The sequence below is a fragment of the Cannabis sativa genome, chromosome 3 (assembly GCF_029168945.1).
Source record: "Cannabis sativa cultivar Pink pepper isolate KNU-18-1 chromosome 3, ASM2916894v1, whole genome shotgun sequence".
NCBI classification, from domain to species: Eukaryota; Viridiplantae; Streptophyta; class Magnoliopsida; order Rosales; family Cannabaceae; genus Cannabis; species Cannabis sativa.
The window spans coordinates 21367054-21439142 of record NC_083603.1 but is presented as its reverse complement, the minus strand read 5'-3'; the positions used below and the strand labels follow the sequence as shown (position 1 = coordinate 21439142).

The following is a 72089-nucleotide window of genomic DNA, read 5'->3' as shown; positions in this document are numbered from 1 at the left end:
TTTCTCGATTTTGGTGAAGTCAATTCGATTTCTCTTTTACTTTATTTTGATGCTCTCATTAATTGTTGGGTGTCAGATTGGTGCTTGAATAACCGTCTGTTCATACTCATGCTTTTGACAACTTTGCCCTAGCCACTGGATCGTTGGAGTTTTTTCACAAGTTTGAAGTGAGACCGTCGAATGAGTGACGACCCGAGTCACCCTTGTTAGTCTATAAAATCCCTTTATCTCTCTCTTCTTCAAATTTTCACCTTCACACTTCTTTAAACTTCAAACCAACCAAAATTCTAGGCACTCTAGATTTTCTTTTGCTCTTTCTCTGATAGTGTCAAGCTCAGTTTTATCGTGTCGCGCACCAATACTTGTAACCACCCAAGCTTCTTCTCTTTGTAAGTCGTTTGCCATATGCATTTATTTTATTATTGTTTTTTATGATATTTTTGCATAAATACAATATTTATACAATATGGCTATTATTTGGGTATTATCCCCAGCCTTCTTCAGTTTACTTCTTTAGGTTGGGGCTTCCATGCCTAGGGTTTATAGAACTCACCATTTCTCTCTCCTTTCGCTCCTTGTATCATTTCTTCTTGTGCATGGTACAATTAGCACAGAAAATTCCCAATTTATGAGCATGCTAGCATTCGGAGGGGGCCTCTTCTTAGCAGTTAGGAGACCTCCATTCCCTTCTTTGTTTAGGGTTTGATATGGGGGCTAACTGCTGAGTACATTCTTATTTTTTAGATGAGCGAAGTCTTTTACACATTTGACCGACAAATTTTGGAACTCCATTCCGAGACCAAGATGTCAAATCCTGTAGTTCCATCAAATCTTCATCTCAGGCATTGGCTCCACAATATCCCGTAGTGCCCTTGTTAGTCGTTATACAAGGCCTAGTCCCAATTCCTAATTATGTCCATCGGGCCACCAGTTGAGAGGCCAATGATCAACAGTCATCTGTGGGATGCGCTCACCATCTAGAAAAAGTTGTCGAGGAGAACGAGATCGTTTAACGCCCAAATGTGACTTTCATTAGTGGTGGTTGTAGTATAAATCGGGTGGTTGATTCCACATGGAGGTAATTATGGACAAAAGCGTTAGTAGAAAAATAAACACAAAAAGTTGATAAAAAGTAACAAATAAGTAACCAAATGAGTTTGGGGATTTTTATTTTGGTAAAAATATTAAAAGAAAATAAATAAAGGTGTAATCAATAGTAAAAGAGGGAAAAACTTCAAGAATCATCCATATGTTTGTTTAGCTATTTTGTACCTTTAATTCACAAAGTTGACACAAATGATGTAAAATTAATGTGCATTATAATTTGAGTATACAAGTTCTTAAAAATAAAAGAAAAAATTTAATCTTATGTAGAACCTAAAAAAGACATTATACATCAAGCAATAATGCAATAAAAGATTAAACATAAAACTAAACATCAAGATTATTTTTACTAAATAGTAACACATAGAAAGAGCATGACTAATCCTATATATTTTTAGTAAAAATAATGACAAAGAGATAGAGATAGTGGTGATAGTGATAGTGATAGTAAATGAAATGAACATTAATATTACTTTTATTAATTTTTAGACACATAGGAAGAGCATGAGTAAACCTATATATCATTTAACAAAAAGTAAATAAAAATGAACATAAAAGATAGAAATGAACAATGCTACCATTACTATAATCACTAAATAAAAATATTCAGAAAGAGCATGACTAAGTCTATATATATTTGGTATATAATAGCATAGATAGTACTATAGATGAAAGAAGAAAATAAAAATAAAAGTGAAATATGAACTTGCATTACTCAAATAAATATTACAACAAAAAGTGAATCAAAGATATAAAATAATCTCACTTTGCATATAGAATCATCCCTAACCTTCCAAGGAAGATTAGGCCATTATGTTAATCATTCTCATAAAACTTCCAAAGAGAAAAGATGAGAAGAAAAGTTGAGAGAAATTCTGCTATAGTTTTTCTACTCTAAAAAGTACACACTTCACTACTAAAATGAGCTCCTATTTATAGAGCCATAAAATGACAAAAAAACAAATAAATAAAAGTTTGAGATTATAAAATAAAGAGTAATTTGCGGCATAAATACCTAAGTTTAACTTTTAGTTGCACTTAAATACCTAAGTTAATTTTTTGGCGGCAAAAATACCTTCTGTTAACATTTTAGAATTTCTGTAGATACCTCACTGTTTACAGCCACATAATATACCACATGTCACCTTATAACTGAACCACATCATTTAAAAAAAATCCCAATCAACAATTTATTAAAAAAATTACCAACTTACTTAAATATTGGCATGTCAGCTGTCATATATATCATAAATTAAAGAAAAAAAATGCATTTAAATTAAAACAAAAAAAAGACTAAATTAAAATAAAAAGAATTAAAAACAATAGTAACCAATCGTGCTAATAACAAAAAGAATTAAAGACTAACGCTAACTCCAATGGACCTGCAAAACATCAATTATGGTGTGATATTACACCAAAAACAATTCTAACCGAACTGCAATTGTATAACCATTTTTGGGTTTGTCTACAGTGTCCCACCATATTTAGGTGGGCACTGTAGACAGCACTAAATTATTATTTTTTTTTTAATAATTATATAATATTTAAAAAAACTAAATAATTATAAATAAATATTAATCAAAACTTTTATAAATGTATTTGTTTGTATTTTTATATTTTTAAGTGTGCTAAAAAAATAATTAAGGGGTGTTCGCGGGGTGGGTATTGCGGTCTTTGACCATTTTTTTTAAACCAATCCACACATGTGGTTTTTTAATTTCCCAAACCACACACGCACCGCGAAACTAAAAAATTACGAAAACCGCACCGCAAATAATGGATTATAGGGGTGGGCATCCGATCCAATCCAACCTTTTTTTTCTCATCCGATCCAATCCAATTAGACCTCAAAATCCAATCCAATCCAATTAAATTACTAATTGGATTGGATTGGTTTTTTTAATTAGATATCCAATTACACACCTAAATTTCAATATTCACTTAAAAATATGAAGAATAATGCGTAAAAACTAATTATTACTTTTTATTTAAGTTTAATATTTCATAAATATACTATCGTTACATGTGTAATGTAGCCAAATTGTTTTAAATAATTAAAACAACAATATTTCTAAGTAATAAAATAAAACAAAACATCATGAAAATAAATACACAAAACAACTAAGTGTTGTAAATTCAACACACAAAAAAAAAATCTAATAAAAATATAATAAATATGTATTATATTTTTCAATATTTTTTATTATATAAATAATTTTTTAACATATATAAATGTAATTGGATTGGATCGGTTTTTAATTGGATTTTGAGATTGACATCCAATAACCGATCCAATCCAATTAGAATCTAACTTTTAGCATCCAATCTAATCCAATTGTAATTGGATATCCAACTTTTTGTAATTGGATTGGATTGGATCGGTTCGGTTTAATTGGATTAGATTGGATGATGCCCACCCCTAATGGATTATTTACTAATATAATTTATTGGATTTAACAAATATTTAGTATTAAAATATTCTTATTATATTAATAAAATAATAGAATAATGAAGAATATAATATTTGGTGTAATTTTTTGGTGTTGTGGTTGGAATTGAAAAAAAATTTAGTGTTGAAATAGTAGTTTTTTGGTGTTAATTTAACACCAAATTTGAGTTTCTCCATTGGAGATGCCCTAAACATTGATTTTGATATGGGAAATCTCCTCCATTTTTTCGTTCTTTCTTGTACCTATAGGAGATAGTTCAATCAAAAAAATATTAATGAACCATTTTATAACCAATTTATCACATATGATTACCAAAACTAAAACACACCCTTTTTATATCTCTAAAACCAATTGAAAATTATTTTGCAGAATATGAATAGTTAAGCTTGCTGCTAAAAACCAGATGAATATAAATGAAACCCACTCAATCAAACACATTACTGCCCCTTAGAGACTCAATGCCTTGAAGCTTTAAACATGTTCTCCGACACCGAAATCGCAATTGGCAAACGTGTTTAGGCCTCATCGTAGTGAGGGATGCCATTTCGTGAGAGTTGAGGAGCAGAGCGAGTCAATGGTTGTTGATAATCTCGACATGGAGTGTATCGAAAAAATCAACTCTTTCTCCTCAGGCGATGGCGAGCCTTTAATTTAAAATTACAAGATGCCCAAATTTAGCTCAAGAACCTTAGTAACTCCTCTGTTTGTTTCTATATTTACCCCCAAAACCCAAATCGTTACCTAAGAAAATTAAAATTAAGGGTTTCAGTAAAAATAACCTTGGAGGAAGGAAAAAGGCAAGCGAAAACCAGCATGCAGGAGCGGAGATCGTCAGCGACGCGAAGGAGTTCTAGCGTAGATCGATTGAGCCTCTTCAGTAATTAAGGTTTCTGAAGGGGGTTCTACCATTGTAGGATCTGGAAGAGTATGAAAGAGTGAAAGAGACTAATTTAGTGTGCCCGAACGATGCAAAGAAGATGAAGAGAATAACATGGTTCTTGAAAAAAAAAAGAAAAAAAGAAGAAGAAGATTAAGAAGAAGACGAAGAAGAAGAAGAAGATATGATTTATTTTAGTTTAATTAGTTTTTTTTTATTATTGTTAATTTTAACTAATTTGAGTTTTTATTTAGTGATGTGGCAATATTTAGGTGAGTTGGTAATTTTTTAAATGAATTGCTGGCTGTGATTTTTTTAGATGATGTGGTTCAGTTATAAGGTGACATGTGGCATATTATGTGCGGAAGTTTCAAAATGCTAACAGAAGGTATTTTTGCCGCCAAAAAATTAACTTAGGTATTTAGGTGCAACTAAAAGTTAAACTTAAGTATTTATGCCGCAAATTACTCTAAAATAAATATTAATATTAAATTTGACATTTGAAATCAAAAATAAAATTAATATTATTTTTATTATCATTGTTATTTTTGTCTTCTACTATTAGAATGAAGGTTGAGTGTGAAAGAAGAAAATTGGTTAATGATGACCTAGACTTATCATCATTGAATCACATGCTTTGGAAGAGACAAAATTGATGATGGGCTTCATGGATTAGGATTGACCTTTGGGGTATATTGAAAAGTACCTCTTTTATTTATCAATTAACCAAATCTACCTCTAATTTTATATTTAATTGAAACATACATCTTTTTATATGTACTGTACCCAAAATATTCTGATATAAAGGAGTCACATGAAGAGTATATTGAGGTGACAGGGGTAAAATCGGTAAAGTGTTTAAAAAAAATAGGTAAAAATGATAGACTTTAAAAAAGATGATAGAAATAAAAGAGGACAATATAAAAAATGTATAGAGTCTAATTTCCTCTTGACCTTTTTGGATTGGGTTGCTTTGGACTTTAACAAAAATGTCATTTTTTCTTCTTCTTCTTCTCTTTTCTACTTAGCTCATTTCTTTTTCTTTTAACAAAAATTCACTTTAATTCCTACAAGAAAATCATAAATTGAATTAAAATAAAATATAGGCTAATTAGTAATTTTTTCCCCTGAACTTTGACATGTACTAAATCGTGCCCCCTGAACTTTTTTGGCCGTTAAAAATTCCCCCTGAACTATTGAGATTGTTAAATTTAAGGACTTTTGTCTAATTTTAGTAAAAAAATTCTAACATGGATGAAAGTTCAAGGGGCATGATTTAGTACATATAAAAGTTTGAGGGGCATGATTTGGTAGATATCAAAGTGTGGGGAGCATGGTTTAGTACATAAACAATCACTGAATCAGTAAAATTGAACGAATTAGATAAAAGTCCTTAAATTTAACAATCTCAATAGTTCGGGTGGAGTTTTTAACGGCCAAAAAAATTCAGGGGGAAAAATTACTAATTAGCCTAAAATATATTACAATAATTTCATGAAAATATCAATTAATACTCAACTTATTTTATCATTTAAAATTTAATAAAAATATATTTTTTAACCACTAATCACAACCCCCAACTAGCTTATTGCTAGTTCCTAGCAATTCAAGCGGAGAAAAAGAATAATCGAGTTGAATAAACAAGTCAAACCAAACAAAAGCATCCAAGCATTTTCAAAATATTAGTGGAGAGTCAAAAATTGCTATCAACGTTTTTTCAGTTGTAACAACAGAGTTGTGTGCGTGTGTGTGTGTGTGCACCAAACGTGATCTATTTTATTTCAAATCTTAACACAAATAGTATCAAAAAAATTCAAAAATGTAAAAGTCTCAATGCTAATTTCCTCACATGTATTGAAAGTATTTGTACAGGGAAGGATGACACTCTTTGAAGTTGGAAATGCAACAATTAACACAAAAATGAGAGAGGATAATTTTTGTAGGACAAATAATTTGAACAAATATTGATCACAAGATAGACATATAAAACCAATAGAATTCAAATGACAAACAACCTTTGAGATTGTTGGAATTTATTTTACCAGGATCTTAGATCTACTCACAAGTATGTTGTTTAACACCCTAAATATGAACTTTCTAAAACGATAAATTAAACACATATAAAGTTAAGAAAACCTTACATTGATGCAGCGAAATTAATGTCTCCTTCCACTCAGATCTCTAACCCTTGTATCATTTCTGTAACAGAGTATAATCAAGATCTGAGCCCGAATGTCCTTCTTCTTCAAGTTTGATCCTTCACAGTCTTCCAATCTATGATTGAGTTACTGCTTGCTGTGTGTGGGCACTCACTCTTTCACTAGGGTCGAAATTTATGAAGAAAGAAAAGAGAAGAGGGTTTCGGCCAAGTATAGAAAGTAGGGAAGGCTCAGTTTTTTCTGAAGAGAGAAATTTCTGTCACAAGATGTTATTGAAAACTTGTAATTTGACTGAGCCATCACTTTCTATTTATAGGCAACTACTAGGTTTAGGCTAGGAATTATCTGACATTAAAATAATGAAAATATTAATTTGAAATCCCACAAATAGTGGCCGGCCATGGTGTGTTAATGGGCCCACTTGATTTTGCAGTTTTAACAAATTTTATTTCTATTTTCTCAAAAACGCAAATTTTCCAATTCTAACCTTTTAAATGCCAAAACTAATTATTTAATAACTAAAATATATTATTAAATAATATTGTCATTTAATTTAATTATTAACTAGACATATAAAGTCCATTAATAAATAAATAAACCTAGAATCTCTTTTCTTTACAATTTCACCCCTGCTTAGTGAAAATTCATAAAATTAGACATAGTCTAACTTTAGAATTATAATTGATCAATCACGAATCAATTAACGAGTCTTAGAAGCAGAATGTTCTCAACTAGAATGGGGACCATGGATCTATATGCTGAGCTTCCAATAAGTGAACCAAATTTACCAAGTAAATTCCTACTTATTAATTCTTCGTTGAATCCACTCTTAGAACTTAGAATTGCACTCTCAGACTTATATAGAGCATATTATATGTTCCACGATATCAATATTCTATCTCATTTAACCATTGTTATAATCTTATTGTGATTTAAAGATCCTCTATATAGATGATCTACATCGAGATGGGATTTCTTTACCGTTCTCACCCCTCAATGTATTTTTCCCCTTAAAACACTTAGCTACCTGTAAATGGTGTTTAGTGATCTAATAATTAGTCAGTTAAACAATAGCTCATCCATTTACTTCTATTTGCTAAGCTCGAAGGGAATCATCACTTGACTTCTATATACCAGTAGAAGCTATAGATTCCATATGTATGTTCAGCACTCCCACTCAATCATACTATCATGTTCCCAAAATATACGTATCACCCTGACCTAAAAGTAGGCTTAACTAATAAATCAAAGAACATGAATAGCACTCCTCAGTTGAGCCTAAGCATATCAGGATTTAGATTCTTTTAATCTTAAGATCAACTACTGATATTGACTTGGAAAGATATATATAACGGTAAGTTTGTAATATCTTAACTTAGTTGCAATATCGGTCCAGTCCAATGTATACTCCATACATTCGAAACTAGTATACTTTACTAATGTCCTAGAAAGAACATAACACTTACTCCAAGTGTAAGTACACATCATCGCTGATTATCACATTAGTGTAAATCCAATAACACTGATGAAACAGGGACCAAGTCTTTTGATTCATATGATCACAATCACATTCCACTGTGTTGACGATACTGTAATTGTGAATAAACATTTGATCTGGATTTAACTGATTCTGTGTGTAAATGTAATAAACATATTAAACCATTAGCATGTAAAATTCATGCAAACATCAATCACTTCAAATTTCTTATATTGATAACTAATCAGATTGTAAAGAATTTTATTTAGGGCATAAAACCCAACAAACTCCCACTTGCACTAACATAAAACAAACTGTGCAAATAGGTCAATCTGATGTCTTGATCTTGAGATCAAGTGTAGTATATTTGAATCCACCCAAACTTCTGGAAACTAGTTCATAAATTCACTTATGAAACATCCTTTACTATATACTTTACTCATCAAGGGATACTGAAATCTTTACTATTTTTAAAGTACATCTGAATTAACAGAAGACATATCTCTCATATTTTAAAATATGTAATTGAGATAGTACAGTGTAGACTCTTCTTCAGCAATATAACTTTCTGGTATTTTCGAAATTACAAGTTATAATTCTTCTCTGGTAGAGCTTGAATTATTATAGAATAATTCCTCCACCCCCAAAGTAAGCACCATCTCATGAAATCTCGAAATGAGTTGGTGAGATACCAGGACAACTGATACACAGTTCCTTAATATCTAACATATAGATCACTTTCATAAATCTTTCTTGAATATCTTCTAATGTTCCCTATTTGATTACATCTCAGATAGCTCCCACTCAATAGCAGATGTCTGGTTAAATAATACTTTTAACCTCTGATTGTTTGGAGAGTTACCTAGTTGTGACTTTTGTATTAGTCTGAAACTTTAAGTTAAGACTAAGTCATCAACATAGCAGACTAGTATTTGAAGTGAAAAAAAAATACATGCCAGAGATAAAGTAATCAAAATTAAGATACCATAAAAATTTATGAGGATTAAGAATTCTAGGTTCAAGTCATTCGAATAGACTGAACTAGAGTTCTTTATCTTATTCTCATAATTCTGATAAGCTATTCCTATCCATGTGAATGGTTAGATTTGCTTTTCAGTAATGTTCTTAAGTATCTATCACAAGTATCAACCTGATGAAGATGGGTATATAACTTTAAAATTCTCCCACTCAATTAAGGTAGTGTGAAACTTTTCCAAAGGACTTTCATAGCTATCAAACTTTTACTTACAACAGTAAAACAAAATGGAACATACAATCAAGATCAAGAATTTATATTGACAATAGCTAACTCATTATATTACTTCCATGTTTAAAGAAAATATGAGTTACATAGGGAATTGTGGAATATACTCCACCCCTAAGTCTATACATATAGGGTACTATGGATAACCTCCACCCCTAAGTATATAGAGATTATGATCCACCCCTAAAGGTTGTAAAGATCATTATTCTCTAAGTGTGATAGAGTTTATGTGGAGTTGAATACTATCCAGAGTTCATTAGATATAAAAGATCGTTGAACTGCATAGTTTTCTTAACTTTTCTCCACCCCTATTAGATCAAAAGATCCTTTTATTAAACAAATTCTTAATAATTGTATTAGAATAAACATAGAAATAGTTTCTAGTGTTTATTTAACATAACTCTATGAAGAGTTGTAAATATTATAGAATTTGCATCAATAATAAAAATACTTACACATATAAACATATAAATATAATGTGGTAATAATTGATGAAGATAAAGTAAATGAAGCTCAATCTCATAAATTGCAATTGTTGAATTCGAAAATAAAAACTTTATTAATAATAATAAAAAAAAATGTATTGCAACAATATGAGAATAACAGGGATAAATATCCCTAACTAAAATTTGAAATCCAAATTGTCTTTAAACTAAAACAATTAATTCAAAAAATAAATTGAAGAGCTTCATCTTCATCTGGACGATTTCACCCCTGGTCTAGCTTTCCGATCCAACTCATTTGAGTTCAAGTAGCTTGGCCTATAAGAAGAAGAAAACAAATAAACAAAGTTAGTCCAGAATCATAAATCCAAGTGGATAATAATTCACTAAAACTCTTAAAGTTTATTAATAGAAATACCTTGTTTCTTTGCAAGAAGTTTAGGACATTGGGGTTTCCAATGACCTTCTTCATTGCAGTAGAAACACTTTCCTTTAAGTGTAGCATCACCAGAAGGAGCAGCTTTTTTATTCTTCATGGCTTTTGTTCGCTTCTTGGTGTTCTTCCACTTCTTCTTCGATTTGGGTTTCGAAGCAGAGGCAACATTTGCTTCAGGTTTGTTCGTCCCATTACCATTCCCAGGATTATGAGGTTTACTCCCTTTCTTCTTGGGTCCTCCAATCAAATTTTCATAAGTTTGAAGGTCATTGACTAACTCATGAAAGTCTATTTCCTTCTTATTCATGACATAATTTGATGTGTATGGTAGAAATGCTGGAGTTAGGCTATTCAAGATAAGGCTTACTTGAGTAGCACTGTCCATTTCAGCACCATGATCCTGGGCTTCTTGGAAATAACTCGACATGAGGAGAACATGGTCACGCACGTTTTGATGTGGTTCCATCCGTGCATTAATGTACTTCTTAGTCGCGTCAAAGCGCGACTGAAGTGATGCCTTACCGAATAGCTCATTTAACTTCGTTATAACTTCAGCAGCCTTCTCGGTTTTAGAAAATCGAGTTTTGAGGGTGTCAACCATGCTAGAAAGCATAAAGTATAGAGCTTTGTCATATGCTTTCTGCCAATACTCATACTTTTCTTTCACAGCTTTGGATGCATTGTCCCCAGGCACTTCAGGTGACGGCTCAGTTAAAACAAACAAGGCACTTTCTCCTATGAGAGCAATATTAATGTTCTCATTCCACTTAGTAAAGTTAGATCCATTCAGCTTATTTTCAGTCAACAGTGATAACATGGGATTCATTTTGATAATACAGGATACTACAAAATAATAGAAATCAACAAATAGAAATTAATAATGGTTTAACACAAAATCAATTCAGAAATTATAAGCACATAGCAAGTAGGAATGATATGAGAAAATACTTAAAAAATTCAATCCTAAATAATTTCCAAGGTTTTTCAACAAACTGATATCAGTGTCCCGTTTAGGCGAGAGTCAAAGCTACCATCCATTGAATAGAGTTGTCAGCTCATCTAAAATATTAAACATTCTAGCAACCTTTTATTCGATCAAGATTGGAATCCAGCGTTGTCCCGTTTAGGCGAGAGTCAATGCTATTCTATCTTATGAGCTACTACCATTGTTTCGCAATTTGCAAGTCAAATATGGTCGCCACCATTAGGGTGATCTATACCATATAAAACACTTACAAACTACTTATCTTTCGAGATTAAACGGTGCGAAATTGCTAATGAAAGTTCCTCCATTAGGGAGGATTACTCACTAAAACAAACGCGGTGTAAAACCAACAATGGAGATCGAATATCTTAATAATAATAAAGCTCATTCTTTAAAATGTATTTTCTTTATTATTCTAATAAATATACTCATTAAATTCGAAATTTAGAATTAAAATTCAAAAAAAAGAATTTAATGTAATATTTATAAAATTATACTTAGATGGTGATTTGAAATAAAATTAATTATTTCCATCTTAGTAATAATCTTAAATATAAATATTAAGAAAATTAATTTAAGTTGTATTAATTTAAATTAATTAGCAACTTAAAAATTTCCTTGTGAATATATTTATTGTATTCGAAAAATAAAGTATAATAACTATACAATTTTCGAAAATAATTAGAAAAGAAATACTTCAAGCAAAAATATCACCTATCTAGATTTTCTTTTGACTAATTAATTCAATTTCTAATAATATATATTTTAATTTCATTTATTTTAAATTAATCAATATATGAAAAAATCATTGATTTAAGTTGGCCCAAGAATTAATTATAATAATTAATTAATTTAAAACTCAATCTATTTTTCAAGATAAAAAATTCAAAAATATTGCATAATTAAAATGCAATTTTCGAAATTGATTAATAAAATAAAGAAAAAATATATATTTTGAAAATTATTTAAATTTAAGTTGAAAAATTAAATTTCAACCTAAAAATAATTTTCTATTTAATTAAGTGTCATGAAAAATAAATATTTAAGTATCATGATGAAAATCAACTTAGATATTTAAATTTTTTAATTTAATTAAATGTATTAAATTCAAGAAATAAATAATTCAGTATAAAGAATGATTAATTATTAATTTCTAGTTTAATACTAGGAAAAAAATATACTTAAATAAAATTGTACCAAAATTAATTATTTAAATAATTAATTTCACAATGTATAAAATTTTCCTATTTAAATATTAGAAATAATAAGTAGTCTAGAAATAACTATCTAGAAAATATCTTATTTGACTAAGTATCTTATCAACAAAACTTTGAAAAATATCTAATTTAAGTTGTTTAGAAAAAATCTAGAACTTAAATAATTTCAAATTTAGATTTAATTAAATATCAAAAATTAAGTTATAGCCACTTAATTTGAAAATATTCCATTTTAAGTTAATATTCAAAAAGATATTAATTTAAAAAATATCTTAAGAATCTTTAATAACTAATGCCTAGGATTCCTCAACTTAATTTAAAATTTAAATAAAATATTCAAATTTAAGTTAGATAAGAAAAATCAGTTGATACAACTAATTTATAACTTAAATAGGAATATTTAATTAAATAAGTTCCAGAAAGAATCTAGTTAGTTAAAATTCTATATTTAATTAAATACAAGAAAAATACAATAGTTTTGTCTAGAAATAATATCTAAAACTAAAGGTGTTTTTCTTAAAATTAACTTTAAAATATTAAAATGAAAATAAATTTCATATATTTTAAAAGTTAATTATGTTGCTAATTCAATTTTATTAGGTCAAACTAATATATAATAAACCTAGTACAGTTATTCAAATCAGGCAAATGGGCCTTCACAATTGGGGTAGTTCATGTGAGGGGGTGCTGGGTTCAGTATATCGTACCCACTTCTATGGCTCCCAACTCTCACACAAGGCCCAAAAGAGAGGAATTTAACCTTAAAATAAATAACTGTTATTAATTGAATAAGTCCAAAAACTAAATGGACCTAAATAAAATCTATCATGGTGTGACATTTTATTTAGCAACAACCTATATGCATCTATATAATAAAATAAACACATAGGCTCACACAGGTACACACTTGGATGGATCCTATCATGTTGCTAGGTCATACGCAGATGAAAGAAGATTGTAAAATTTACCTGTTACAAATTATTAACTTGACCAAGGGAGCCATGAGTTAAAATCAGATCATTGGATCTGTCAACAAGTTAACCATGACTATTTGAAATCAAGTAATAATATGTTTTGAAAACTTACACACAAGCTAAAACCATATACTCCTGCAACAAGGTTAGCTGGATAGTTGGAAGTATGATTTATTTAATTTTAAATAAATGAATTTCGAAAATAAAATAATTAATTAAATAAATAAATAAATATTTAATTTTTCGAAATAAATAAAATAAATAAAAAATATTAATTTATTTTTCGAAAAAAAGAAATAAAATTAATTTTAAATTTCGAAATTATAAAAAAAAAAATTAAAATTAAACCTACAATTTTGAAAAATTAGGTTTCAACTAACCTAAATATCATTTCAAAATTTGCTAACTACTTTTAAAAATTAAATGTTATTTTATAAATAAAAATCAAATAAAAATTGAAAAAGATAAAATAAATATCTTTTTCAGATTTTAAATTTAATTTAAATAAATAAAATAGCAAAATTTAAAAGTTAACAAAATATCTTACATCTATTTAAAATTACATGATTATAGTTATCTTATTTTAAATTTAAATAAGGTCAAAATATTAAAAAAAAATTAATTTTAAAAAAATAATATCTGACCTTAAATTTAAAAATAAGATATAATCAAATTTAAAAATAAGATAGATAATTAAGCAAAAAGATAGATATTTACTAATTTCAAATTCAAATTTCACTAATATCATTAATTAAATTAAAAAAATATTAAATTAATTTATTATGATAATTAGAATTGAATTAGGAATAGTAAATCTATAAATACAAAACTACACAAAAAATCGGAACTTAATTCCATGAAAAAGCATGAAAAAACGAAGAAAAACGAAAAATTTGGGAGCTGTACGGACGGTATGCGTTGCATACCGTCCGCGCGCGCACCAACAACTGCTGGGCCGAGAAAACTCGGCGGAATGGGAATATGCAGCATTCCCGCGCGCGTAGGTGGGGTTCAGACAAGTGATCCACGCGCGCATGAGGGATTCAGACAGCAAGCTCGGTCGTTGCTGTCTGAATCCGCGCGCGCGTGAAGGTGCATAACCACCTTATCTTTTTTCGAATCTTCAAAAAATCATAACTAATTCAAATTAAATCGAAACTGAGTTCTGTAAAAAAATAACTTGCTTAATTTTTTCCATACTATCCAATAAAAATAATTTCAGAAACAAAATTTCAATTATTTTTCACGAAAATTCACAAACATCAGTCAATCATCATATAACACTCAATACAATATGAAACAATCCAAATAACAAATAATCGTTTTAAAGTCCAAATTTCTTGCAAGCAAATCAATTACCATGGCTCTGAGGCCAGTTATTGGAATTTATTTTACCAGGATCTTAGATCTACCCACAAGTATGTTGTTTAACACCCTAAATATGAACTTTCTAAAACGATAAATTAAACACATATAAAGTTAAGAAAACCTTACATTGATGCAGCGGAATTAATGTCTCCTTCCACTCAGATCTCTAACCCTTGTATCCTTTCTGTAGCAGAGTATAATCAAGATCTGAGCTCGAATGTCCTTCTTCTTCAAGTTTGATCCTTCACAGTCTTACCATCTATGATTGAGTTACTGCTTGCTGTGTGTGGGCACTCACTCTTTCACTAGGGTCAAAATTTATGAAGAAAGAAAAGAGAAGAGGGTTTCGGCCAGGTATAGAAAGTAGGGAAGGCTCAGTTTTTTTTGAAGAGAGAAATTTCTGTCACAAGATGTTATTGAAAACTTGTAATTTGACTGAGCCATCACTTTCTATTTATAGGCAACTACTAGGTTTAGGTTAGGAATTATCTGGCATTAAAATAATGAAAATATTAATTTGAAATCCCACAAATAGTGGCCGGCCATGGTGTGTTAATGGGCCCCACTTGATTTTGCAGTTTTAACAAATTTTATTTCTATTTTCTCAAAAATGCCAATTTTCCAATTCTAACCTTTTAAATGCCAAAAATAATTATTTAATAACAAAAATATATTATTAAATAATATTGTCATTTAATTTAATTATTAACTAGACATATAAAGTCCATTAATAAATAAATAAACCTAGAATCTCTTTTCTTTACAATTTCACCCTTGCTTAGTGAAAATTCATAAAATTAGACATAGTCTAACTTTAGAATTATAATTGATCAATCACGAATCAATTAACGAGTCTTACAAGCAGAATGTTCTCAACTAGAATGGGGACCATGGATCTATATGCTGAGCTTCCAATAAGTGAACCAAATTTACCAAGTAAATTCCTACTTATTAATTCTTCGTTGAATCCACTCTTAGAACTTAGAATTGCACTCTCAGACTTATATAGAGCATATTATATGTTCCACGATATCAATATGCTATCTCATTTAACCATTGTTATAATCTTATTGTGATTTAAAGATCCTCTATATAGATGATCTACATCGAGATGGGATTTCTTTACCGTTCTCACCCCTCAATGTATTTTGCCCTTAAAACACTTAGCTACATGTACATGGTGTTTAGTGATCTAATAATTAGTCAGTTAAACAAGAGCTCATCCATTCTATTTGCTAAGCTTAAACAGAATCATTGTTGGAAATTATTTTACCAGGATCTTAGATCTACTCACAAGTATGTTTATTAACACCCTAAATATGAACTTTCTAAAACGATGAAATAAACACATATAAAGTTAAGGAACCTTACATTGGTTGCATCGGAATATAATGACTCCTTCCGTTCAGATATCTAGCCCTTGATTCCTTTCTGTAGCAGAGCATTATCAATATCTGAACCTGGATCTCTTTCTCTGATTCTTTGATGCTGAAACTCCTTCTTTCTGAAAGTCTTTCTTCACGATCTTCCTCACTATGATTGAGGTATCACTTGCTGTGCGTGGGCACTATTCTCACACTAAGATTTTCGAAATTGAAGAGGGAAGAAAAAGAAGAACTGGCAGCTAAAGATAGGGAGAGAGAAAGGCTCAGGTTTTTCTCTGAAGGAAAAATAGAAAATTTAAGTGTAATTTTCCTGAAGCCTTCACTATATATTTATAGCATTCCACTAGGGTTAGGTTTGAATTATTTGGCATTAAAATAATGAAAATATCAGTTTAAATTTCCTACAAAAGTGGCTGGCCCTATACTAGTGGATTTGTGCCTCACTTTTTGCAATTTTGCAGTTTTACCTTTTCTGCATCTGATTTTCTCAAAAACGCCAATTTTCTAATTCAACCATTTAAATGTCAATTCTAACTATTTAATATCTATAAATAATTATTAAATAATATTGTCATTTATCATATTTATTAATTGAACCATACAAAGTATCATAATTAACAAATATGCCCCTATAAACTCTTTCTTTACAATTTCGCCCTTACTTAGTGAAAAATTCACAAATAGACATAGTCTAATTTGAGAATTATAATTGATTAATCAAAACCAATTATATGAGTCTTACAAGCAATATTATCTCAACTAGTGCGGGGACCATGGGTCTATATAACCGAGCTTCCAATAAGTAGATCAAAAATTTATCACTAAAATTCACTAACTTATTAATTCTTCGTTGAATCCACGCATAGAACTTAGAATTGCACTCTCAGTATATAGAATGCTCTATATGTTCCACCATAGAGACACATCATTAGTTATTTATTGTTATAATCCTAATGTGATCAATGATCCTCTATATGAATGATCTACACTGTAAAGGGATTAAATTACCGTTACACCCTACAATGTATTTATTCCTTAAAACACTTGACCCCGTATAAATGATATTTCAGCTTATGTGAAATGAGTACTCCACCATTTATGTTCGTTTGGTCAAGCTCGAAGGAGATCATCCTTTGCTTACTATTCGCCAAATAGAAGCTATAGATTCCATGTTTATGATAACGCTCCCACTCAATTGCACTACCGTGTTCCCAAAAAGTACGTATCACCCTGACCTAAAAGTAGGCTTAACTAACAAATCAAAGAACGTGAATAGCCTTTCAAGATTGAGCCTAATCATATCAGGATTAAGATCATTTGATCTAGGATCAACTAGGCGATATTGACTTGAATAGATATTACGGTTAGTTTAATAAATCTAAGTCAAAGTTCAATATCGGTCTCTTCCGATGCATACTCCATGCATCCAACCTGAGCTTTACTTTAACCAATGCTCTGGAAAGAACATAGCACTTCTCCAAATGCAAGTAAACTGTGTTGTAGATTATCATATCAGTAAAACCCTATGTCTGATAAATCTAGGAAACTTTATTCACATAGTCATGTTTACTTTCCAATGTGTTGACGACACAATAAACAGGATCAAGTGTGTGAAAAGGGTTTCAGATGAATTTATACATTATGTACATATAATCATGAAATAAATCATGTGAACCATGCAACATTAAATGTTATTTCTGATCTATATTAATAAGTAAATCTAATTATATTGAAATGAGTTTTATTTAGGGCATAAAACCCAACAAACTCCCACTTGCACTAATATAAAACAAAAAGTGTGTTTCAAATAATCTCAACACCTTGATATACAAATCAAGTGTAGTAGTAGTAAACTCCTTGTAATAGGATCTGAAAGGTTGAATTAAACACAACCTTTTCTCCACAATTACTCTTCCTTTAATCACAAAATCATTGATAATGTGAAATTCCTCTCTATATGTCTACTCTCTTGGGATACTGGATTCTATACCTTTGGCAACTACTTTTGGTTAATCAGAAAATTAACACTAGTAGTTTAAGGCAATTTGTAATGGTGCCAAAGATGTATAAAACTTTCCTTAGACTGAATAAGTACCTTTCCTGCAGCTTTAACATCCAGTCCCTATCTGGTAGACCTAGAGAATTCAGATAGGTTTTTACACTTCTCCAAAATCACTATTCCACCCCCAGAGTAACCACCATCTTATCAGAAAGATTTACTAGCACAAAGGCAAATTTCGAAATCTGATATGGTGTAGTCTAAGAGTTTTAAACACACCCTTATAGACTAACATATAGTTCCTCTTCTTTATCTTAAGATTTACTTGATTGTCTTCCAATGTTCTTCTCCTGGATTAATCTGATACCTACTCATTACTCCCACTCAACAGCAGGTGTCTGGTCTAAGGCATACAAAAGCATATCTAAGACCTCTCACTGTTGATTTAAGAAATTCTTTCATGGCTTTATCTTTTCTGGAATAGTTGAGACTTTTCCTTAGATAAATAAAATCTATACCTAAGAAGTTGTGAAGCTTCTATAGATTTCCATTAGAAAGAAAATGCTTCAGCATCTTACTAAAATAAGTTGCTTACATTAGAGTAAGTAATTACCAAGTATACCACAAGCCATAGGTTTAGATAAACTCAAACCTATAATACTAGGAACAGGAAGTTTTGTTAAGTCCATTGAATGGACTTATAAACGAAAATTTCCTTTTATGTCCTTGTAATAGAAAACTTTAGGTTACTCCATGTGAATGGATTAAACCATAGTTCTACTGGCTTTCTTCTTAGTTTCTTATCTTGACAATCCATTACTTGTTTAAACTCACAATGGATTTTAATCACTAGTGTCTCCCAAGTCATAAGAAGGTGAGTTCCTAGAAACTCTCCCACTACGACAAGGTACCGTGAATTATGTCTAAGAAAATGGTATTAACCTCTTTGGTTGTGACAAGACAACAGAGGCAGTGGGATCATCATATGTTATATAAGATGATAGAACACTTTTGGAATCAAGAAAAATATCTCCTTTATTTGCTACTTGTTTCCAGACTTAGTCATTATCTTAGAAAAGTAGTATTTGTTTGAACAAACACTTTCTTATCTATTGACAATGGGATGGTCCACCCCTAATCACTTAGAATAGCTAAGAAACCATGGTTAACAGTTCTAGCTTTTCTTAAGATTTTGATTAGGTCATCCATGAATCTAGTAATGATTTACATTAAGTATACAACCATTACATCATTCTGAAATTGTATTACCATAGAAGGAATTAGGCAACGATTAGTAACTAATCATCAACATGCAACTCGAAATTTCTAGGGAGGTAAGTTTGGATATAATTCAAAAATCAATTTAATGATCTTTGAACTACATATCTACTAATATTTCTCCACCCCTATCAGTTCGCAAGATCTTTAACCACTTACCTTAATGGTTTTAACCATTGCTAGAAATTAATGAAATTTTTCAACATTTCAAATTTCTTTGCATAAGGTATAATCTAGAGTTATCGTTTTAAGAATACAACGAAAAATTCATATCCACCCCTGAATGTACATCCATCTGCGAATGAGATAAACTACTTTCAGTGGATATAGGCATATTAACTCTTTGCAGAGATTGATCTTGTCAAATCCACTATGAACAAGATACAAATGCCATAGATTAAAAAAAAAATGTGGTAGTGTCTTTTGATGACATAGGTTTATAAAAGAATTCTTAGAATAGTGCAAGTGGATCCTGGTCACAGAATACCTAACTCATATTCCATACAGTTTGAATCCATTAATAAAAGATGGATATTAAACACTTGAGAAAGTGTAACTGTATTGTATCTGGAATTAGAAATATAAGAAAATTTCTGTTTGGATTCTAAAATTAAAGTCAAAGACTTAAATTCAACCAAATATAATGAGTAATTCTTTCTTGGACCACCACTACTATTTAAACTCTAAGTCAGATTTGCCCATACAAGTAGGAGATTTCTAAGATTGAGGATTTATATCAATTGGGAATAGAATTTCGGGATTATAATCATATGCGTCATTTAATTTCTTAAGAGAAAATATAGAATGACATGAAATGATTTATAGACCATTCATCCAATGATATGTTTTGAAGCTAATTCGAAATGAATAAGCTAAGAGGAATTAGGATAATTTCGTTTATAAATAAGAATCCAACGATGCTTCGATTAGCGAACGTCAAAGTAATCTTATTTATACAATCTTCTTGTTTCATATCGTAAAAATACTAGTCTAAGGTGTCATCAATTGATGAACAGCTAGATGTCGCATATACAATATTTATCTTTCGAGATCTAACACTATTATGTATGTCTAATGGTGAAAATCCACTAGGGATTTATCTCATTAGATAAACAAGCCAAGTTAGACCAACAATGAAGATTCGAAATTAAACTACAACTTAATAACAGAAAATAACATGGTTCAATATAAATTCATACACAATTCAGAAATTATAAACATATAGCAAGTAGGAATGACAAGTGAAAATACTAAAACTTACAATCCTAAATAATTTCCAAGGCTTTCAACAAACTGATATCAGTGTCCCGTTTAGGCGAGAGTCAAAGCTACCATTCATTGAATAGAGTTGTCAGCTCGTCTAAAATGTTAAACATTCTAGCAACCTTTTATTCGATCAAGATTGGAATTCAGCGTTGTCCCGTTTAGGCGAGAGTCAAGGCAATTCTATCTTATGAGCTTCCACCATTGTTTCATAATTTGCAAGACAAGTATGGTCGCCACCATTAGGGTGATTCATACCATACAAAACACTTACAAACTACTTATCATGCGAGGTTAAACAGTGTGAAATTGCTAATGAACGTTCCTCCATTAGGGAGGATTACTCACTAAAACAAACACGGTGTAAAACCCACAATGGAGATCGAATGTCTTAATAATAAAGCTCATTATTTAAAGAGAGTTGTATTTTCTTTGATTCTCTTTATTTATTCTATTTATTTTAAATATATATTTATTTAATTAAAATTTCCAATTTAGAATGAAAAATTCTAAATATAAATTTTAATTTAATATTTATAAATTTTACTTAGATGGTTATGAAAATAACACGAATTATTTCCATCTTAGTAATAATTTCCAATAAATATTTAGAAAACTATTCAATTTAAGTTGTTACAAAATTAATTTAAATTAATTTACAACTCAAATTTTATTTTCTATAAATATATATATATATATATATTGCATTTCGAAAAATTAAAGTATTTAAGAATACAATTTTCGAAAAATGCACGTTAAAATAAAAAATAAATCCTCGAAAAATTATTCTAATTTAATGTTGGCCCAAAATTAATTATTTATAGCATTCCACTAGGGTTAGGTTTGAATTATTTGGCATTAAAATAATGAAAATATCAGTTTAAATCTCCTACAAAAGTGGCTGGCCCTATACTAGTGGATTTGGGCCTCACTTTTTGCAATTTTGCAGTTTTACCTTTTCTGCATCTGATTTTCTCAAAAACGCCAATTTTCTAATTCAACCATTTAAATGTCAATTCTAACTATTTAATAACTATAAATAATTATTAAATAATATTGTCATTTATCATATTTATTAATTGAACCATACAAAGTATCATAATTAACAAATATGCCCCTATAAACTCTTTCTTTACAATTTCGCCCTTACTTAGTGAAAAATTCACAAATAGACATAGTCTAATTTGAGAATTATAATTGATTAATCAAAACCAATTATATGAGTCTTACAAGCAATATTATCTCAACTAGTGCGGGGACCATGGGTCTATATAACCGAGCTTCCAATAAGTAGATCAAGAATTTATCACTAAAATTCACTAACTTATTAATTCTTCGTTGAATCCACGCATAGAACTTAGAATTGCACTCTCAGTATATAGAATGCTCTATATGTTCCACCATACAGACACATCATTAGTTATTTATTGTTATAATCCTAATGTGATCAATGATCCTCTATATGAATGATCTACACTGTAAAGGGATTAAATTACCGTTACACCCTACAATGTATTTATTCCTTAAAACACTTGACCCCGTATAAATGATATTTCAGCTTATGTGAAATGAGTACTCCACCATTTATGTTCGTTTGGTCAAGCTCGAAGGAGATCATCCTTTGCTTACTATTCGCCAGATAGAAGCTATAGATTCCATGTTTATGATAGCGCTGCCACTCAATTGCACTACCGTGTTTCCAAAAAGTACGTATCACCCTGACCTAAAAGTAGGCTTAACTAACACATCAAAGAACGCGAATAGCCTTTCAAGATTGAGCCTAATCATATCAGGATTAAGATCATTTGATCTAGGATCAACTAGGCGATATTGACTTGAATAGATATTACGGTAAGTTTAATAAATCTAAGTCAAAGTTCAATATCGGTCCCTTCCGATGCATACTCCATACATCCAACCTGAGCTTTACTTTAACCAATGCTCTGGAAAGAACATAGCACTTCTCCAAATGCAAGTAAACTCTGTTGTAGATTATCATATCAGTAAAACCCTATGTCTGATAAATCTAGGAAACTTTATTCACATAGTCATGTTTACTTTCCAATGTGTTGATGGCACAATAAACAAGATCAAGTATGTGAAAAGGGTTTCAGATGAATTTATACATTATGTACATATAATCATGAAATAAATCATGTGAACCATGCAACATTAAATGTTATTTCTGATCTATATTAATAAGTAAATCTAATTATATTGAAATGAGTTTTATTTAGGACATAAAACCCAACAATCATCACTTGACTTCTATACACCAGTAGAAGCTATAGATTCCATATTTATGTTCAGCACTCCCACTCAATCATACTATCATGTTTCCAAAATATACGTATCACCCTGACCTAAAAGTAGGCTTAACTAATAAATCAAAGAACATGAATAGCACTCCTGAGTTGAGCCTAAGCATATCAGGATTTAGATTCTTTTAATCTTAAGATCAACTACTGATATTGACTTGGAAAGATATATATAACGGTAAGTTTGTAATATCTTAACTTAGTTACAATATCGGTCCAATCCAATGTATACTCCATACATTCGAAACTAGTATACTTTACTAATGTCCTGGAAAGAACATAACACTTACTCCAAGTGTAAGTACACATCATCGCTGATTATCACATTAGTGTAAATCCAATAACATTGATGAAACAGGGACCAAGTCTTTTGATTCATATGATCACAATCACATTCCACTGTGTTGACGATACTGTAATTGTGAATAAACATATGATCTGGATTTAACTGATTCTGTGTGTAAATGTAATAAACATATTAAACCATTAGCATGTAAAATTCATGCAAACATCAATAACTTCAAATTTCTTATATTGATAACTAATCAGATTATAAAGAGTTTTATTTAGGGCATATAACCCAACAGAGATTTACATGAAAAACTTACAAAATAAAGAGCCAACTAGCTAACTAATAATAAGGAAATACAATAACAAACCTATTTTTTTTTAGAGACAATTGATGTTTTTTTTTTTTGAATTAAAGTAAACTAACATGAAACTTTTTTTTTTATTATTATTTTTGAATATGGAAAGAATGGAGAAAAAATAAAAATAAAATGATGTTACTTTCGTTCTTTTTTTATTTTTGTTTTTTTTTTGAGAAAAAAAAAGATGGAGACTACTTCGAAATCAATATAAAATGATATTGCTCTTGTTCTCTTTTTTCATTATTTTTTTTTTTATAATTTTTTTCTTTCTTTTGCTTTGATGAATTTTTTTTATTTACTTTTTTTTTTCTTTCTTTTTTTTTTTTTTTGACAAGAGACAACATATAAAAAATACAAAGAAATAAATAAGATAACAAAGAAATAAACAAAGGCTCTTTATGACAAAAATTTATATATATATATATATATATAATCCCCCTAGCCAAGCTCAAAAGAAATAATTATTTGACTTCTAAATAATCATAAAAGCTATAGATGTCCATATCTATGATTAACACTCTCACTTAATTAAACTATCAAATTCCTAATATGTAAGTATGAGCTAGACCGACGGGTAAGCTGATAATGAACAAAACAAGAATCTCAAATAATACAATTAGCTTAAAGCTTAATCATCTCAAGATTGAAATCAATTGATCTAAGATTAACTAAGTGATATTAAATTGGAAAATATATAACGGTAATTTTACGATATCTTTTTCCACTATTAACAGTCCGATGTAAAACCTATACATCCGATCCAAGTTTACTTTGCTAATTCTTGAAAAAGACATTCCACTTATCCAAGTGTAAGTAAACCATATCGTTGATTATCACGTTAGTTTAAATCTAACGCACTGATAAATCATGAGACTTAAATAGTTTGAAGCATATAATCACAATTATTTTAATGTGATGACAACACTATAATTGTGAATATCTATATGTTTGGGATTTAAGATAATTTATACATTAAAAAATTAATCATGAAATAAATATACGAACCAAACAATAAACAATAGTAAAAAATAATCTCTAATCTTTTGTTGGTAGATAAATAAGATTACATTGAAATAAGATTTTATTTAAAGAATAAAACCTGACACCAAAACCTTTCGTGTACTTCATGCATAACCATATTGATTTCAGTCTGACTATACATCTTAGATATGGTATGGACAAATCCCTTCAGTAAATCTTACCATCCATCAAGACGTACCTTAGAACTTGGTACTGGAGTTTCCCGACAACATTTCTTTTGGGATAAGTTGAAAAATACTTTTTTTTTATCCATTAATCAAAAATACTCTCATATTGTTTTTTATTAAAATATACCCACTTTTTTAAGTGAATTGCCTAATATACCCTCACTCTCTACTTAAATATTGCATATAATTTACATAAGCTAAGGGTTCTAATAGGAACACCATCAATAAAAGTGGGTATATCTAAAAAAATATAAAAATAGAAGTAAAAATTAAAACAAATAAAGTAAAGTGGACATAGAATGTAATTTCCTTATTTCTTTTCGTGGGTAACTCTCCCGAGGTTAAGTATTTGATGATGAGGCCCATTTAGGAGTTTGAATAGTATATTACTTTGACAGCTTCTCGGGCCCCAATGTTATGAGCTGTTAGATAATTAATTGGTACTACCTCTATGAATTCCATGCTTTGATCTGACACGAGTTTAGCCAAGACATTTGGATGTTGGTTTTGGTCCTAAGGGATCTACTAGATCTTATATCCTTTAGATTTTAGTAGAAGGTCTCAGACTCGAGCTACATACGTGACCATTTTCTCCTATTTGGCCTGATATTCTCCTGAAATCTGGTTGGCCACGAGTTGAGAGTCGTTGAAGACTTTGATGCTCTGGGCTCCCACTTGGGTCAATCTTATCCTAGCCAAAAGGGCCTCGTACCCAACTTCATTGTTTGAGGTTTCGAATGTGAATCAAATGGCACTTTGAAGCTTAAGTTTCACATGAGATATTAACATAATCCTAGTCCCGAATCCATTTTCGTTGGGCACTTAATAGACAAGGATTTCCCACACCAAGGTCTCTTCTTCCTTTTCTATCAATCCCAGTGGTTTTTACCCAGTCAAGGCTTATTTTTTGATAGATACTTGAGGATTGTAAGAGATGTCGAACTGATTTAATTTCATTACCCATGTGAGCAGGGCCGGCCCTGAAATGTAGTGGGCTATAGGGTAAAAATTATTTTTTGGGCCCTCATTTAGAAAAAAATGGTATTTTTCAAAATCAGCAAAAAAATTGTGTAATTTTAAAAGGGCAAAATTTTTTTTTTGGGCCCCTGGACTAGGTGGGCCCTAGGCACAGGCCTAGCCCGCCTATGCCCAGGGCCGGCCCTGCATGTGAGTAATCTTCCATACAATTTTAGCTTTCGAAGGACTTGGTAAAGCGGGTGATTAGTTAAGACTCTGATAGAGTGAGCCTGTAAGTTCTTGGATGCTATGAGCAGACAAAACGTGAGTTTCTTCATCCAGAGATATCTAATCTCAGCATCCAACAACTTCTTGCTGATGTAATGGTGTTGTTTCTTTATTCTTTTTTCCTGACCAGTGCAACAGTGCTCAAAGATTTTACTTTGCAACGGTGCAAATGTATTTTAGGTCATAACTAATTTAATATATGAGATTTGCGTATTTTAGGTATATATTTGGCTAAAAAGATATTTTTACCAAACGACTCTATAACTATAATTTTGTACTGGCATAATAATGTTTCAATGTCGATAGCCACATGTTTTTAACTTAAGCTATTTAATGAGTATGAGGTAGTGTAGCTAGCCATACTTTTGTAGACTTTATTGCGAGTCCACCACAGATGAGCTTGCATATTATAGTCTAATAATAATAATATAAATATAGTATGATGATGAATCATAAAGGAAACAAGTAACAAATTGCAATTTTTTTTGTCATAATGTTTTACGAGTCTTTCAAGTGGGTGCACTTGTACTAACTGATCTGTAAGTCGGTGAATATAGACAAATCAAGCACATTGCAGTTTTTTTTTTTTGTTTTTTAAAATCAAAATAATTGCAGTTTTCTTGGTGTGCGCCGAAACTACTTTGTGTTGTGTTGTTTTTCTCTGATATGAGATTTTGTATAAAACTACACTCAAGTTTACGCCCAAATGTTGAAATGTTAATGGCTTTTCTTGAACTCCAAAACATATGGCACCGGCAAGTCAAGAAGACCCAATTTAGCTTTACACATCAAGAACAAGATAATCTTGTTAAAAATTAAAAAATAGAGTATTTTTTCTATTCATTTGACTCGAATGACTCAGTCTTATTCATCCGAAGACTTTTCTTCCATACCTCATTTTCAAAAGCACTTTTCAGTTTTCACACAGATTAGATAATGTTATTTTTTTCCTCTTTTTCTAGAGTATAGTATAGCGTAGTGCTTATGGTTAAGGTTATTTAACTCGTTTCGCTACCAAAAGTCAGTGTTACAGTTTATGTATTTTCATTTTCATTTCTTTATTTTACGAATTTTAGAAGTTTTGGAATGTGAGATTCAATTTTTATTAATGGTTGGTAAGCAAGGTTGACTCCATCAGCTGCCGTGTGACGACTTCTTTATAGCCAAAGACTGCTTTTTTTTTTGTTCTCTCTTTCTTTCTCTTTCCAATTTCTATAGTTTTGAAGTCTTTTTTGGGCAGTGGCTTATATGGGCCTTTCCTTTACTTTCTCATATTTTGGTCTCAATCAGATTTAGCACGCCAAGTTTCCCAAACCAGATCATCAAAGGTAAGAGTTTTTGCTCTTGCCATTTGTGTACAATTTCCTTATGTTTCCTAAAAATTGCATCTTTATTGTTTGTCTTGTAATGGAATTGAATAATTGATTCTTTTATGACCTTTTTCCTTTTTCTTTTTTTAGAATTGTATTTTCTATTGATTCTTATACGGAACTCAGGAAAAGAAAAAAACGGTTATAGAAAATGAATAAGAATAAGGGGATGCATTAACAATTGAAAATAACCTTTTTTGTTTCCCATTTCTTCAATTTTGTACATGCTAATATTGGATTTTGTTGTCTGTTTATGGGTTTGAGTGATATGTGTTTTGGATAATGGTTTTGAAGGTCTGCTGTTAGGTTGAGCTCTGGAATTTGTTCTATACTTGAAGTGAGTAAATTGTTGTATTTATTATTTTTTTTGTTTGTGTAGGAGCTATGAAGTGCTTCCCATTCTCAGTCGGTGAGAAGAAAGAAGACCCCAAGAGCACAAAATCGATTTCGGGTCAGTCCTACAATTTAACATTCACTGATGGTGAAATGAAGAGATCTGGCTCTGAATTCAACTCCCAAAATGCCTCTGATGGAAGCAGCGAATCCTCAAGGCGCCAATCATTTCCTAGTTTCTCCCAAAGGCCAAGCAATCTCAGAGTGTTCACTGTGCCGGAGCTGAAATCCGCCACAAAGAATTTCAGCCGCTCCGTCATGGTTGGAGAAGGTGGCTTTGGATGTGTCTACAAGGGATTGATAAAGAGCACAGACGATTCATCCACAAAACTAGAAGTTGCTGTGAAACAACTCAGCAAAAGAGGGTTGCAGGTAAATTTTGGTTAATTTCATGTTTTTTATTTATTTTATTTTATTAGGATGTTTTTATAATGTTATTTTTGCATGAAAACACTCAGTGAAAGAAAACTTGCATTAAAATCATTGCAAAGACTAATATAGGCTATTGATAGATTTTAGTCCAGGCTAATATTATCATTATAATGATATGGCTACTGTAGGCTCATGTAGAAGTGATTCATTAATTTTAGGTCTACATGAAATCTGTCAACCGTTGATATGAGGTTGGTAGATTTTTGGTTGGGAATTCCATAATAGCTCAATTGAGTATTTTAGAAGTAAACACATTTAACAGTTTAGGAAGCATTAGAGGAGATTCGAAATTCTTTCTACACTATATTGTATTTTCTTGAGAAGAAAAACAGGAGTTTTGTATGATTTATTTTTATGATTTGAGAGTGATCTTGTACAAGGCGTTTCGAGTGAATTGCAGAAAAAAAGTTAACCTCTAATATTGTTCTAGTAGATTTGACTAGGATTCCATTCTTGCCTATCATGTAGGATTGTTTATCCGAACGAAGTATGCCTTAGATGTCGGGTGTAATCTTTACACCTGATATCTTTCTAGTAGATTTTGTTGTTGTTGGTTGTTTGTGTTTGATTTAAGCATCCATTTCACAATAGCTCAGTTATAGATTGTTGTTCTGGCTTATATTGCTGAATAAGGAACTCTGTTTTTGTTTGCAAAGAGTAGGACTTTGCTTCAACTGTGTTGGAATTATAAAGATTCATTTTTCTTTCTATGGCAGGGGCACAAGGAGTGGGTGACAGAAGTAAATGTCCTTGGGGTTGTGGAGCATCCCAATCTTGTCAAATTAGTTGGCTATTGTGCCGAGGATGATGAAAGAGGAATTCAACGTCTTCTGATATATGAATTCATGCCTAATGGAAGTGTGGAAGGACACTTATCTGCTCGTTCAGAGACACCGCTTCCATGGGCCATGAGATTGAAAATAGCTCAGGACGCTGCTCGTGGCTTGGCACATCTACATGAAGAAATGGACTTTCAGGTAGCTTACTTATGTTTCTATTCCAATACTTTGCTATGTTAAATTTTAAGCTTGTTCAGTAATTTCCTAAGCAAATGTAAGAGATATTTTTATCACTATTGTTATTCTTCCTCATGACATTCACAAATGTGATAATACGTGCTTATTATAGATCATCTTCCGGGATTTTAAATCTTCAAATATCCTTCTCGACGAGCAGTGGAATGCCAAGCTATCAGACTTTGGAATGGCAAGGCTAGGGCCAACCGAAGGGTTGACTCATGTCTCCACAGCGGTATGCATTTATCTAATGCTAATGCGTATGACTACTTGTATATATAGTGTGGGAACACTTACTGCTCACTTGAAATATGGAGGTTCCAAGTTTGAACTTGACAACCTTTTTTACTCCCATCCCTCCTGTACTATAGAGCTAATCTATGCGCCTATAGTTTAGACATTTTACTCTAAATTTGTTTTGGGCTGGATAGGATTGAATTAAAAGTATTAAGTGAAAAAAGATAGAAAAAGGAATGAGTTTGATCCTTGTCCAACAATAAATTATGAGAAAACAAGTTGGATACAAAGCTATAATTTTTTTTTTTTTTTATATCTTTCATATTTTTGAAATACATAAATATAAGAATTGGATTTCCCAATTTTATAATTGAAATTAAAGTTCACATGAAACTGAGGCCTACAATACATGCCAGAACTAGATGGCAAGCTAATTGGCTAAATGAAACACTTTCTTCCTTGACTATACTTTGTAGATTTGTACATCATTATTAGTTGGAGCTATTTTCTCTATAATTTATAGTTTGCAAGTTATTGTTCAACTCTAGCAAATGGATATTTGAAACCATACTTGGGCTTTGCTGCACAAAACTACCATCTCTCACATATGACTTACCATCTCAAATTACTGATATTCATTAGGTTGTTGGAACCATGGGATATGCAGCACCCGAGTATATCCAGACCGGGCGTCTCACATACAAGAGCGATGTATGGAGCTACGGTGTCTTTCTTTACGAACTCATCACAGGTAGGCGGCCTATAGATAGAAACCGCCCAAAGGGTGAGCAGAAGCTGCTGGAATGGGTGAAGCCTCACCTATCAGACATAAAAAAATTCCAGCTCATAATAGACCCAAGGCTGCAAAAGAAATGCTCACTCAAGTCAGTACAAAAGCTTGCACTTATAGCCAACCGCTGTTTGGTCAGACTGCCAAAGAACCGGCCAAAAATGAGTGAAGTGTTGGAAATGGTCAATAAAATAGCTGAAACACCCTCGAGGCCAGGGAGTCCGCCACTTCAATTGAAAATGGCGTCGATGGAATCTGTTAGAGACGATGAAACCAAGAACAAAAGGACAATTTCTGATGCGAAGGGTGGAGAAAATGGCTGGTTTTCTCGCATGTGGACGCCAAAGCTCCTGAGGACATGTTGATCATAGCAGCCTATGCAAAACTTGACCTTGTAGTGGAGCCGTGGATTGCGATTTGGCATGAAGAAAACATGACTCTGCTTGTATATCCCAAGAGAAATTTTTCATAAGATGTGTAAAGCTTACTTGGTAATATAGGAATATATATATATAATGTATCGGGCAATTTCTGATTTGGCTAAGTGGCCATTTGCATTGTGCAAGGGAAGGCAAACCAAGAAGTTTCTTCTTCGAAAAGAATCCTTATGCTAGAGAAGGACTGGGGCTTGTTCTTTTGGAAGACTTGTGTGACACTCTGATTATACTACCAAGTCTGTGTAAATTGCCTCAGACTTCTGCTTTTGTTGAAGTGTTATATAACAGCCAAGTTGCAATTAGAGAGAAATTAAAAGGTAAGTCTTTCAAATAGCATAAAGATGCCATTTTTAGCTCTTAACTTCTGTTAAATCTCTTCATTACTTTAAATATGTGTTAACAAGCACCTCCGCCAAATATGTCTGAAAAATGTAATATTTGTATGTCGTTATAGAATATTGATCTATATAGTTACACTATTTAATTGATACCCAAAACAACACAACTAGAAACAAATTTCATCTTTCTTTTTCTTTTGTTACTAGTCATTTAGCATGATCCTAAAGAGAAGGTACCTCAGTACTACCTTGCTTCAAGGACACAATTTAGTAATTTATTATAATAATAAAAGTTAAATGCATATATTTATACCATAAGAGCTTAGATGAAGTCCCTCTTTCAATCTACTTGTATATTACAAGTAGTACAGTAAATTCTTGATATAGAGCTGCTAGAATAAAAGGCACGAGGACAGTAGATTATATTTATATTTATATATGTGTATAAATTTATAGGTTTGCCTCATAAATTTCCTACCGATGGGGAAACTTTCTGAACCCTTCATTGTAAATTCAATGGCCAAATAATGGCAGGTTTTCTACGGTTAAAGTAGATGTATGCTTAGTTGATAAAATGCAGCATATCAGTTTAATAATATTATAATAGGCACTAGTGGTATTGTTATTGGTGAAATTAAGTATCAATTTCATATATTTTAAATATAATAATTTTTAAAGAATATTGTTAGTCAATCGCAAAACGACATATCTAAAAAATTTAAACAATACTGGTACCTAATCAATGCTCTGTACTTGAGCGGAGTAACACCCATAATTTTTTTCGGTACTTTTTTGACATTGTAATATAGTAAGAGCATCTCCAATGGTAGCATCCTTTAAGGATGCTAAAAATCTCCACATCATCTAAAAATATAATATTTTATTTTATCTTTCTTCCACATCATTTTTGACACTCTTATTTCTAAAAATATTTTAAAGTATAATTCTCTTCAAAAATTCTATAATTATGATCTCACATATTATTATTATTTAATATATTATTTTTTTAAATTATAAATACATTATCACACTATTTTAAAGAAATGATACATTAATATAAATATACATAACATAAAATTTAAATTTCTTAACCAAAAGAGAAAAAGTTACACTAAATTTTAAAAATAACAAAATTATAATTGAACAATCTAATATAAAATTAAGATAAACTAAATTAAAAATAACTCATTAAATAACATAATTAATAAATATTATGATATAATTAAAAAATACTAATTAAAACAATTTTTAAATGCAAACTTTTTTTAATACATTAATATTTATATATATTCAATTATTCAATTTTAATTAAAATATTATATATATTCCTTTTTTGAGACTGTACAAAATAATTTTTTATAATACTTTACTATATATTTGAAAACGTAACACTATTATCATATATGTAAATTCTTTTATTATTATTAAAAAATTGTATATGTTTCTTAATTTTTAGCAACAATAAATTTTTAGTTATAATTTTTTAATAAAAAATTATGATCGCATTAATGCCACTGTATAGCATCCCCTTAAATTTTTAGAATGATATTGTTTTCACTCTAATAGTATAGCATCTTAATATTTTGCCACATCATCTATCCACCTAAGCAAACATCCTCCTTTTTTTTTTACCATGGGAGATGCTCTAATGCCGATAATTTTATAATACTAAATCTGTATATATTATTTTACATTAATAAAATTTTTGTTACACATGTGTTCTTTTCTGACATTGTAGTGTAGAATTGAACCACCAAATGATAAATATATATGTTTTTACTTGTGAAAATCGGTTGTTGTGACCGGTTTATGTTTTTTTGAATTAAATAATTTTTTTATAAGAGGGTATATTTGTTTTTTTGAAAAAAAAAAAAATGTAATCTGATAGATATAACTGTTAGACCTCACGGTCATTACATAAAATGTTTATCGGAATAGAAGTTAACGGGATAATCCCAAACCACTACAACATTCAGGAGCAATAGCGGCGGGCCCCTCGGCCGCTATTGCTCCACAATGTGGCCGCTAATGGGCAATAGCGGCGGACCTCGGCCGTTATTGGTCCGCCGCTATTGCTTGGCCGCTATTAATAGTATTAGCGACCAAAAACTGGTTCCGCCGCTAATACTATTAATAGCGGCGGAGCAATAGCGGCGGGACCCCGCCGCTATTGCCCTGTGTCAGTTTCGTGTTTCGAGGCCGACACAGGGCACAGCGGCGGGTCCCGCCGCTATTACTCCGCCGCTACAACACCCAATAATAAAAAAAAAATATTAATTATTTTTAAAAATTTATTTATATTATATATAAATAAATAATTAAATATTTAATAAATAAATCTAATTAATATAATTAAAACAATTTAATAAAATTTATTAATAATTTAAAATTGTCTCCAAAGTAATTAACTTTAACATATTAATACTAATAAAATATTGTCTCAAAATTAAACTAAATTATTACAAAACATAAATAAATTATTCATTAACATCTTCATTCAGGTCTCTAATTATGAAGTCTTGATCTGGATTATTTTCGGTACGAGTCCCCGAAGCCCGTGGCGGAGAAGGCATATACGCTTGGTCTGATGATAAACCCAGCGTCAAATTACCGAGCTTAGCTTGGTTGAAAATGGGAGTTGAAAAAAATTGGTTCTCCTGCGATGAACTCCCAAATAATCCAAAATCAGCAAAGTTTGAGCCGAGCGGAGGAGACTCTGACGGTGTTCGGTATAAGAACTGATTTCCCATTGGCGGAGCAGACTGTTATTCCGCCGAGGAAATTCTTGAGGAAAAGATTGGGGTTCTTCTTGCAAAAAATTTTCAAATTCTTCTTTGTGACAAATTTTGGAATTGTTGTTGCGAGGAAGGCCGAAATTGTGGTTGCGTAGGAGGTTGTTGTTCTTTGTTCCGGAGGAGCGGCATGACTCTGAGAAGACGAACCACCAGGCGACTGCGATTGACTATACGTTTGAACGAAATTGTCAAAGCGTGGGTTAAATATTTGGGCACGTTGTTCAGGCGTCAAATTACCCCCCCAAGTGGCACACATAACTGAGAATATATCTGCCACAGTGCTCATCATTTCAGTAGTTGGTTGGGGAGGCACCGTTGATTGAGTTTGAGGGATTGGTTTCTTTCCTTTGCCCTTGAGCCTTTTACCCACGCCTCTTTGATAGTCAGATCTTTGGCCTAGAACTGTTTCCATAACGTCAAACTGATAACCAGTATCAGATTCAGATTCAGTCCCAGTATCGCTCTGGGATTGTCGTTCAAGTCGCTTCCTATCAAGCTCCTTGATCAGTTCCTCCTATTTAAATCAAAATTATTAGAATATGTAATTAATATAAAATATAAATTTTAATAATAAATCATTTTAATCACTTACATAATCTTTTGCAGCTAATTCATTAACGAAATTTCCAGACGGTTTCTTCACATGGATCTCCTTCCATGCTTCAACTACATGCTCTCCAGGAGGACCCCCCTATACAAATATAAACAATTAAATTAGTTTATTATAAGAAAAAAATATTATTAACTATTAAAGAATTTTTTTTTATGAAATATTTAACAATTAAAGAATTAATACATACCATTCCGTGGCGTATGGACGCCAACGATTTTGTGCCTTGCGTTGTTGGATATTTCATTAGTTGCCGATTCGATTTATTTTTAGTTGAACGATTCAAAAATGCCTCGCTAACGAACAATTCGCAAACCGGTTTCCAAGTCTCGGTATTCAAGTAGTCAGGGGGGAATTTGAGAACTGTGTCCCAATCTTCTGGTTTTTTGTAATGTTGTTTGAAATGCTTGTGTCTGAGTGTCTTTCGCTCACTATACCGCTCCGCCATCACCGAATATAAAGTCCCCATAAGTAGGTCTCGATGGGGATTCCCATCGATATCAAAGTAGTACTATGTGATAAAAGTAATTTAAAGTTATGTTAATTTATAAATGACGACATAAAATTATTACAACTTTTAATAATTTAAAATCACTCACTCTAATTCGATTGAGCACTTGATCCTTGTATTGTTGGGGTACATCAGAAAAATTAAGATGACCACCCGGGCACAACATGCTTACTTGTTGGCCAAGAAATCGAACATAATTGCTTGCTTCAGCGCCAACAACTTTGCCTGTTTCCAGATCTACCTCCACCGGTAAGGGCTTACCAGCATCTCTCCTTTTTTTTTTCGAGATTAGCGTTTGCGGCAACCCCACGACCCTTTCTGACCGGAGGTGGAACTATATATATTCGAGGGAAAAATAATTTTATTAGTAAATCATACATTCACTATTTATATTCAGAACAATTGTAGATTTGAAAAAATATGAAAACCTGCTTCGCAAGACGACGGTACCCTAGAAGGATCAGGGGGATCCCTGCCATCACCATCCCCATCGTGGTATGTCGCTAACGTAGCTGACATTTTACTTTACTTTGAAGACGGAAAAAAACGTAAGAATTCACAAATGTGAAACACATAATTGAAATATAAGTATTTAAAATGTTAATACGAAAGAAATTAAATATTCCTTTAATTGTAAAAAATTTTAGTAACAAATGTTTACAAAATAAAAGTTACACTGAAGAATCACTATCATTTCCATCATTCACTAAGTTTACATTTTCATCCTCTACATGTTCAACTAGTAAATCATCTACTTCTTGACAACATAATTCTCATCCGAGTTCATTATTCTCTATCTCGGAATCCACTAACCGATCGGACGATTCAACAATTCTTGGAGGTTCATTCGATTGCATAATCAACTCTGCAAGATCAACCGTCAACACAAAATTGGCAGAGTTAGAATCACTAACAACATCTACATCAGTCTCATCTTCGTTGTCAGTAATGTCCCAAATTTGTCGATGGCTAATATCTTCAACAACCTTCCAATCGCGACCTCTGAGTGGATCTTCAAGATAGAAAACTTGCTTCGCCTGGTTGGCAAGGATGTACGGTTCATCTTGATACCAATGTCCACGAGTAGTTATACTAGTTATATTATTTTCAGTGATTGTCTTCTTTCTTAATGGATTAGTGTTATACCATTTACATTCAAACAATGACACTGTATATGCACCAGTATAAGATATAGTGATTACATCTTCAAGTGTGCCGTAATAATTAAACCCTTCTGTTCCAAAGGTAACACCACTATTTTGTGTCTTCCGCTTTTGGTCTCGCTTTGATGCAATAAACCGAACACCATTCACTACACAACCTTCGTAAAATGTTGCTAAGTAATCGGACCCGGAAGCGAGAGCGAGTAACTCATCACCATTTTGTAAAGTTCCAAGCTTGTGCAGCTCATATATCTAAATACATAAAATGTATTAATATGAGAGGAATATAAATGATTGAATTAAAACTTAACAATTTTGTCGTTATACCTTCTTGTGAAACCACGGACGGAAAGTTTGCCTATGCAAGGCATCGTGATTACCATTAGGATTTTCATGCTTGATCTTGTCCAAATGTTCACTGTGAAGTATGATAATGTCAAGATACGATAGAAGGAGATAGAAAATAAAAACTAAAAATTTAATAAAATAATTTATAAAAATGTAACAAACTTACTCTAAGTAAGCTTGGATTTCAGGAGAATTTTGAAGAATGTACCACTCAGCTTTTTCACGACTGGTATGATCAAGAGGCTTGATAAGTCCGCTAGTTAAAGGACGAGATTGAGAATTAAAAACTGAGAGATAGCGACAAACATAAGGCGCATCTTCATTTCGATCAAGCCGATTAAATCTTGTTTCACACCCTTTAAAGTACATTGAACAAAAGGTTACTGCCTCATCAGCAACATAACCTTCTGCAATTGACCCTTCAGGACGTGCCTTATTTCCCACATAATTCTTCAATTTTTTCATGTACCTTTCAAAAGGATACATCCATCTCATAAAGACCGGGCCACCCAATATCGCTTCTTCAGGCAAATGCAATACCAAGTGTATCATTATGTCAAAAAAAGCTGGAGGAAAAATCAATTCCATCTTGCACAATAACAGAATTAAATTATTTTGAGCATCCTCCATATCTTTTACATTTAGAGTTCTAGAGCATAGCTGTCGAAAAAAATTACACGTGAGTAATAGTTGTTGCAGTGTCACGAGGTAGAAATTTACGGACACCAACCGCTAGTACTCGCTGCATAATGACATGACAATCGTGGGATTTTAACCCAATAATGTTAGACTCATCTGGAAAAACTTTGCTCTTTAAATTTGAACAGAAGCCATCGGGAAACTTTATTCCTTTAACAAACTGACAAAAAAGTTGTCTTTTCTCACGAGTCAAAACATAAGGAGCATGCGGTTTCATTAGCCTCCCATTCCCATCTTCATAAACCCACAACGATTCCCTAATACCCATCTTCTTTAAATCATGGCGCGCATTGGTTGTGTCCTTTGATTTATCATTATCCAAGATGGTTCCTAGGAGACTATCACACACATTCTTCTCAACATGCATGACATCAATGTTGTGTTTTAAAATATTCGTGCTCCAATACTCCAACTCGTAAAAAATACTTTTTTTCCTCCAATTACAATTTTCTGCAACTCTTCTACGTTTCACGCCCCCAAAATTTTCATGATGTCCGGGAATTTGGGGTTCGAGAGCATTAACTTGTGATAATATTTCTTCACAAGTAAATCGTCTTGGAGGAGGTCTTCTTTCAGCTTTACCATCAAATCGAGTATCCCTTCTCATTGCATGGTTACTTGGCAAGAACCTTCGATGACCAACATATGATGTCTTCCCGATCACTCGAATAGACGTCGTGTCTTCATTACAAGTAGGGCAAGCTTTATAACCTTGACCACTCCACCCAGACAAGCTACTACGAGCAGGAAAATCATTCACTGTCCACAAAAGCACAGCACGCATGGTGAACATCGAGTTGGTCGAACTATCTCTTGTTGCTACCCCATTATTCCACAACTCCTTTAATTCATCCACCAAAGGTCTTAAAAATATATTCATGTCTTTACCTGGAGATTTTGCACCAGGAATTAGGGTAGAGAGCAAAAAATAATTATCTTTCATACATAACCAAGGTGGTAGATTATAGTTAGCCAACACCACTGGCCACATGCTGTATGCAAGACTCATGTTGCCAAATGGATTAAATCCATCCGCAGCTAACCCAAGTCGAACATTTCTTGGGTCCCTTGCAAACTCGGGATGTTTTGCATCAAAGTCTTTCCAAGCTAAACCATCGACCGGGTGTCGCAACACCCCATCATCTTTTGATTTTCCAGTATGATGCCATATCATGCTTTTCGCTGTAATCCTCGAACTATATAATCTTTTAAGTCGAGGTGTCAACGGAAAGTATCGCATGACTTTGCAAGGAACTTTTTTTCTTTTCCCGTTTTCGGAAGTAACCCAACGACTAGTTCCGCAAACTGGACAAGCCTCCTTGGATGCATTCTCCTTATAAAATAAGCAGCAATTATACAAACAGACATCGATATTATCATAACCCAAGCCTAATTTCTTCAATCTCTTTTTTGCCTCGTAGTAAGTTGATGGAATATTATTTTCCTTCGGAAACGCAAACTTTAAAAGCTTCAATAATTCTTCAAAGATGTTATTAGGAATTTTTCCCCTAACTTTTAAATACAATAGCTTTGCTAAAAAGTTAAGAGATGAAATCCAATCACAACCGGGATACAATTGAGCTTCAATTTCCTCAAATAAGTCATCAAATTGTGGGTTTGTGGTTGGTTGTTCATCTTCTCCTTGTGGTTCCTCAGTTGTCGAAGGAAAGAAGTCTTCTAAAATAGGAATCATTTCATCCTCTGATTCAACATCAGCAACTGCTACATCAACGACGGCATCCTCAGGCTCCCCGTGATAAATCCACTTATCATATCCTTGCATAAAACCTCGATCAAATACGTGTGCTCTAACCCTATCTATTTTTTCAAACCTACTATTTATACATCTCACACAAGGACATCGTATTCGTCCATCACAATCCTTATGTTCTGATGCCATTGCTAAAAAGGCTTGTAGACCATTCCAAAATTCATGGCAACCACGATTTCTGATTTTGGTCCAAGACTTATCGATTGTCGCCATCTACAATTTCGACGAGAAATGAAGTATTAAATATTTAAATTTTTGTAAAGTCTTATGAAATTTTATGAGTACAAATTTTATGATATTTTTTTTGTAAATATAATGATAAATATGAATTATTATTGTTCTTTATTATTAATTTTTGAATTTTTGTAAAGTCTTATGAAATTTTATGAGTACAAAAGTTATGATATATTTTTTTAAATATAATTATAAATATGAATTATTATTGTTCTTTATTATTAATTTTTAAATTTTTGTAAAATCTTATGAAATTTTATGAATACAAATTTTATGATATATTTTTAAATATAATTATAAATATGAATTATTATTGTTCTTTATTATTAATTTTTGAATTTTTGTAAAGTCATATGAAATTTTATGAGTACAAATTTTATGATATATTTTTAAATATAATTATAATTATAAATTTTAAATTTTTGTGTTATTTTTATTATTCATAAAAAAATTAATTTATTTTTTAAATATAATTATAAATATGAATTATTATTGTTCTTTATTATTAATTTTTAAATTTTTGTAAAATCTTATGAAATTTTATGAATACAAATTTTATGATATATTTTTAAATATAATTATAAATATGAATTATAATTGTTCTTTATTATTAATTTTTGAATTTTTCTAAAGTCTTATGAAATTTTATGAATACAAATTTTATGTTATATTTTTAAATATAATTATAATTATAAATTATAAATTTTTGTGTTATTTTTATTATTCATAAAAAAATTGATTTATTTTTTAAATTTAAATAAATATAAAATAATTAAATTTTAAATGAATTATTATTTTTTGAAACTTAAAATTAATTATCAAAATTTAAACTAATTATATTATAAAAAAAATTTATTTTACATATTACACTATAAAAATTCATTAAATTACTAAATTTTTAATTTTTAATTTTTAAATTTTTGAATTATTTTTCATTTATATAAAAATAAATTTATTTTTTAAATTAAAATAAATATAAAATAATTAATTTTTACCACCTTAAAAATACATAAAATTCCATTAACATATTTTTTCTTAAAAACTTACATAAAAATTTGATAATTTAATTACAATTATTATTAAAATGAAAAAAATTATTTTTATTTAACTTTTTAATTTTTAATATTCAAATTTTTATGTAATATTATACTTTTTTAATTTTTCTCATTATTTTTATTTTTCTTTATTTAAAAAATAATAAGTTACAAAACTTAACACCTAAAAATTTTAGGCTAAAATTATACCAAATAATTTTTTAACTATCCTAAAAATTTTAGGCTAAAATTATACCAAATAAATTAAATCAAATAAAAATTACAATATAACAACAAAAATAACAAAAATATATACTTTCAATTCCAACAAATAAATTAAAAAAGTAAAAAAAATTACAACAATAAAATAAATATATAAATTTTACAAAATATATTTATTTAGTATATACACTTACTAAAATTATATATATTAAATTTACATATATATAAACATAAAAAATATATATTATATATATAATATATAAAAAAAATACATTACATTTTAAAAATATATCTCATTAATATATATATATATACAGTAAAAATATATACTAATATAAAATATAAAAAATATATATATACAGTGAATATATATATATATAGACAAAAATATTTATATACAGTTAATATATAAATAAATAAAATAATAAATACCCAAATAAATTATATAAATACACAGAAAATATATATATCAATTAATATATAATACAATATATATACACAGAAAACATAAAAAATATATATATACAGAAATAAAATATATAATACAATATATATATACAAAAAAATAAAAAATTAATACCCAAATGATATATACATATACACATATTATTAATTATACACTCAAATACACAATATACATATACAGATCTATCACAAAAACAAAAAAAAATCCGATGTAAACATAAATATATACCCAGATTTTAAATCAAAGATATGCATACAAATACAAATCTAAAACTTAAAACTATATACAAATGTAAAATTTAAAAAGGAAAAACTTACTAAAAAGCCGGTTGTGCGTGGGTATGGTGCTGTTGGTGCGTCGGAGTGCGTCGGGATGGTGGTGCGCCGAGGTGGTGGTGCGCCGATCGGAGTGGGGCTGATGGGGTGGGGCTGATGGTGCTCGGTTTTGGGGGGGAAGAGGGGTTGAGGGGTTTTTAAATTTTGAAATGGAAACAAAAGTTGGAGAAGTGGGGCTGATGGGGGTATTTATAATACCTGTAGCGGCGGACTATTAGCGGCGGGGGTCCGCCGCTAATAGTCTAAAATTAAAAAAAAAATAAAAAAATACTATTAGCGGCGGACCCCCGCCGCTAATAGTCCGCCGCTAATAGTTTAAAATGAATGAGCGGGAATTATCCCGCCCATTTATTAGCGGCGGGCTCCGCCGCTAATACTAATAGCGGCGGACCAATAGCGGCGGGCCCGCCGCTACTAGTATTAGCGGCGGAGCAATTGCCGCGGACTGCCCGCCGCTAATACTCTTCAGAAAAAAAAAAATCCCCCATTATTAGCAGCGGACCCCACTCTCCGCCGCTAATAAGTCCGCCGCTAATAACATAAATTGTTGTAGTGAACCTTCTGTGGGTAAACGCCCACTTAGCCACATTATGGGCAGCATAATTACAGTCTCTGCTAATAAAAGAGAAAATACAACTAGAAAACAAATTAAAGTTACTATTACAAAAAGAGACATATTTACCAATAACTCAGTGAGACTCCTTCCCATTAAGCGCATTGATAACTACCCTCGAATCGCTCTTCACAATTACAAACTTGGCACCAATATCCTTGGCAGTCAAAATGGCCAAACAATAGGCCGCCTCTTCACCACAAAGAGCATCAGAAAAGTTAACGCAGGATGTCTGAACCCAAACCACCCTACCAAGATGGTTCCTGGCAACAACTGCTAAACACATGCTATCAAACCCAACTCTAACATCACGGTTTAGCTTGATCCAGTCTTGAGGTGGAGGAGACCAGCTCACCTTCAAATAAGGGCTAGGGGAAGGGAAAATTGTAGTATGTAAATCTGCATAGGAAGTACAAATATAGTCAATGCACTTCTTCACATCAACAGTATAGTTATTATGTACCTTGTCATTTCGAGTGCGCCAGCTGGTATCAACTACAACAGACGCATAAAGGAAAACCTCCTCTGCACCAATCCCCTTGTGTTTAAGGTTCCAAATAAATTTTACCCAGTCCCTCATACGACTTCCGGTGTCATAGACCGGATAAATACCCCAAAGAGATGACTGCTAGGCATGGAAAGTCACATCACAAGTAAGAAAAAGGTGTTCTAAAGATTCATTCTCCCTCTCGCACAAAGGGCAACTCGCATCCTCAAGATGAAATCTTTTCCTGATCATAGACCTGACAGGGAGGGCACTGGAGAGAATAGACTACCATAAAATCTTATGGCGCTCCAACACCTTATTGTTCCAAAGCTTATTTCAGAGCGAGGGAGTAACCTCACAGTAGGGAGCTCTTTCCATAGCCAGAATAAGATAAGCAGATTTGCAAGAAAAGCACCCATTACTTTCAAGGGTCCATAACCACTGATCTTTACCAGTGCTAGAGGGGGCACCACCCATTACTATCAAGAGAAGCACCAATGTTAATTTCTTATCTTGTGGGTTTCAATAATTTTTTAAAATTTTTCTTATATGTATTTTTTTTTTTTTGCAGAAAGATTTTTTTTTTTAATTTAGTTGTATTATTTATATTTAATGAATATCTATTTGAAACTTAACCTAACCTAATCGTACATATCTCTCCTCCCACACTTAATTAACTTTAATTTTTTTTCATTATTTATTATAATATTTAATTTCTCAAACCAACCATACAATATATTTATAGGACATATATATTATAATTTTAAAAAGTTATTAAAACCGCGCTTCGGTACTATTCCCTAGTTGTAATATATAGGAGAATATATCATTATTAGATAAAATGAAAAGAAAAAAAAAATACATGTAAATACAGACAATGGTAAAATAGTCATATGAGGATCAGTGACACAATCTCCTTCCCCAAATGTCAACAAATAAATGAATAAAAATAACACCTGTAATAAGTAAACATTATTTGATATCACATTATCAAGACCAATACGTGTCTTGTACGAAAACTAATAAAATAAAATTAGAAAGCTCAGGGCTAATAATGTAAAATTGTTTATTAGAAAGCTCAAAGCTTGAAATCATTACAAAAAATTCCACTATAAGCCAAAAAAAAAAAAAAAAAAAAAAGATGGAAGGAGTGGGAGATTTTACAACCATAGTTTTGATCTTTCTCTGTGTGTTTCTTCTTTTGGCTCTTATCAAGATCTTCCACAAACTATGGTGGATTCCAACTCGATTACAGAAATTTTTGTCTTTGCAAGGAGTCAATGGTCCTCCTTACAAGTTCATCCATGGCAACACCAATGAAATATTAACCATGGTGAAGGAGGTCAAAGCCAAACCTATAGTGGAGTTGTCACATGCCATCTATCCTAAACTTCACCCTCATATCCACTACTGGGCCAACTTATATGGTTAGACTCTCTTAGTTTAACCTTTTTTTTTTTCTAAATTTCTTTCAGTTGTTATAAACTTTTTGTACATGTGCAATCAAATTAGGAAAAGTTTATCTTCAGTGGTATGGTTCTCGAGCACTATTGGTCATTTTGGAGCCCGACATGATCAAAGAGATATTGATTAACAAAGATGGAGCCTATATCAAACCTGAAGCCATGCCATATGTGAAGAAAATTATAGGAGATGGCCTTGTCATGTCTGAAGGTGAAAAATGGACAAAAATGCGAAAACTAGCTAATTTTGCTTTCCATGGTGACAGCTTGAAAGTAAGCTCTTGGTATCCCTATTTTATTTTCTTAATAAAAGAGAGCAGGAATATTTCAGTTCTTTTCTAATGTATATGATATTCCTGGAAACAAAAAGGAATGGCTAATTAGGATTTTTTTTTTCGAACTTTGACATGACATGTATTAAATTATGCCTCTTGAATTTTTTGGCCATTAAAAATGTCCACTGAACTATTGAGATTATTGAATTTAAAGGCTTTTGTCCAATTTTAGTAAAAAAATTCTAACATGGATGAAAGTTCAGGAGGCATGATTTAGTACATATCAAAGTTCGAGGGACATAATTTGGTAGATATCAAAGTTTGGGGAGTATGGTTTAGTACATAAACAATCACTGAAATAGTAAAATTGAATGAAATTAGATGAAAGTCCTTTAACCTAACAATCTCAATAGTTCAAGGAAAATTTTTAACGTCTAACAAAATTCAGAGGACATAATTTAGTACATGTCAAAGTTCAAAATAAAAAAAAAAAAACTTAATTAGCCAAAAGAAAACTAATAGAAAGAAGTTTTATTATATTGTTCATTTCAGTTCTTGAAAGAATTAAACTTTTCATTTGATATCAATCTGAGTAAGTTTTACTCCCTTTGTACAACATTAATCAGCCCCTGTATTTATACTAACTCTCCCCTAACTGATTTTTAAGTAATACCTTAGGACTATTAGGACAACTCACTAAAAAAACATTTCATCAGGACCTCTAATCACCTGACAACTCAGCCACCACAATCCTAATCAATTAAATTTCTGAGACAAGTAGCAATGCCTAACAGATCATAATATATATGAGAGACTTTTTCATTTTCTTCAGTGTAATTAAAATAAAACTTTTTCTTGACAGAGTATGATTCCAGCAATGATTGCGAGTGTTGAGACAATGTTAAGAAAATGGAATTGTGATGAAGGCAAAGAGATTGAAGTGTTCGAAGAATTTAGATTGTTGACTGCAGAGGTTATTTCTAGGACAGCATTTGGGAGCAGTTTCCATGAAGGCAAGGGCATTTTCGAAATGCTGGCTAGGTTGACCTTGTTAGCTTCTAGAAACATGTTCAAAGTAAGGTTTCCTGGGATCAGGTAAATTTCTTTTAGTTTCAAGACAAGTCCTAGTTGATAAACTATCACAGAGCTGTTATACTTATTAATATTGATATAGGCAACATCAAAAGAATTAGCTTTTATACTCTTTTTTATTCTTTTTATGTAGTAAGATTCTTAAGACCAGAGATCAGATAGAAGCAGAGAAGCTTGAGAAAACAATTCACCATTCTATTGTAGATTTGATTAAGAAAAGAGAAGGCATAGTGACGAGTAAAGAAAACGATTATGGGAATGATTTTCTTGGATTACTAGTAAAGGCTAACAATGATGGCAGCAGTAGCCAAAGAATTTCAGTAGATGATGTGGTTGATGAGTGTAAGACGTTCTATTTTGCGGGACAAGAAACCACTAATAGTTTGCTTGCTTGGACTATACTCCTCCTATCTATCCATACTGAATGGCAAGATGAAGCAAGGAAGGAGGTGTTCAATATATTTGGAAAACAAAATCCAAACTCAGATGGGATAGCCAAACTTAAAACTGTAAGATAAACTTAAAGCAGTAGTATTATTATATTACATTCATTTCACAATTCTTATATGTTCTATTTATATTATCATTTCATTCCTCATGCAGCTGAGCCAGATTATCAATGAGTCCTTAAGATTATATCCTCCTGTACTTTCATTGACAAGAAAAATTGGAAAGGAAGTAAGATTGAGGCATCTCAATCTTCAAGCCAATACAAATGTACTCATATCAACTCTAGCACTTCATCATGACCCTGAACTATGGGGACATGATTTTCATCTTTTCAAACCAGAGAGATTTTCTGAAGGGGTTGCTAAAGCTACTAAGGACAATATGGCTGCTTTTCTACCCTTTGGAATGGGACCTCGAACTTGCGTTGGGATTAACTTTGCCATCTTCGAAGCAAAGATTGTTCTGACAATGATTCTGCAACGATATAGCTTCACCTTGTCCTCAACCTATGTCCATTCACCAGTTAACATTATCACAAATAGGCCACAGTATGGAGTTCAAGTAATGCTACAATCAATTTGAAACCACTACCACAAACTGCATGTCAATTTTAAACAGACAAAATTATTTTGTAGTAGAGAACCTCAGTTTTCTTCAATATATCACAATTGTTTTATCTACCAGTACTTATCATCTTCTAAAATAAACATCTAAAGGTTATTTTGGAAAGTTTGACACAACATATTCGAGGACCATGTGGATTAACATCCAATAAAAAAGTACCAGCAGTTCTCTATGAAATGCCTGCATCACTCAACTTAAAGGTTAGTACATTTAAAAGAGAAAAATCTAAACACATTTTACTAAAATTTTTCTTTACACACAATCTTCAAGAGAATGATAATATCGATGTTTAAAAAATTCGATCAATTAATAATCTTGCAGATTATTCACAAAGTCATTACTAACATTTACTTTTGAGAGGATGGTTCACAAAATTAGAATGTGTCGATTAAAAGATATCAGTAAATGCCAAAATAAGATGAAGTAATTTCATACTACACTATTTTTTTCTTTGATCGAGTTTTGTCTCATGAGTTTTCTCAGTGAGATTTTTAATGAGGTGGTTATTATAGACATCTAAAAAAGAGTGTCATAAATATTAATAAAAATATAGATGTCCAAAATTTTTATTTATTACTATTAATTATAATCAATATTTTTTTTTCTTAATTTTTTAATTTTTAACTCTCGTATGTATATAAATAAGTGATCACCGTTTGAAATAAGATACTAAGAAAATTCTCATTTCTCTAAATTATAATATTTTATAATACATTATTTATTCCCCTGTTCGTTGTGTTTGTGTCTAGGCAATTCAAAATGTAGACATTTCATAAATCTCTGATATAAACAAGAGATATAATTTATTTATTAAGTTAAAAGAGAATCACACAAAGATAAATAAATTTAGTTGATACTAAAACAATGATTAAAACTTGAAAATAGCAGCACCACTTGAAGGCTTGGAGGCAAAAACATAGAGACCAAGATCATTATTATTGATCACTCCTTTTTCAATCCTAGATTGGTAGAAATGTTCCTGATACATACATACATACATACAAAAGTTAATTTTTTTCTTCTTCAATACATATATATTTACATAAAACACAAAAGAACTATTTGAAAACTTTAGTACTAACCTTTAAGTTGAGAATGAATTGTGGGACAATATTCTCCTTCACCAAAGCAACTGCACAACCTCCCCATCCAGCTCCTGTAAGCCTTGCCCCAAGAGCACCATATTTACGGCAAATGCCAACAAGTTCTTCCAACTCTGGGCAACTATAATTACGAAGAAAAAGAAAAGTTAATTGATAATAATAATAGCAACAAACACTGTTTTGATTTGATTTTCCAGACTTTTGCCTCTAGACAACTAGTAGTACTATATTAGTACCTGCACTCGTATTGAACACTGCAGCTATGGTGGCTGTCGTTCATAAGATCTCCAAGTTCTTTCAGTATGTCTTCTTCACTGAAACAGCAATTTCCATAGAAAGAAATGTTAATTGAAAAAATGGTAACTAAAAATTCATACACTACTTCTCAATGGCTAGTATATATGTTACATTAATAGTATTTGCTAATAGAAAATAGTATGATATACCTTAAATTTGAATATACCGTGTCCTTGAAAGCATGTACTCGTTTGGCTTCAGTATACACATGAGATGCTCTCTAATAAAGAAATTCCTTGGAGTTAGTTTATTTGAACTTGGAAGGGAATGAAAAGACATACCAATAACTGGATACAAAGATGTCATAGGGAACATATATATGTTAAAAATAACAAATTTATTTCATTCACCTGATGTAACTTAAAGTGTGTTGCCGCATTTAGCACATCTAAAGAAGATGGAGAATCTTTAAAAATTGACGATAGATTTTTCTCAGTAATTTCTTCAATTTCTTCAGCTGTATAAGGAACCTCTTTCAAACATTCCTTAAAATGAAGAACAAAAAAATTAGATAAGGAAATCAAACAATATGAGCTCAATAGTACCGCATTGAACAAATTAGAAACTACATATATCACCAATAAATGACAAATTCATAATAATGGAAGAGCCTATATTCAATAGTACCTTGACTGCCAGGGCAGGATCTGATGAACCATGATTACCAGCAAACGCGACACATAATCCTTCAACATCAGAAAGGGTTTTGACATTTGAGATTGCCTCTTGTGGTTTCATCCCCAGCTTTATCCCAAGCACAATCTGGAAAGAAGTGTCAAAAAAAAAAAACAGTATGAATTCAGATATATCTTGGAATAAAAACTATCTTTTACTTTGGTTGTGAAACTTACAGCAGCTAAACGGCATTCAACAACCCTGTTATTGTAATTTGTAGCAGCAGTAACTGCTTTCTGAGATTCCGCCAAAGAATGGGCGATAACAAAGGTTCCACCAGCTGGCAATTGCACATCCGTAGCACGAATAGGATTGAAATCAATAAGCTCTGCAAACCCACTTTTGGCCATGACAGATATCGCCTGTCAAATGACAGATACAGTCTTAGGTATTGTATCTAATAATCTCCTAATACATGGTCTACAATCTATCGTGGCTACAGATATAAGTAGCACTAAGGCAATAAGCTGAGAATAGATGCATCAAAGAATCAAAGCCTCAAATGGAAATATTAGTTCACAATCATCTCAAATTCACTATATTTTTTCATTTGATAATAGGGTGGCATGCTTTGGCGCAATTTAACATCCAAGTTTCAACATTTTATTTTAATTTCAGGCTAACATTTGAATTGAAATATTGAATACAAATTAGACGGTTCAAAAAAATAAACTGAATTGATACACAGCTATTACACAATAACTTAGCATTCAATACCAAATTTCCTTTTCATTTCATTATTCTATAGTCTAGACCAAACCACCAAAGTAAAGTGATCACTAAAACTCAACAAGAATAGGAAGTAATTACAACAATTTTATTTCAACATACTCGACCAAATTTTAGGGCTAATGCAATCCAATTCATTGTGCATATCTGTGGCTATATATATAAACTACCTGATCCATCCCACCAGACTGTGTTCCAATGTGTCGTTCACATTCACAAGTAAGTTGTGCAATTTCTTTCTGTTTACCAATGAAATTATGTTAGCAATAGAACCAGTCATGAAAAGACTCAAGTAAATGTGATTCAGCTTAAAAGACTTCTGTAAGAAGAATGAGAAATCAGTATCTACCCATAGGAAAATTAGTGGAAAGACCATACCTTTGGAAAGTTCACATCAAAAGCAGCCATAATAGCAATAGTGGAAGAGCAAACAAATGCTGCAGAGCTTGATAACCCAGATCCTATATGAAACATAAACTCATAATATTAAGAATTTGTTTTTATCCCCTACACAAAAACCAACTACAGGACATAAAATTCATTTTGAAAGCACCTGTGGGAACAGTTCCGTCGACCAGAATATCAAGCCCGACTGGCTCATCAACTTTTAAACCTTTTGATTTGGCATATTCATAGTATCCTTTGTACCTGAAGAACAAGAAGATAAGTTTATATAGCAGTCAAATGTTAATTGGCACTTATATATTAAGTATGAAATTAATTCAAAAGGCTTACCCGCAAATGAAATAGTGGCCCCATCTATGATTTTTTAAGTCAATTTCCTGCACAACAAACAATTAATAAAAGCTGATAATTCTATAGATATATCTACATACAGATGTAAAATTACCTGGTTCGGATCAGCAGGATAAGTGCAAAGTTGGTACTTATCATTAACATTGGCGATTCTTAAAATCTTCTCAGTGTCGCTAGCATCACGCCTTCGAATTGCAATAATAGTGTCTTGCCTTATAGCCATAGGCAACACAGAGTACCCTTCGTAATCTATATGCTCTCCTATCAAATTCACTCTCCCTGCACTCTCAAAAAATAATAAAAAATCAATTATTGATTGTCCGATGATGGCTTGTATCATCACCAAACACTAGTTTTACTAATTTATATACATATAATATATATGGAGACCTGGAGAACGAGCGAAGACATGTGGAGGATGACCAAATATCTCAAGAAACTTAGCCTTGAACTGGTCAAAACGAAGTTGAGCTTCTTCAAGTTGAGATCCATCGCCATAAACAGGCTCCAAAGATGAGTAAACTGGGATTGGAAGCTCTTCGTGTTTTGCCATTAATTCAATTCCAAGTTGTCTCCTTTTCTAATATCCAAAGAAAAGAAAGAAGCCGAAGTTAAAGCCAAAACAATATAAAAAACAACTTTGTTTGTATATCTAAAATATATATTGAACTCATTCACTCACACTGTCTCAATATTTTTTAAAATGTGTAAACAAATATGCGTGCACTAATTAATAAATATTATCTTATCAAAAGAAAACTAATAAATATTATTCCGTCATTAATAAATATAAAGAACAATTCCACACTGTCAGGGAAAAATTGGAGGACATCAATGCCAATGATAGCGTTAATAAAAGCATGGCTCATTAATAGAGCAAATTAGCGACAGCTTGTCAAAAAGTAATTGTAATTTAGACTACATTTAAATTATATTTTGGACTAGAACATGAAGCAAATTTCAGATGATCAAACATAAAAATATTCAAAATAGCTTCAAATTATATAATGACTTACATATGTTTAAGATTTAGATCAGAATTGGAGAAGAAGGGTGATATCGAGAAATACCTAGAGTAATTGAAAGAGAGAGCTTGGCGACGCGGTTAGAGAGAGAGAGAGTCAGCTTCTCCTTCTCCTTTTTATTCTTCTTGGTTCTTCGTAGGTAGTGGTGGTGGTGAGTTTGATGCTGTAGAATCGGTAAGAAGAGCAAAGGTTTGGAAAGGGTCCTACTTTATTTGTACTTGTGTTTTATAAAGGAATCATAAGACTTTCAAGTGAGAGTGAAAAGTTATCTGATTTGATTGGGAATCGGATACGTTATATTAATATATCATTTTTTTTATCTTTTCCAGAATCAATTTAAATTAAGCTAATACCAAAATCTTATTATTATTATAAAAATAATTTTAAAATGTTACGATTTATTATTATTATTATTATAAATACCAAATGTTTTTATTTTTTTTAATATGAATTGGGAAATTTTACTTTTTTCCGCTAATAAAATTCTTAATATAAAATTTTAGCCCCCTTCCTAATTTGTACAAATTAATTTTTTTATTACATGAATTTCCCATTATACATTTTTTTTTAAAAAAAAAATTGTTAAAATATGAAAAAAAAAAAATTGAAAAAACTTCCCTCTCTCTTCCCTCTCGTGCACCCCTCCCTCTCTCTAAAAAAAAACTGAAAACTACCACCACTCTCTCTCTCTCTCTCTCTCTCTCTCTAAGATATTGTCGACACTCTCTCTCGGTGGTGAAAAATCAGAGCACACCCCAATCACTCAAAAATCTTACACCATTATAATATGTAAGTTGTGTTTTAAGCATTTTGTTAGACATTGGTAGTAGTATGTAATTTGCTTTCGTTATGTCTATCGTATTTGTTGGAACTGGTGTTTTTTGGTCTGAAATGGTAGAGATCTGGTAGATCTGAATTTTTATCGAAATCAGGGTTTTCCAGATGTTATCGACAGTTTGTCTATAGAATATCGGTGTTATGTCGATATTATGCGAAGAAAGGTTAGTGATGACCCTTATCGACATGATTTTGACAGTTTGTCAATATCAGGTCGATAAAAAAGTAAATTAACTAACATAATTTTTATTAGACAATTTGTCGACATTTTGTCGATAGTATTCGACCATATTTGTCGATAATATATCGATGGAATGTCGATATATTGTCGACTTCAAATTAAAAAATGAAAAGAAGTCTTTGACAAGAAACAAGTGAAATTTTTTAAACATAAATAAAGACTAAACAAACATTAAAACATTAAAAAGTTCATTAAAAAAAACAAACATTAAAACTCACCACTAAACAATTATAACATAACAAATTAAAATTCTTTATCGTGTGGGTGAGACTTGCAAAGCTTGCATGAAGATCCAGGCTTCACCGATTTACCATTAAAATAGTCTAATTTGCAATGACGAGACCCTTTGGGGAACCTTGGTGGTGGAGCCGACCATACATTTATTTTGTGAAATTCTTGTTGAAGTTGTAGGTACCTCCACTCGTTCGCCAGTCGTTCTTTTTCAAAACGGTTATAGTCGTCTAGAACTTTTTACATTTGAGGAGTAATTTTGCCACAACCAGGCTCCTTCTTGATCTCTTCAGGAGTTAGAATTGGGTATTTATTATTTTTAGTAGACATTTAGAACTTAAGAGAATAACAATATTGAAGTATAAGAGAAGAACACTTATGAATTAGAAAAAGATTTGCTTTTATAGAGCAGAATACTTGTTGGGAATGTAGGAAAAATTGATTAACATTAAATGTGTAATTGTACAAGTGCAACGCATGCAATGTGTATTTATGGATAGAATATCGATACAATGTCGATAGTTTGTCGATAAAACTTGAACAAAAGAAATTCAGTCTACACATTATTGATATGATTTCAATGTTATGTCGATAGCTTATCGATAGCGTGGTAGTTGGAAAGTGGGAAAAAATAATTAGCATTAAATGTCTAATTGTACATGTGTCTGACATGCAATTTGCTTGTTGAGAATACTTGTTGGGAATATAGGAAAAATTAATTAACATTAAATGTGTAATTGTACAAGTGAAATGCATGCAATGTGTATTTGTCGATAGAATAACGATACAATGTCGATAGCTTGTCAATAGTTGGAAAGGCGGGAAAAATTAATTACCATTAATGTCTAATTATACACGTGTCTAACATGCATGTGCATTGTGGAGTCTATATCGATAGTGTGTCTATAGTATGTCGATAGTTGGAAAGAAAGGAAAATTAATTAGCATTATGTGTCTAATTGTACACGTATCTGACATGCAATGTGCATTGTCGAGTCTATATCGATAGTTTGTCGATAGGGACCACCACCCGAATTGTAGATGTTTTCATCGACAGAATATCGATGGGATATCGATAAGATAACGATATTTTCATTTTTAGTATTTTTTGGTATTTTTCCTTAACTTACTTTTTTTGTTTGAAATTGTAGGATCGACTGTGTTTCTTGTTGTATCGTACGATGGTGTTTGGTATGTTGAGGGTTATAATTAGGTTTATAAGACTGAAGACAGTTTGACGTTAACAGTTGGAACTGACACAACTATACAACAAATGCACCAAATTTAAAATGAAGAGTTGGAGGTTGATCCTTTGGCGTATGATTTAAAATTGGAGATTTGTTCCTTGTACATGAAGGGACAAATGGATCCGGTAGAGGTTATTAAGAAAGAACGCCAACTGAGAACGTTCTTAGAGATGAGGGCAACAATGTCAAACACAGATTTTATGCCATTAGTCGTGACTAAGGTGAGAAAAGTTAGGAATTCGGACCCTACGCCGCCTACTAATCCTCTACCTCAGAGTGTGGTAGGGTCTTTCGTTCTTGAAACAGATGTTGTGAATGGTGTGAATGAGGAGGTTCCGACCAATGTAGATCAACAGCAAGAAGCGACATGATTTGATCAGTTTGAGGAGTTCGATACTACCTTCTACAATAACGATCCTATTGTAGATTTGAATATGAATGATGAACATGATTTGGCAGTCGGTGAAGCCGTATCATTACCTTCCTTGAGGTTAGAGTGTGTACCGAGCAACCATCGTACGCAACGAGAACGACAACCTTGTAATGAAAATTGCAATACACTTGGAATTAGCAGTAGTCAACAAGGCAGAACCGAAGAACATGCTCCTCCTTGTCATGCAACCTTCTCAACGTTCTCGTCTTTTAAAATTTGTACCAAGTGCAAAGCTCCTATGTGGACAAAGGAAGATATAATGGAAAATCCTGAGCTAACTACCTTTTTACAAAGTAAGAAAGCAGGGGTGATAGAGCTTGGTAATTTTTATGAAAACATGGAAGAACTGAGACAAGTGGTGGGTAGGTTTGCACTTAATAACAATTTTGAGTGGATGGTGAAAAAATTAGTCCCCGATGTGTTGTACGTTACATGAAAGGCTCCAGATTGTAAATGGAGATTGAAGGGGAGGAAGAAGATGCATTCTGACAACTTTGAGGTCACTGTATTTCACAACAAACACACATGTAACCTGAATGCGAGACGTTCAGATCACCATCAAGCAGCACCATGGGTGGTTGGCCACCTTATTAAGGGGAAGTACGCCTAAGATAGAACTAAGTACAAGGCTAAAGACATACAGAAGGACATGTTTGACAACTATGGTATCCATATGAGTTATGTGAAGGTGTGGAAGTGTAAGGAGATGGGACTTACGTATGCTAGGGGTACACTGGAGTTTTCATACATGAAGCTACCTAGATACTTGTACATACTGGAGCAGAAGAATCCAGGTACCATTATTGACTTGTATTTAGAGGATGAGCGGTTTAAGAACTGTTTTATATCACTCAGTGCATGTAGAAGGGGATTTACTTTGTGTCGTTCTAATTTGAGTATCGATGGAACCTTCTTGAAGACAAAGTATGGTGGTATAATGTTAGTTGTTGTGGCATACGATGCGAACAACCAATTATTTCCGGTTGCTTATGGTATCGTTGACAGTGAGAATAACGACTCTTGGACATATTTCTTACAGAAGTTGAGGGTAGCAATTGAGGTGGTTGAGAACTTAGTGTTTGTGTCAGATATGCATCATAACATATCGACATGACATAAACACTATTCTATATTTGTAGGAAAAAAAATATAGCCAATTAATTTAGAAGATTATCAAGAACATATCGACATCATCTCGACAATGTGGACAAGAACTACTTTGCCAAGCAAAACCACAATTACGCTCGTATGTCGATTATATATCGATAATATGTTGATGATATGTCGACAAGGTACTTTACTTTGGAAAACACCATTGACAATTAAATGTTGATTAATTTATGTCGATAATATATCGACAAAATATCGATATACCATCAACAAACCAAATTATTAATATGTATTTTAAATTATATAAATCAGAGACAATATTGAGCAATTAATGTGGATATTATATCGACAACCTGTCGATATACCATCGATATACAAACACATAAATCTGTATTTTAAATTATGTAAATTAGACTAAATAAACAATGTATTTTTAAGTATACAGAATATATAACTGTATTTTTAATTTTGTAAATTGCACAAAATATACAATGTATCCATAATTGCACACATATATTCAACCGATATTCTGGTAAAACAAATCAATGCACCACCGTTCACGAAACATCTTCATCCCATCTTGCGTGACATTAGCTAATGAATGTTGTATGATGAGATGCTCCACATACTCAATAGCATAAACGCCACAATCACCACTAAATGCAACATAAAATATGAAATTAGTACAATGTAAAACATATTTTATCACTACAGTATTTTTTTATCGCTATGTACCTTATTTTTTCCTTTGGAACTAAGTCGTGATTGGCTCGAGTCAAATGCATATTCGGAAGCACCTTGATCTCATTCGTAGTTAACGCCATGATCTGGTTATTATTTGGAAAATCCCTGGTTCCATAGATTAATGAGGGCAACAGTTCTTCCCAAGTCTTCAAGATGGGTGCCATGTTGGTCCAATGACAAATGTTGGAATCACAGTCATACACGTTAATTTTCCACAGCTCTATGTCAACTTCAACAGTCACCCAGTGCCTCTGTGCGAGAAGATGCAAAATAAAGTAAATGAACTCATGCCCCCCCCCCCCCCCCCAATCTCAGAAAGAATTGGTCCTGTAATTATGGAGAAAAGCTAAATAATTAACAAACCATAATAAACTTGTAATCATAGTTAAGACTTAAAAGCTTACGAAAACAATACCTGATGATCACCTCTGTAGTACTCCAGGATATAATCCTCCCAAACAAAATTTTTCCTAAGACCCTTGTAATTTGTCCATGCACTACTGATGATACTGGTAACATATGTGGAGAGAATGATACCCTTTTGCGGAAATGTCAATGGATAGTTGAAGCGTCGCCTCCTTAGCATATGGACTGTTGCATCTATATGATGCATATAAAGGTTAGAGGAAGCAATTAGACAACATAATATATTACTTGACTTATAAAATGTAGTAAAATTATAGATTAGCTTACTTACGTCATCTGTAAGCCATTCCTGCAGTGTCAACAACTTCTAAAAGAACGACGGACCGTAATCACCACTTTTCAAATCACAAAGCCGATGGTTATGTATGAGTCAAGAACACCACTTCTAGAAACTATCCAACAATCGCTCATCCGGTGGCGCTAAGGGATCAAACGTCGAAGAAGGCCTCTGTTTCTTCTTCATCTTCGTGTAGTCATTAAACCATATAGGGGGATTTCTCTTCCTCTTCCCACACTCAACCCCTTCAGATCGTGCCTCTATCGTTAAAATTTCACCCTATGACTCACTATCACCTATACAAATAATACCTGCATCGATAGGGGTAGTTAGAGCTTCATCATAAGGATCATACCCGTCAGGAAAGACCTCATCATCTCCACCCAGCAGATGGTGAGGGTGATGTTGGGATTTTATGCCCTAAATAAAACCCATTACAATACAATCTGATTTGCTATCAATAAAAGATTAGAAGTCATTTATGTTTACATATAGTTTCCATTTGGGAAATTTAAAAAACTATACTTTAAAAACCCTAATATTTTATAGCTAAACCAATACATTTCAAAATAAAAAATATATGACACTCTTATGAAAAACCCAAAAATAACCCTCACATAACTAACACCCTAACTCTCTCTCTTCCTCTATCTCTCTAGCTTTTCTCTCAACCTAACACCCCACACCATTCAAACCCCAGCACACCACCACGCCGTCACCCCCTCACCACCGCCTACGACCCGACCTAGGACCCAACTGTTGGGTTTTATGCCCTAAATAAAACTCCATTTCAATGTAATCCATTTTATTCAACATCAATAAAGAAATAGAAGTATTTTTCATTCATTTGTGTATGTTTTGGTTCACCTTATCAATTGCTTGTCTATTTGATTTATAAATTCATCTGAAACCCTTTTCACATAATTGATCCTGTTTATTGTGTTGTCAACATATTGGAAAGTAAACATGACTATGTGAATAAAGTTTCCCAGATTTATCAGACATAGGGTTTTACTGATATGATAATCTACAACAGAGTTTACTTGCATTTGGAGAAATGTTATGTTCTTTCCAGAGCATTGGTTAAAGTAAAGCTCAGGTTGGATGCATGGAGTATGCATCGGAAGGGACCGATGTTGAACTTTGACTTAGATTTATTAAACTTACCGTAATATCTATTCAAGTCAATATCGCCTAGTTGATCCTAGATCAAATGATCTTAATCCTGTTATGATTAGGCTCAATCTTAAGAGGCCATTTGTGTTCTTGGATTTGTTAGTTAAGCCTACTTTTAAGTCAGGATGATACGTACATTTTGGGAACACGGTAGTGCAATTGAGTGGGAGCGCTAACATAAACATGGAATCTATAGCTTCTATCTGGCGAATAGTAAGTAAAGGATGATCTCCTTCGAGCTTGACCAAACAAAAATAAATGGTGGAGTACTCATTTCACATAAGCTGAAATATCATTTATACGGGGTTAAGTGTTTTAAGGATAAAATACATTGTAGGGTGTAACGGTAATCTAATCCCTTTACAGTGTAGATCATTCATATAGAGGATCATTGATCAAATTAGGATTATAACAATGGATAACTAATGATGTGTCTGTATGGTGGAACATATAGAACATTCTATATACTGAGAGTGCAATTCTAAGTTCTATGCGTGGATTCAACGAAGAATTAATAAGTCAGTGAATTTAGGTTATAAATTCTTGATCTGCTTATTGGAAGCTCGGTTATATAGACCCATGGTCCCCCCACTAGTTGAGATAATATTACTTGTAAGACTCATATAATTGGTTTTGATTAATCAATTATAATTCTCAAATTAGACTATGTCTATTTGTGAATTTTTCACTAAGTAAGGGCGAAATTGTAAAGAAAGAGTTTTAGGGGCATATTTGTTAATTATGATACTTTGTATGGTTCAATTAATAAATATGATAAATGAAAATATTATTTAATAATTATTTATAGTTATTAAATAGTTAGAATTGGCATTTAAATGGTTGAATTTTAAAATTGGCATTTTTGAGAAAATGAGATGCAGAAATGATAAAACTGCAAAATTGTAAAAAGTGAGGCCCAAATCCATATAGCCATGGCCAGCCACTTTAATAGGCTTTATCATCTAATATTTTCATTATTTTAATGCCAAATAATTCAAACCTAACCCTAGTGGAATGCTATAAATAGATAGTGAAGGCTTCAGGAAAATTACACTTTCGTCCAGAGAAAAACCTGAGCCTTCTCTCTCTAAAACCCTAGCCGCCACTTCTTGTCTCTCTTCTTCCTTGAAATTTCGAACCACTGAGTGATTAGAGTAGTGCCCACACACAGCAAGTGATACCTCAATCATAGTGAGGAAGATCGTGAAGAAAGACATTCAACAAGAAGGAGTTTCAACAATAAAGAAGGAGAGAAAGAGATCCAGGTTCAGATCTTGATAATATCTGCGATAGAAAGGATACAAGGGTTAGAGATCTGAACGGAAGGAGTCATATTATTCCGCTGCACCCAATATAAGGTTTCTCATACTTTATATGTGTTTATTTCATAATCATTTTAGAAGTTCATATTTAAGGTGTTAATCAACATACTTGTGAGTAGATCTAGGATCCTGGTAAAATAATTTCCAACAACTGGCCTCAGAGCCATGGTAATTGATTTTCTTGCAAGAAATTTGGACTTAAAACGATTTGTTTGATGTTTTGGATGGTATGATGTTGTTTTGAGTGTTGTTTGATGATTGATTGATGTTTGTAAATTTTTGTAAAAAATAATTGAATATCTGTTTCTAGAATTATTTTTATTGGATAGTATGGAAAAAATTAAGCAATTTACTTTTTTACAGAACTCAATTTCAATTTAATTTGAATTAGTTATGATTTTTTGAAGTTTCGATAAATATCAGAGTCCTGCATCATCACACGAGCTCGCGAACGAGGGCTTGTCTCTCGGACAGCACGCGTTCAGACACGGTTCTTGTCTGAAATCGAGGCGTCCGCGCGCGGAGAGGCTGCATGCAGCCTCCTACGCCGACGTTTCTCGGTCATGCACCTTGGGTTGGGCGCGCGGACAGTATGCTCAACATACTGTCCGTACAGCTCGCAATTTTTTCGTTTTTCTTCGATTTTTCATGCTATTTCATGGATTTAACTTCCGATTTTTTGTGTAGTTTTGTATTTAGACATTTACTATTCCTAATTCAATTCTAAATATCATAATTAAATTAATTAATTTTTTTAAAATTAATTCATGATATTAGTGTAATTTGAATTTGAAAATAGTAAATATCTATCTTTTTTTTTGCTTAATTATCTATCTTATTTTTAAATTTGATTATATCTTATTTTATTTTTAAATTTAAGGTCAGATTTTAAATTTTTAAATTAAATATTTTTTTTTAAATAATTTGACCTTATTTAAATTTACAATAAAATAACTATAATCATGTATTTTTAAATAGAAGTAAGATATTTTGCTAACTTATAAATTTTGTTATTTTATTTATTTAAATTAAATCATAAAATCTGAAAAAGATATTTATTTATCTTTTTTATTTTTTATTGAATATTTAATTTATAAAATAACATTAAATTTTTAAAAGTAGTTAGCAAATTTTGAAATGATATTTAGGTTAGTTGAAACCTAATTTTTCAAAATTGTATGTTTAATTTAAAATATCATTTTATTAATTTCGAAAATATATATTTTATTATATTATTTCTTTTTCGAAAATAATTTTTTTTATTTAATTATTTTTCGAAATTTAATTATTTAAAATTAAATAAATCCTACATCCAACTATCCAGCTAACCTTGTTGCAGGAGTATGTGTTTTAGCTTGTATGTAAGTTTTATAAAACCTATTATTGCTTGATTGCAAATAGCCATGGATAACTTGTTGACAGATCCAATGATCTGATTTTAACTCATGGTTCCATTGGTCAAGTAAATAATTTGTAACAGGTAATTTTTACAATCTTCTTTCATCTGTGTATGACCTAGCAACATGATAGGATCCATCTAAATTGTGTGCCTGTGTGAGCCTATATGTTTAATTTTGTTATAGATGCATATAGGTTGTTGTTGCTAAATAAAATATCATAGTTTTTGATAGATTTTATTTAGACCCATTTAGTTTTGGGCCTATTCAATTAATAACAGTTGTTCATTTTAAGGTTAAATTCCTCTCTTTTGGGCCTTGTGTGAGAGTTGGGAGCCATAGAAGTGGGTACGACATACTGAACCCAGCACCCCCTCACATGAACTACCCCAATTGTGAAGGCTCATTTGCCTGATTTGAATAACTATACTAGGTTAATTAAATTAGTTTAACCTAATAAAATTGATTAGCAACATAATTAATTTCATTTATTTTGAAATTAATTTAAGAAAACCATAGTTTAAAGAATTTCGCATTCTAAGCTAAACTATATGTATTTTCTTGTATTTAATTAATTATAGAATTATAACCAACTAGATTCTTTATGGAGCTTAATTTAAATTTTTCATTAAATATTCCTATTTAAGTTGAAAATTAGTTATTTCTAACTAATCAACTTAAATCTGAATATCTTTTGAATTTCAAATTTCAAAATTAAGTTGAGGAATTTTAGGAATTGATTATTAAGATTCTTTAGATATTTTTTAAGTTGATATTTTTTCAAATATTAACTTAAAATGGAATATTTTCAAATTAAGTGGTTATAACTTAATTTTAAATTTAATTAAATCTAATTTGAAAGATATTTAAGTTGATTTTTTAGATTCTTCTAAAACAACTTAAACAAGATATTTTCAAATTTGTTCCATTATATTCGAATTTATTTTTCGAATTTAAATAATAATTAAAATTTAATTAAAGTTGATTTTTTATTTAAACTAACTTTAATTTATAATTTTTCATTATTAAAATATGGAACTGATGATTGAATAAAATACATATATTTTTTTTAATAATGAGCTTTAATCAAAAAGATATTCGATCTCCATTGTTGGTCTTACAAAAGTTAAATTTTTTCAATATAACCTCGAGACGCTAGACTTCGTCCCCCTATGGATGGTTATTCGTTGAAAACTTTTAACACCGTAAGATTTCATTTGATAAGTGTTTTGTGACTTTTTGTCTCTATTAGACTCTCCCCTACGGTGACTACTTAGAGATAAACTCATAAAACATGAAACAATGGTGGAAGCTCATAAAATGAGAATAACCTTGACTCTCGCCTACCAGGACAACGTTGGATTCTCATTTTGATCGAATAAAAGGTTGCTAAAATGTTTTATTTTAGATGAGCTGACTACTCTATTCAACTTATGTTATCTTTGGCTCTCGCCTACCGGGACACTGTATTTCATTATGTTGAAAACCTTGGAAAATAAACTATGTTAGATTTAGTATTTTTATAACATATGTGATTATTTGTTATTTTCTGAACTTGTGTATGAATTTGAACCAAAACCTTACTTCTGTTTTATTGATGTGTTGTAGTGCCAAGAACCCTCATCCCATTCCACTCCTAGTTAATATCTTAGCAATTGAACTTGAAGTTATAAATTCCTTGTCAGAGTAATACTTCATATATGCTCATGATGAACATAAAATTCCAGAAAGCATGTAAGCTGGGAATTGTTCACTCTGAAGAGCAAATAGTTCATACCTCCATAAATCCTACTATTTTGAGCTTAGTTGAGAAGATAAGAGAAAGTGATTCCACTTCCTCAAGTTATACTTCACAACAAATTGTACCAGCAAGAACAACAAATCACAAACGAATAAGCAGTGATGCTTTAGTCTTCGAATCATGTGTGTTAGAGAATGATGAATCCATTTGGATTCTTGATTCTGGGTCTACAAACCATGTAAGTTGTTCATTACAATTGCTTGAGAATTGGAATTATTTGAAATCCGGAGAGTTGAAACTTAAGGTTGGTAATGGCGAAATGGTTTCGGTTAGAGCTAGAGGAAAAGCCAAACTCAAGTTTCAAAACAGAATTTTGGAATTAGACAATGTCTTATACATTCTGAATTTCAGTAGAAACTTGGTTTCTGTTTCATGCTTATAATTGCAACAATACAAATTAGATTTTTCGAGTTCTGGTTCTACCATTCCTCGAAATGACATTCATATTTGTGTTGCATCCATGGAACAGGGGCTTTATGTTCTTAGACCAGAAATACCATTTGCCCTACATAACGAACTTTTTAAAGTAGCTAAACCTAGAAACCACAAAAAGCAAAAGATCGATGATGATAATGAAACATATCTATGGCATTTACGTTTGGGTCACATAGGCTATGACAGACTAAATAGGCTAACCAAAGACGGTCCATTGAAAAATGTCGTCTTAGGTGAATTACCTGTTTACGAGTCTTGCCTCGAAGGAAAGATGACCAAACGTTCTTTCTCTGCAAAGGGAGAGCGTGCCAAACAACCCCTAGGGTTAGTGCATTCAGATGTTTGCGGACCTTTGAATGTAAGAGCCCGAGGTGGTTATGAGTACTTTGTCACTTTCATTGACGATTACTCTAGATATGGACATATTTACCTTATGCATAAGAAATCTGAAACATTTGAAAAGTTTCAGGAATTTCACGCATTGGCTCAAAACCAATTAGGTAAAACATTAAAGATCTTGCGAACTGATAGGGGTGGAGAATATATATGGATATGCAGTTCAAAGATCATTTAATTGAACTCGGAATTGAATCCCAATTAACCGCCCCTAGCACTCCACTGCAAAATGGAGTTGCAGAAAGACGGAATTGCACGCTTTTGGAAATGGTTAGGTCCATGCTTAGTTATTCAACTCTACCTACGTCCTTCTAGGGATATGCAATTCAGATGGCAACAGACATTCTAAATGTTGTTCCATCTAAATCAATCCCTAAGACACCTTTAGAACTATGGAATGGTCGTACACCTAGTTTACGCCATTACAGAATCTGGGGGGTGCCCTGCTCATGTCTTAAGAAAGAAAGACGGCAAACTTGAGTCACGAACTGAAGTTTGCATGTTTGTCGGAAATTCTAAAGAGACTAGGGGTGGACTATTTTATAGTCGCAAGGATGATAAAGTGTTTGTTTCCACAAACCCCACTTTCCTTGAAGATGACTATATTAAGAATTTCAAACCACAAAGTAAAGTAGTGTTGGAGGAAATGCTTTCAGATATAAGTCCTTCCAATGTTCCGTCCTCTTCCACTCGAGAAGAGGACAATCCCACTCCCTCAGTCGAACCAACTGAGAAAACTACTGCTAAAGTTTCTATTCAGAAGATCACCGCTCCTCGTCGTAGTGGGAGGGTTTCAACAAAACCGGTTGGATGGTGAAATCAATATGGTCGTTGGTGACGGTATTGAAGACGGCCCATTAACCTATAAACAGGCAATGGCTAGTCCGCAACGGAAACGATGGTCAGCCGGCATGGATTCAGAAATGGATTCCATGAAAAAGAACAAAGTCTGGGAATATGTAGACGCACCTGATGACTATCATCCGATAGGATGCAAGTGGGTTTACAAGAAGAAAAGAGGAGCTGGAGGCGAAGTGGAAACTTTTAAAGCTAGACTTGTAGCCAAGGGTTATACCCAAAGAGAAGGCGTGGACTATGAGGAAACTTTTAGTCCTGTTGCCATGCTCAAATCCATCCGAATTCTTCTCTCCATAGCTGCTGCTTTCGATTATGAAATCTGGCAAATGGATGTCAAGACTGCCTTCCTTAATGGGGTACTTGAAGAAACCATCTATATGGAGCAACCAGAAGGCTATGTTCTTCCAGGGCAGGAAAAGAAAGTTTGCAAATTAAATAGGTCTATCTATGGACTTAAGCAAGCTTCTCGCTAATGGAACAAAAGGTTTGATGAAATCATCAAGACCTACGGCTTTCTTCAGAATGAAGATTAACCTTGTGTTTACCAAGAAAATGACATTTTGATTATTGGAAACAATATCAAGAAAATGACTCACATCAAGGAATGGCTTAACACTCAATTCAATATGAAAGGTTTGGGTGAAGCAGCCTATGTTCTTGGTATTCAGATTATCAGAAACCGGAAGAACAAATCTCTTACTCTCTCTCAAACAACCTACATTGACAAAGTTTTAGAGAGATTCTCCATGAACAACACTAATGGGGCAAATATGCCTTCTAGATATGGTATTCGTCTATCTAAGGAACAATCTCCTACTGATCCTCAAGAGATAGAGGAAATGACGAAAGTTCCCTATGCTTCTGCAGTTGGAAGTCTAATGTATGCAATATTATGCACTAGACCTGACATCTGCTATGCAGTGGGAATCGTGAGCAGGTATCAGTCTAATCCAGGACAGGAACATTGGAATGCAGTTAAGTATATTCTGAAATACTTAAAGAGTACAAGGAATCTTGTGTTAGTCTACAAGGGTGGTGCTTTAAATCCCATAGGCTATACTGATTCAGATTTCCAGGCAAGTCTTGAAGACAGGAAATCTACATCTGGGATGGTGTTTACTCTTGGGGGTGGAGCAGTGGTTTGGAGAAGTGCAAAACAAACAGCGATATCGGACTCGACGATGGAAGCTGAATACATAGCTACAGCAGAAGCTGCTAAAGAACTTTTCTGGCTAAGAAAGTTCTTCACCAGTATCGGTGTCGTGCCTGGAATGGAAAAGCCTCTGGTCTTACTTTGTGATAATAATGGAGCAATAGCCAACAGTAAGGAACCTCGAAGCCACAAGAGAAGCAAACACATAGAAAGGAAGTATCACATCATCAGAGAATATGTGGCAAGAGGGGATGTACTAGTTGAGAAAGTGGACACAGAAGACAACTTAGCTGATCCATTCACCAAAGTCTTGGCCGTGACTGCATTTGAAAAGCACCGTTAGAATTTAGGATTAATTGACATGTACTGATTAGTTTTATATTAGTGCAAGTGGGAGTTTGTTGGGTTTTATGCCCTAAATAAAACTCCATTTCAATGTAATCCATTTTATTCAACATCAATAAAGAAACAGAAGTATTTTTCATTCATTTGTGTATGTTTTGGTTCACCTTATCAATTGCTTGTCTATTTGATTTATAAATTCATATGAAACCCTTTTCACATACTTGATCCTATTTATTGTGTTGTCAACATATTGGAAAGTAAACATGACTATGTGAATAAAGTTTCCTAGATTTATCAGACACAGGGTTTTACTGATATGATAATCTACAACAGAGTTTACTTGCATTTGGAGAAATGCTATGTTCTTTCAAGAGCATTGGTTAAAGTAAAGCTCAGGTTGGATGCATGGAGTATACATCGGAAGGGACCGATATTGAACTTTGACTTAGATTTATTAAACTTACCGTAATATCTATTCAAGTCAATATCGCCTAGTTGATCCTAGATCAAATGATCTTAATCCTGTTATGATTAGGCTCAATCTCAAGAGGCTATTCGTGTTCTTTGATTTGTTAGTTAAGCCTACTTTTAGGTCAGGGTGATACGTACATTTTGGGAACACGGTAGTGCAATTGAGTGGGAGCGCTAACATAAACATGGAATCTATAGCTTCTATCTGGCGAATAGTAAGTAAAGGATGATCTCCTTCGAGCTTGACCAAACGAAAATAAATGGTGGAGTACTCATTTCACATAAGCTGAAATATCATTTATACGGGGTTAAGTGTTTTAAGGATAACATACATTGTAGGGTGTAACGGTAATCTAATCCCTTTACAGTGTAAATCATTCATATAGAGGATCATTGATCAAATTAGGATTATAACAATGGATAACTAATGATGTGTTTATATGGTGGAACATATAGAGCATTCTATATACTGAGAGTGCAATTCTAAGTTCTATGCGTGGATTTAACGAAGAATTATTTATAGTTATTACATAGTTAGAATTGGCATTTAAATGGTTGAATTTGAAAATTGGCATTTTTGAGAAAATGAGTTGCAGAAATGATAAAACTGCAAAATTGCAAAAACTGAGGCCCAAATCCATATAGCCATGGCCGACCACTTTAATAGGCTTTATCATCTGATATTTTCATTATTTTAATGCCAAATAATTCAAACCTAACCCTAGTGGAATGCTATAAATAGATAGTGAAGGCTTCAGGAAAATTACACTTTCGTTCATAGAAAAACCTGAGCCTTCTCTCTCTAAAACCCTAGCCGCCACTTCTTCTCTCTCTTCTTCCTTGAAATTTCGAACCACTTAGTGATTAGAGTAGTGCCCACACACAGCAAGTGATACCTCAATCATAGTGAGGAAGATCGTGAAGAAAGACATTCAACAAGAAGGAGTTTCAACAATAAAGAAGGAGAGAAAGAGATCCAGGTTCAGATCTTGATAATACTCTGCGACAGAAAGGATACAAGGGTTAGAGATCTGAACGGAAGGAGTCATATTATTCCGCTGCACCCAATGTAAGGTTTCACATACTTTATATGTGTTTATTTCATAATCGTTTTAGAAGTTCATATTTAGGGTGTTAATCAACATACTTGTGAGTAGATCTAAGATCCTGCTAAAATAATTTCCAACACCAACCCCCCTCTCCACCTCGTAGGACCATCTCTCGTCACCCCTCACCCCTCACTATCGCGTATCGGACCAAAACCCAAAAAAAATTCCCAGCCGAATGAGCATCGTACCTATCGGGGGTCCCATCGGGTCCATCGGACCCAGAGCCAAAAAAAAAATACAGCATCGGACCATCGGACCCATCGGGGGTCCCCCATCGGGCCCATCGGACCCAGACCAATTTCCAGTAAAAAAAAATTAAACAATATGGACCATCGGACCCCATAGCATCGGACCATCGGACTAGGCCAATCGGACCATCGGGCTGGACCCATTGGGACCATCGGACCGGACCCAACGGGACCATCGGACCGACCCCATCGGACTGTCCTCTTCCCCAAAAAAATTCACAGATTCGAATCCACCCATTCCACCCAAAATTTCTTAGATCTAACAAATAAGATGTTTCACAAACGATCCCAAACAAAATCACAAACACAATAAATCTAAACTTTCTAAAAAAACAAAAAAAAACAAAAAAATGAAAACATACCTTTGACATGGTTTCGGTTCGGCGTGGGTGGGCTCGTCGTCGATTGGATGGGTCACCGTGGGTGGGCTCGTCGTCGATGGGCTGGGTCGAAGTCACCTGGGCCGTCACCGTGAGCACAGTTTCTGTGGGTTGAGGAGGTTGACCGAGAGTGTGGGTTGAGAGAGAGGAAGAGAGAGGCTGAGATTAGGATTTGAAATGTGAGGGATAATTTTGGAAAATTAGTAAAGTGGTCATATATGACCAATTTTAATAACTATGCATTTAGAAAAAAAATTATAGGGTATAGTAAGTATGGAAATTCAAATTCCCTTCCATTTTTATGGTTTAATGTGTACAAAATCTATTAAATCCAGGACATAGAGTTATTCACAATTACAGTGATGTCAACACAGTGGAAGGTAATTGTGATTATATGCTTCAAGAGATAATGCCCCTTGATTCATCAGTGCACTGGATTTACACTGATGTGATAGTCAGCGATAAAGCTTACTTACACCTTGGAAAAGTGTTATGTTCTTTCTAGAACATTGGCAAAGTATGCTTGTAACACCCTAACTAGTATAGGCGTGTTAACGTGATTTTAAACATACTGTGCAGCTCGTTGCTAATCAAAGAGGTTAATGAAAATCGTGATTAATTAAAATTTTCTTAATTAAAAACTTATAATATTACATACAAAATATTTTGGGATCCCGTTTACAAAAGTTTGCTATTCATTTGCAAAATATTTGTCGTCCAGCGACTAACAACAAAAGCCTTGATGTCCCGGGGATCATACGCTCCAGGCCTAACCGCCCCGACATGTACAATCTTCATCTGCTCGTCCTCACGGTTCCTCAACTTTGGCCTTGCCCTTACCTACACATAAACATAGCACTGTGAGTCGACAGACTCAGTAAGAAAAGCATAAATCATATAACATACATATATCCCGAATTATGATCAGATGCCCATACCCCTGACCATAACCCTAATCCCTGTGTCCCACACGGTACTGAGTCTAGAACGTTCGTACGGCGGTACTATTGACCATAATATCAGCCTATACTCGGTACGCTAGTGATACTCTAGCCGTACCGATGTGATACTGTATCAGCCTATACTCGGTACGCTAGTCGTACTCTAGCCGTACCGATGTGATACTGTCAAAATAGCATGAAAGCCAACTACATATCTAATGTAATCTAACAGGCTTACTAACATGTACGCTAAACATGTAAATACATATGCATACTGTCATACTAATCTTACCTCGATTCCGAATTCAGGTGTGCCGGTCAACCTGAGTGGAACAATCTGCTCGGCGAATTACAGGCTCCTAAATCACATCAATCACAACACTGATAAGCGACACGCTAAAACACTTCCCGGAGACTTAAACTTGAAACTAAAAGTTTCCCTATCGATGAATAACATGGCAATACCCTAAATAATACAAGAATGGGAAAAATTAGGGTTCCCAAAATTGCCACTACCGGTAGACCAGTTCCACAATCGGAATTCTGGTTCTGGGAAAAATTCCTGGAAGCCAACCGAAATTTCGGTTCCTACAGGCCTCTCTGAACCAGAATTCCGGTTCAGTGAAGGAAACACCAAAAATTCACAACTCATGCAAATCAATCCCAATTCAATCCAAACTTTCCAGACCTATTTTATACACCCTAGAGAACATATTCAAGGCAACAAAACATCCACCCATACACAGAATCAAATTCTACCATTAAAGCTCCAAGTTTGAGTTCAAAACTCAAACTTGGTTAAATCTAACTTACAATCAATAAAACCTGCTTGAATCCACATAACTAAGCATATTTAAGCTTTAGATAAGTACACTAAACATTAACAGCACTACAGCAAGCAAAACCTCAAAACATGCAACTTTCACTTACTTACAAACCAAGAAACTCAAGAAGACAAGGTCAAGAGCTTACCTAGAGCTTAAGCACTCCAAATTCTTGCAGAAACTTGCTGGAAATTCACAAAGAAACTTAACCAAAAATGTGGTTTTTTCTAACTTTTTTCTAATTTTTTTATAAAATGAGTAAATGAATTGATTTTCTTGCTTAATACTCAGCATAAACTTAACCAAAAATTCAGATTAATAAACTTTAAATAAAATCCAAAAAAGACAAAACTCACTTAGGCAAAATGACTATTTTGCCCCTCCAACACTAAAAGTTATAAAATGGCACTAAGGGGTAATTTGGGAAATTCTAAAATCCCGACCAATCTCGACATTTCCAATGTCTAACTAAACTTCCTTGCTATACAAAAATACCAAGATGTGATTCTACTGAGCCATACACCGCGTTCCAATGTTGCCGAGCACTGAACATGCAAAAATATTAAATTTCTATATATGACATATAAAATGCATTCTGAATTCAAATAAATCATCAAAAATAATTAATTTAATATTAATAAATAATTTTCATAATTAAACCTTAATTATCTGCTAATTTCCAAATTAAGCTAAACGGTCTTTACAATGCAAGTTTCGAATGTATGGAGTATACATTGGACTGGGACCGATATTAATCTTGATAAAGATATTATAATCTTACTGTTGTATCTTTCTAAGTCAATATCACCGGTTGATCTTAGATCAAAAGATCTTAATCCTGACATGGTTAGGTTCGATCTCAAGAGTGTTATTCGTGTTCTTTGATTTGTTAGTTAAGCCTACTTTTTGGTCAGAGTGATACGTACATTTTGGGAACATGATAGTGCAATTGAGTGGGAGCGCTAAACATAGATATGGAATCTATAACTTCTATAGGTATTTAGAAGTGAAACGATGATTTCCTTCGAGCTTGGCTGTATAGAGATAAATGATTGAGATCTCATTTTAGTGATTATATTATTTCACTAAATATCATTTACAGGTGGCCAAGTGTTTTCAGGATAAAATACATTGTGGGATGAAACGGTAAATTTATCCATACTCAGTGTAAATCATCTATAGAGGATCTTTGATTATTAGGATTAGAACGATGGTTAAATATTCATAGCGTATCTATATCGTGGAACATACAGAGTGTTCTATATAACTGAGAGTGCAATTCTAAGTTCTATAGTGGTTCAATGAGGAATTAATAAGTTAGGGAATTTACTTGGTAAATTCTAGATCTGCTTATTGGAAGCTCGGTTATATAGGCCCATGGTCCCCATAAACTGCTTGTAAGACTCAGTTAATTGATTTTAGTTAATCAATTATAATTCTAAAATTAGACTATGTCTAGTTTGTGAATTTTCACTAAGGGCGTGTTTGGAAAGCCACTTGGGAATTGGAATTGGATGTAATTGGAGGTAATTACACAGTTTGACGTGTTTGTGTGGTCACGTAATTACATGGTAACTGTGTAATTAGAGGGAATTGGGAGGCCTCAATTACTCTCTCCAATTCTCATACCCCCCCATGAGAATTGGGTGTAATTACACTGTGTAATTACATACCAAAAATAAATTCAAATTATTTTAATTAATGATATGATATTTTAATTATTTTTAATGTATTGATTTTCCCTTTTTCTATGAATCATCAAAAAACAAGGTTGGATTGTATTAGCATGTTGTGTACTTCACAACTTTATTCGCAAGTAGAATTGGGATAATGAATTTTTCGAATAGGACATGGAAAATGAAATAGAAAATTGTGAAAATTTGAACAATATTGATTTTGATTCAGATTCAGATGAAGAACTTGGTGACGGGCCAACAGATGATGACAAGCAATATATGTTTAATTTTAGAGATATAATAGCTCAAAATATATGGAACGCAAGAGCAATTAGATAGTCATAAAAAAAAATTATTTTAAATATTTGCTACTAAATTGGTATAGTTTTGACTTTATTTTATGAAGAGATTATTATTTATTTATATATTATTAATTGATGAAATTTATTTTTAAATATTATAATATTAATTTACTGTGTAATTACTAACTATCATGCCAAACATAATATGAGGAATTCACATGTAATTACCACTTGACATCCAAACACACCTTGTATTTTAAAATACAATGTAATTACTATACAGTGTAATTACTACCCTAGTAATTATACTGCATAGTAATTACACAGTTGTTTCCAAACAGACCCTAAGATATGGCTTGATTGTAAATAAATATGATTTTAGAGTTTATTTATTAATTAAGAGACTTTATGGAGTCTAATTAATAAATATTATAAATGACAATTTTATTTGATAATTATTTTAATTATTAAATAAATGATTTTGACATTTATAGCGTTGAAAGTGCAAAAAGTGGTATTTGTGAAAAATAGATAAAGTAGTTGAGAAAAATAGCAAAAATCTAACTAGTATAGGCCCCATTACATGGCCAGCCACTAGGTGCTATTTTTTGCTCTATTTGTATCAATTTTTTATTCCAAATAAATCAATTCTTACCCTAGGTGAAATTAGTGTAAAAGGAAAGTTATGGTCTCATTATCCAACTAATGCTTCTAAAGCTAAAAACCTAGTTTTCTCTCTTTGGCAACTAGTTTTATGAGAATTCATCTTCTTCCTTCTTCTTCTAATTTCGAAATCACATAGCCATCTGCACAAACCAA

The 72089-nt window shown here is 32.2% G+C and overlaps 4 protein-coding genes across 6 annotated transcripts; 2 read left to right on the top strand and 2 right to left on the bottom strand.

Annotated features, from left to right (window-relative positions):
• The first annotated feature begins 26568 nt into the window (after nt 1-26568).
• Nucleotides 26569-31298, top strand: LOC115709934 (serine/threonine-protein kinase PCRK1). 2 transcript variants are annotated; one of them, XM_030638197.2, is made up of 5 exons: nt 26569-27428; nt 27850-28235; nt 29012-29272; nt 29424-29546; nt 30191-31298. In XM_030638197.2, exons 2-5 carry the CDS (start codon nt 27855-27857, stop codon nt 30701-30703), a joined length of 1278 nt encoding a protein of 425 aa, XP_030494057.2. In that variant the 5' UTR covers nt 26569-27428; nt 27850-27854; the 3' UTR covers nt 30704-31298. The 2 variants fall into 2 exon arrangements, with proteins under 2 accessions (XP_030494057.2, XP_030494058.2); XM_030638198.2 differs by lacking the exon at nt 26569-27428 and adding an exon at nt 27496-27764.
• A 5915-nt stretch (nt 31299-37213) lies between these two features.
• Nucleotides 37214-39223, bottom strand: LOC133035974 (uncharacterized). The gene has a single exon (XM_061112433.1). It carries the CDS (start codon nt 39221-39223, stop codon nt 37214-37216), a length of 2010 nt encoding a protein of 669 aa, XP_060968416.1.
• A 4180-nt stretch (nt 39224-43403) lies between these two features.
• LOC115711244 (cytochrome P450 CYP749A22) lies at nt 43404-46367 on the top strand. The gene is made up of 5 exons (XM_030639576.2): nt 43404-43828; nt 43914-44137; nt 45002-45234; nt 45365-45740; nt 45835-46367. Exons 1-5 carry the CDS (start codon nt 43543-43545, stop codon nt 46261-46263), a joined length of 1548 nt encoding a protein of 515 aa, XP_030495436.2. The 5' UTR covers nt 43404-43542; the 3' UTR covers nt 46264-46367.
• Nucleotides 46368-47091: 724 nt separating this feature from the next.
• LOC115710566 (galactokinase) lies at nt 47092-51217 on the bottom strand. Of its 2 annotated transcripts, none has more exons than XM_030638927.2 (14): nt 50936-51217; nt 50256-50445; nt 49960-50144; nt 49845-49891; nt 49663-49757; nt 49488-49570; nt 49280-49348; nt 48557-48742; nt 48333-48467; nt 48056-48190; nt 47855-47925; nt 47645-47722; nt 47388-47529; nt 47092-47284 (listed from the first exon to the last, which is right to left on the bottom strand). In XM_030638927.2, exons 2-14 carry the CDS (start codon nt 50416-50418, stop codon nt 47174-47176), a joined length of 1500 nt encoding a protein of 499 aa, XP_030494787.2. In that variant the 5' UTR covers nt 50419-50445; nt 50936-51217; the 3' UTR covers nt 47092-47173. The 2 variants fall into 2 exon arrangements, with proteins under 2 accessions (XP_030494787.2, XP_060967749.1); XM_061111766.1 differs by having other exon boundaries at nt 50882-51144.
• Between the last annotated feature and the right edge of the window lie 20872 nt (nt 51218-72089).

Bases quoted from the DNA above. Each gene is read 5' to 3' on its own strand.
- LOC115709934 (XM_030638197.2), top strand. From the start codon at position 27,855: ATGAAGTGCTTCCCATTCTCAGTCGGTGAGAAGAAAGAAGACCCCAAG. The intron at 29,273-29,423 runs GTAGCTTACTTA...TGCTTATTATAG, and splicing joins ATGAAGAAATGGACTTTCAG to ATCATCTTCCGGGATTTTAA. The intron at 29,547-30,190 runs GTATGCATTTAT...GATATTCATTAG, and splicing joins TGACTCATGTCTCCACAGCG to GTTGTTGGAACCATGGGATA.
- LOC115710566 (XM_030638927.2), bottom strand. From the start codon at position 50,418: ATGGCAAAACACGAAGAGCTTCCAATCCCAGTTTACTCATCTTTGGAG. The intron at 49,758-49,844 runs GTAAGCCTTTTG...CTTGTTCTTCAG, and splicing joins GGCCACTATTTCATTTGCGG to GTACAAAGGATACTATGAAT. The intron at 49,571-49,662 runs GTGCTTTCAAAA...TGTTTCATATAG, and splicing joins CGACGGAACTGTTCCCACAG to GATCTGGGTTATCAAGCTCT.
- LOC133035974 (XM_061112433.1), bottom strand. From the start codon at position 39,223: ATGGCGACAATCGATAAGTCTTGGACCAAAATCAGAAATCGTGGTTGC.
- LOC115711244 (XM_030639576.2), top strand. From the start codon at position 43,543: ATGGAAGGAGTGGGAGATTTTACAACCATAGTTTTGATCTTTCTCTGT. The intron at 44,138-45,001 runs GTAAGCTCTTGG...TTTTCTTGACAG, and splicing joins TCCATGGTGACAGCTTGAAA to AGTATGATTCCAGCAATGAT. The intron at 45,235-45,364 runs GTAAATTTCTTT...CTTTTTATGTAG, and splicing joins GTAAGGTTTCCTGGGATCAG to TAAGATTCTTAAGACCAGAG.